The following is a 72,089-nucleotide window of genomic DNA, read 5'->3' as shown; positions in this document are numbered from 1 at the left end:
CGTAACGAAAATAAAAGAAAACCTGCTACACGACAAAACAAGTGCAACAACACCAATACAGGGGCGAGAAAAAATATTCCTGCTACACATCAAGGCAGCATAAACTCTTGCTGCGGAGATGCCATGCAACTACGCCTTCCAGTATGCAATCCATGTGAAAGTGACTGCGTTGCGCCGAGCAAACCCCAAACACGGAAGCAGACGCAGACGCAGACGCTGACACTGGGCACTTGGGCGTTGAAAATTGAAAGCGGCAAATTAAGCTGAATGGAAATATGTTGCGCACATACACATGAAGAGTACCCTCACATTTGTTACTAACACAGCCGCACTTGCACACACATACACTCATTTGCATTAGTCGCGCTGACCGTCTGCTAAATAGTGTGGGCGGAAAGCGTGAAAAAGCGTATCAAAAGTACATAGCATAGCGGGAAAAAAGGTCACCAGCCACATTTGCACTTAAATTGGCAACAATGATGAAAACATGCTGCGGCAGACGGTGCGACGGTCGTAAGCTGTGCGACTACAGCTTTGAGTAACAACAAATTTACAGCTGCACGTTGGCGTCTAGCTTTTTCGCATTCATTTCCATAGAGTCTATTATTATTATTTTTATTTTTTAGTTGTGGCCAGCGATTTGGCGCGCTCGTGAATTAAAGCGTGCATTTTTCATGCTTTGATGGCCATGTGTTGCACAAATTTATTAACGCTTTTTATTGCTGCCACCACATACAAGCTTTGCTTATAAAAAGCTAGTTATAAAATTTATTGCCCTTTTATTATCATACAACAACTGCTGGGAGATATTAATGCTTTTGACTTCAAAAACTATTCATGCACAAATACTTTTATGACTATCGGGAGATATTTATAGGAAAGACATAATATTGGTAAAAAATTTAATTCGCAATTAATGGTATGAGTATATATATATATAATCGGTGACCCAAGCAGAGGTACAATTACGCGAGCGTCATAATCGGCCTACTGAGCATTCATTAATGGATAATATTCGGCCGAATAGACCACGTCCAGCACACAGTGAAGAAAATACAGTAGTCATAGAGTGTACACGAAGACCGTGGAGAGTCGATTTGGGGCCATTCGCAGTAACTCGGACTGACGTATGAAACGACATGGCGCTTTTTAAGTCGATATCTTAAATTTAAAGTGTAGAAAATACAACTTGTGCAAGAACTGAAGCAACTCAACTTTCCGAAGTGACATCGCTGCGCTCTGTAGGCTCTTGAAAAGTTCCAAGAAGATCCAACGTTTTCGAGCCTATTTTTGTTCAGCAATGAGGCAAATTTCTGACTCCGTCAATGGCGACCATTATAGCGTCATGAGAGCCGACTGATCTCAGAGTCATTTGGTTTCAACATTACTTTTAGTGAGAGAACACTTTGGTAAGCAGATAATTTTACATTTTGAGCCGGTTGATTGGCCACCATGATAGTATGTTATGATACAGTTTGACGTTTTTCTATGGGAATATGTAAAGTCTGAAGACTATGCGGTCATTTCCGTTTCGATTCAGGCTTTGAAAAGAAACATTTAAAAAAGAAAAGGGTGTCATTCGCCAGTTACCAGACGAATTGCTCGAACGAATCATCGAAAATTGGACTTAACGGATGGACCATCTGAGACGCAGCCGTGGACAAAATTTGAAACAGATATTCATGAAAAAATAACTGCCAAAGAATCTTCTTTCGAATGATAATAAACATTCTCCAATAATTTTGAAGTTTTTGTGTTTTTTCTTTAAAAAAGTAAATAACCACTAAATGGGTTACCCTTTCTATATATTTTATTTATTTACTGATGATTGGAACCTAGTTTTCAGATAAAAGAGGTCAACAAGACTAGTAAATTTAACTCAGGGATATCTTCTATATTGATAATTGTGGTGAATTACTGACTTTACTTGTCAGATCTGGTTCTAAGCTACAGAATACCTTGGTTCAACTTTACTCAAGTTCTATATTACTTCATAATGAAATTTTATCAATGAAAGCTTCGATTTCAAAACTAAAATTAAATTAAACTTTAAATATTTCACAAAATTCATTTTCTGCTGAGTATCGTATGTGCCAAAACATCGCATTATACCGTGGCCTCATTAATTTTGCAAACTAAAAAATTAATTAGCATAATTTTAGGCGTACAAGCGATGTGCACTTCAACGCAAGGCCAACATATAAATTGATAATGCAAATTAAAAGCATACACGCCACGACAAAAAAGAAACAACAACCCAAAAGGGAGTAACATGTCAACGAAGCCTGCGCAGGGTTGATGAGGCAGAGCGATAAAGTGTTGAATCTGCAGCAAATTTTTGACACCTAGGAAAGCGGGCAGCATATAAGGTGTTTGGCTATGTATATTGTGAATATGTGTGTGTATGTAACGACAGTAAGAGCGCACGCCATTGGCATAACTAATTATTTTGACGAGCCACCCCGCTGAGGCCGCCTCAGAGTGTCTGCCATGGAGCAGCATGAAGTTTACACAGCTTTAATAGTTGTCACATAATGTATTGTATGTATTTGTTTTTATTGTTGTTTTGAAAAATTCCACCTTGGCATCTTATGCTTAATTTATAAACATTAGCAGCTTTTGAAAAATTTGCGTGGCAAGGTGTGTGGCCTGTACACACTTTGTGTGGCGTCTGCTCCCTTAATCCTTCGTTATTTTGATGGCAACAAACGCAATATTTGAGTTTAAAGTTTTTGATGTGGCAAGCGTTTTCGCCTGCGTATTCTGAGCGTATGCAGGGGTGTCGGTTGTGTGCCCAAACAATTTGTCTGTTTTAAACCGGAGCTTATATGCTGTTCACAACTCATTTTAAATGTGAAACAACAGCGCGCAAGTGGGGCATACAGTGTGCCACAAGCGCTTGTTTGTTGAAGAAACTCATCCGCAGTCCGCTGGGTGTTAAAATCATGGGCGCATCACATTACCACACTCGCAGTGTGACAACTAGAAGGGGTCTATTTTGCATCGCTTTCATCTGTAGGCGAGCAGCTGCCAGAGATCAGCCTCACACATCCGGTTTGGCATGCTGCTTGTTGGCTGATTTCACATCTCAGCTCACAGCCAACCTATTACATCCGTTTCTTTTGCGAAAAAACACCACGCTCCAACACCTCTTCATACGTGTTCATTAATTTTCAAGGCAGCCACCCAGCCGAGCTTGCCATCATGTAAATGGAATCACGTACACTAATTATAACGCCACTGCAATTGGATATCCAAATTTATTATCTAAATTTTTTGCTTCAACTAGCTTATGCTGTGGCCTGAATGCGCTAACAAAACCTTCAGAGTTATATGTGCATTTGTGTGTGCAAACTTTTTGTAGTGCAAATTGAAGTTGGCGCTGTGTTTAATATCTATATTGAATTTTTGGAAAAATTTCCTTCAAACTTTTTGACACTCCCTCGACACAGTCTATTCATTTACGACATAAAATTTTAATGAGGTTCAAAGGTAAGCTTAGTGACTATGAAATTATTTGAAGTTATGCGTAGGAAGCGTGTCCAATTACGTTGTTTTCTGCGTACGCGAAGAAAGAGGGAACAAGTGAGAAGATAGTCGGAAAAGAAAGGAAGTGGAAGTTTGAGTACAGAGCGTTTGTTGCTGGAAACGCGGTACGCAAGAGAACCCAACCTTTAATCTGCTTGCAACATAAAGAATTGTACGGAAGGGTTAAAATATATAAGTATTATGTGAAGCTTTGCAGCGTTTCCGGTTGCTTTATTACTTATTACATTCGATTAAAGTGGTTAGAACAGCCGATGCGAAACTCATAAGTTCAAATTCTGATCGAGACAAAACTTTGTAGCAGAAAAGTTTCTGAGCATGCGAGTACTGCTTATGACGCCACTAAATATTATCAAGTGAATAAAAGGTCGCTAGTGAGAAAATTAAAAAAAAATCGAATCTTTTGTTATTTATACCTTTAAAAATAACATCCTAAAATTTCCAATCGCTTTCTCAAATAGTTTTTGAATTAATGTAATTTAAAGGGTTACATGGGTTTCCTCGGGTAAAAAACAGCCTTTTTTCAAAAAAGTTTTCCTCATATAAAAAATTTTATGTTTTATTCGCATTTTTTACTGTTACAAAATGAAATTTTTGGACCGAAGCTAATATACCCTTCACAGGTGCATTTCTTTTAGTAACTACATATGTGTTTAGTTTGGATGGAAGCTATACGCTATAGTAATCCGATCTGAACAATTTTTTCGTAGATAACATTATTACCTTAAGCAGTAATCCATGTCAAATTTCGTGAAGATACTACGTCAAATAAGGAAGTTTTCCCATTTGACTCCGATCATTCAGTTTGTATGGCAGCTATATGCAATAGTTAACCGATCTGAACAATTTCTTCGGAGATTACATAGTTGCCTAAGAAAATAATCTAAACTAAATTTCATGAATATATCTTGTCAAATGTGAAAGTTTTCCATAAAAGAACTTGATTCCGATCGTGCAGTTTATATGACAGCTATATATTATTATATATAGTGGTCCGATATCTGCAGTACCGACAAATGAGCGGCTTCTTGAAGAGAAAATGACGTTTGCAAAATTTCAAAACGATATCTTAAGAACTGAGGGACTAGTTCGTATGTATACAGACGGACAGACAGACAGACGGACATGGCTTAATCGACTCAGTTCAACATAATGATCATTTATATATATACTTTATAGGGTCTCCGACGCTTCCTTCTGGGTGTAACAAACTTTGTGACAAACTTAACCCTGTTTAGGGCATAAAAATTGAGAATTGGATTTCTAACAGACATTTTTCCAAAAAATAAAATAAAATTTCAGTGAAAATTTCGCGACATTTTTTTCCAAATAGTTGAAATCGAAAAAAAATCTTCGTCCTAGTCCTTAAATATTGAAGCTGAAAGACCTGTGTAAAATTTCATGAAGATCGGTCAAGTAGCTCTCGAGAAATCTTGCCAACCAACTAAAAAAAAAAACAGTTTCGTGAAAAATGCGAAATTTGACAGGCCAAAAACAATCGAAATTTTATTTTTTAAAACACCGCCATTCTGTAAATTTTTGATGTTTTTTATTGTAGGATATAGTTCAGAAAATATCGTTCCGAAGTAAACAGGAATCTTTTTGAATCTAGCGCCCCTAGTGGCGCCATCTGTATGTCGATTGATGCGTTAGAGTCTGCTATCTTTATTGATTGTCCAGTGAGAATTGCATGACATTTCATTGATTAGAAGTGAAGTTATTGCGTATAGTGTCAGTGTGTTTGTGTTATCGGTGCGAAAATGAGCTTCGAACAAAGAGCCAACATTAAATCTTGTTTTAAAATTGGTAAAACTTTGCCCGAAATGTTTCAATTGATGAAACAAGTTTATGGCGAAGATAGCCTATCCCGTAGCAGAGTGCACGAGTGGTTTCAACGTTTTTAAAGTGGTCTTGAGGACATAAATAGCAATCATCATGTGAGCCAATCAAAATCCGTGATCACCGGAAATTACATTGAAACTGTGCGTGAAAGTGAAAGTGAGTGAAAATCAGCCGAAATTATCATTGAAATTCTCCGAAATGGAATTGAACATCTCCAAAACATCGCTTTATCGCATTTTGATCAAACATTTGGGCTTACGAAAGGTGTTTGCACGGTTAGTTCCGCACAAATTGACTGACGACCAAAAATTGCTCAGAACCCAACATTCGAAGGACATCATTGTGGCCGATTATTTGACCAAAAATCACATTTTAACCATTAACCACTCCCCGTATTCACCTGATATGGCACCGTGCGACTTCTTCTTTTCGAAAAATGCGTTCGACATGCTTTTGCAATGTGCAAAAAGCTGTATTGAAGCAAAAGGTGGCTATTTTGAATAAAATAAATTGATTTTGCCGCAAAAACCAACCTCAAGAACACCCACGTCTACTAAAACATTGGCATTTAAGAATCTGGACTGTTGTGTGCTTTTGATTATGATAAAACCCCAAATTAGTTACACATTATATAACATAAAAATGTACGAATTGTTGCCTACATTTTGGCGCATAATGTAATTTTAGTGTAAGAAAAGATTATTGCTAATAATGAATACTTATTCCACACTATTCATAATTTTCGACGAATATGGATGGTGAGACTATTGCCACATAATTGCATTTCATAGAGCAAAGCACTCGATTTCTAAGTAACTGTGTTAGTATAGTATGTATGTGCTGAGTTATATTTGAGTGGAATTCGTAAAAATAAAATTACAAATTTTATTTACAAAACACTTTACTCTTAATAGGCACACGTAGCCGACGTAAATAGGAATAAACTCGCACGTACTGTGCGTATATTACGCAGGCATAAAACGGCTTTCGAGACCACAAACTGCCAAGAAACAGTCAATGCAAACCTAAGCGGAGCATTAGTTGAAAGCCGGCGGTGCGGCAAATCCAAGTATTTATGCGAGTTTATTTAAATAAGCCAAAGTGGCGCTGATTGCATGCGGTAAGCGCAATAATGTAAGCGACGAACAACAAAAAAACGCGACTAAGGCGCATAAAAATAATTTTATTAATTTAAATTTAGTAAAGTAATAAACATAAAAGGCAGGGACACGTAAATATATAACTACATATATATAAAGCGGTAGATAGCGGCACGTGAAATGCAGCAGCACCTAGAAGGAGGTTCATTATCAGACGGAAACGGAAATGGCAACAAACAGTCAGCGGAGCGCGGCGACCGCAAATGGAAAACGGCGCCTAAAGCGGTCGCGTTGACGGTAAAATGGCACTCTGCGGTCGCCACTTACGCCAAGTGCCAACGTGCGTGCCACCTAACGGTAAAGTAGCGCGACAGAGCGCAAATAAAAAGCAAGAAAGTAAATTAAAAAAAGCATAAGCGCGATAAACTAAGTGAAAACCCGAGTACTAGCTAAATTTGATAGCGAAGTAAAGTGTATTAGAGTCGGTGGAGTGTTAGCAATTGCTAGTCGTTAGCGATTGCTAGTCGACTGCTCAGGTTGTTGCTGGCGACCGCAAGCAGGCGAGCGCGAACCGCAGGCGTCATAAAGCTTATCTGCACATTAGCACTTGCGCTTCATTTCACTCGACAGCGCAGCTCAACCCATCACCCATCACAACACGTCACTTCACATCAAATCTGCGCGCACACGCACACCCAAACACCTACACAATTGTGCGCCTTGGCGTATGCCTCATTTTAGGCCATTTCGCTGCTGTGGCTGAAAGATGAAACCTGCGTTTACACAGAATATGCGCCACTCAGCTTGATTTTATATTTAGAAGCGACGTGTTCTTCAACTGCTAAACCGCAAATATATGCATACTCATGCTTATGTGTGTGCGAGGTTTGTGTTTCTTTTTTTATTTTCGGTTGCCTGATTGTGACCACATTCGTTTACTTGCCGAACATTGTTTTACCTGTGTGCTTGCTGTGCTCGAAAGCATGTATGATTGTAGTACGGTTAAGCATAGCTGCTCATTTAATAATAAATGGACGTGCTCAGCGCTTATCAGCACCTTTTTCAGGCGTCATAAAATGTTTAAGCTTTCCAGCTGACTATTTCGGTTAACTCTGCTTACGCCTTGCGTAATTTGGCGCTCAGAAAGGCTGTGGGCTAATTGGCTTTTTTAATTACAATTTTTAAGTGAGTCTTCGCAGCCACTACAATAAAGGGGAAGAGGGTGTTATAAATTAGTGATATAATATACTTTTGGGTTGATATTCTTTTCTAGAAAGAGACCTCTGTGCGTGCTGAATGCTTCGTGCTTTCAAGTGTATAGAAAGGGAGTCTTTGGAATATATAGTCTATTTGGATAGTGACTAATGGTTTTATTTAAGGCCACATTTGATTTTTTTGGCGTCGATGTAGGTTATATTCTGCTTGGAAATCATTTAAAAAGAATAGTAGTGATTTTTCAATATGGATGCTACAAAAGTACACCGATAGGGACAGCAAATGATGTCATACTTCTTCCCGCTCTTTTGACATTTCTCTGCAGTAAGGTTTGCCATTTCATCAGGGAAAGATTTACAATCCTACAAGGAGTCGAAATTATTGAAACTTATCGAAATTCGGAGTTAGTGGCCTCAACTTTAAGAGCTCTACGTCCAATTTAAGGTCGTCATAATTGTTCTGTCAGATCAACAATTGAGCATCTAGTGAAAAAATTTGAATCCACAGCCACAGTACAAAATGTTCTCGTGCTAGACAGATAAAGAAGTGCCCGTAGTGTCGAGAGTATTGTTGCCGCTAGCGCATCATTTGAGGAAGACCCAAATCTGGCTCTCACATGTCGTTCTCAAGTGATGGGCATCTCTGTGACGTCGTTGTGACGAATTTTGCGAACAAATCTTGACCCACATCCTTACAAGATCAAACTGACATATGAACTGAAGGCACTTGACGCCCAGAATCTTCGTATGTTCGTGAATCGGGCTGAGGAATAACTTGAAAATGATTCGGATTTTCATCGAAAAATCATCTTTAGCTTTCAAAGCTCATTTCTGGCTGAATGGTTTCACCGATAAGCAAAATATACGTTATTGTTCAGACAGCAATCCACACTTACTCCATGAGTCACCATTGCATACATTACTGTTTGGTGCGGTTTAAGGACCGCCGTCGTTATTAAGCCGTACTTCTTCCGTGATGATCATGACCGGCACGTTACTGTGATTGGAAATCGCTACCGCTCTATTATAACCGAATATTTTTGGCCCGAATTGGATGATATGGACTCGTACAATATGTTGTTCTAACAGAACGGCACCACCAAGCCGCACGGCGGGTCTCACAATTAATTTATTAAAACCCAAGTTTGGGGTTGTGTTTTCTTGCGAAATGGCCCAGTCAATTGGCCGCATCGGTCGTGAGATTTGACGTCGTTAGAACATTTCCTGTGGGGCTACGTCAAATCTGTGGTCTATGCCAACAAGCCAGCGACGATTAATGAACTTTGTACGAATATCGCAAGTGGAATTGCAACAGGAACGGCCGAATTATGTTTGAAACCCGTAGAAATGGCCCGTGGTAGCCATGCAAACTAAGTCCATACATAATGGCATCGAATGAACTTTCACAGGAATAAATAATTTCATTAAAAACACCCGTTATATGAACGATCATAAAGGTATCAAGACAAGGTCCTACAAATTACTATTATTTCTATCAAAAAAATATCGATACAGCTTCCTATCGTTAGCTACTCTATCTAAGTAGTAAACTTTTCTCATGAAAGAAATTCATTTATTCCCCCAATAACCACATCTTCAACAACTTCCACCGACAACCGAATAAAAGAAATATGCACTTCTCCGCTTTCAAACAAAATTGAGACACACCAAGCAATTTAAGTGAAAAGTTTGCGCCATTAAAATTGAAGTTTAAGTTGACAGCACTTCTGGTGGTGTACAAAATGGCTGCATGCCTGAAAGTATACCTCATTTGTTACTTAACAAATATTTCTTATTCAGCAATGCTTGTATTACACGCTTGTTTACCAAAACAGGAAGCGCGTTGGCATATTAGTCATTTGTGCCTTTTTGTGTGTGCATGTATGTATGTGTGTCGGCAAAATTTTAGTGGGCGAAAAATGTCCGTTTTTCAGCATTGCTGAGCGTCGCACAAAGGTCGCCGATAGGTACTAAGTGGGTAGGCATGTAAAATGTGCGCTATAAATAACTTGAGCGCTCGGCTTTGTAATGTGGCGCGTTGATTTTTGGGGGATGTGAAATCAAATGGCAGAAATTGCATTACAAAGAACTACAAATGTTAAACTTTTAAAGGGGAGTTATTGTAGCGCCACCATAGCAGCGTTTGCGCTGCCTCTTGATGCCGCTTTTTGTGCTTTGCTTGTATGTGTGTTCTTAAGAGTATTTGAGCCTTTTTTGTGCAACTTTTTATGGACAAGCATTCTCCCGTCTGACTGCCTTGACATATTCCGTTAATTTTTGTGGCGCATTTAATGAGTATTTAGTACCTCATAAATTTCTATTTACTTAAGAGAAATATGACTTATTAGCAACTGCCACTCAAGGTAAGTGACAGCAGTTTTTTTAGTTGTTTGTAGGTTTTTTGTTGAGAAATATATAAACTGTTAGGAATATGAAAGAAAGTAAAGAAGTTTTAAACTTTTTTTAACTTTATTTTCAGTTAAAAATATTGTTCGATGGGGTCGGACCATAGGGAGAGGGGTGTCACATGTGTAAGGTTAGTGGGGCATGCAAAGAGATGGTTACTGTCATGCGGGGGCTCGCATCGTGCTGGACATACATTTGATATGTCAGAGTCGATTCTGAATGAGTCGGAGTTTAACATGCTACAGTATCCAGAACGAAGCTGTGCAAGGGTCACTCGAGTTTCTCGCGCCAACTCGAGCTCGATGTCTGCAATGGGTGCTGGTTTGACTCCAAGTACGCCATTTCACTGAGAGAGAGTCGTTGAAGATGTTAATAGTTTCACTGTGAAAAGAGGTCAGTGAATGTCTAAAGTTTTTTACGTCCTTAATTTGGTCGGCGTATTCTCTTTTGTCGTCGATTTAGTTAAGGAAGGATCTCTTGACGCTGCTAGGAGGCGATTCCGCTACAAGCATGCGACTGCAGGGATGATTTTTACGAAAGCACACCAGCAGAAACCGCCTGGAGAGCAGTTCATTATGTTCCTTAACTGGGAGTATGCGGACCTCACTGTGCAGATGTTCGATGGCAGACTTTAAGTAGCGTCCCGTTGTAGTTCGGAGTGCAGTGTTCTGACATGTCTTTAGCTTCCTCCTCTGCGTTTCACTGCATCCAGGCGACCATATTGGTGTGCTCCGTACCGGCCGGCCGTTTGCCTTGTATGTTGCCAACAACATTTCTTCGTCTTTTCTTCATTTTCTGCCGGCTAGCGACTTTCGGATTTTGTTGCGGCCCTGTAGTATGGTAAGAATCGCGGTTGTGTGAGGAGTGAAAGAGGACGGGCTGTCGAATGTCACAACTAAAATCATAGAGTTATTGACAGTCGGAATTTCAACGCCATCGGCTGAAATATTAAGATGAAGTCTGTGGTCCTTCTTCCATTTATTGATTATGGTAGCTGGAGATTTAGTGAAGAAGATTGTTAGGTTCCATACAGCGAGAAAGCGTGAAATTTAAAGGTAGGAGAGATACTCCGTTACTTTTGAGTACATGCCATAGATTCCATTGCCCGACGTCATTATCGTGCAACCATCAGCGTACGAGGAAAGAAAGTAGAAGTTAAGAAACAACGGGGAGAGGACATCACCCTGCAGAGCTCACTGTTTTATCTTAATCTTCTTAATTTACAACTTTTACCTCGAAACAGTGTGGATTGTCGACCACTTAGGTAGTTTCACTGTAACCCCACCCAACGCGATCCAATAAATCTACGAAAGTGAGAACGAAATTTTTTTTGTAAATCCCGACTCAATCAAAACGTAGCATGCAGCACGACACCATAAGTGACTCCATCAATGAGTGGCCACACATGCCTCTACCTCTTCCCAGTAAATCAAATCATATATACATATGTGATTATGATAGTGTGCGTGTGGTTTATGAAAGACGAGCTAGCGCTGCGCCTTTGCGTGAAAGACGAAACATTTTGGCTGCCTATCGAGTGTCACACACAAAAATATATCTATATACCTATACCTTTATCTATATCGAAGTATATGGCACATGATGAAAGCGTGTTTACCCTGCGAGCATAATTTTGCAGGAATATTGCATATCATGTTTGGCTTGGCAGCACGAATATTAGCACGAAACAACTTAATCCGTCTGACACGTGCTTCAATCAGCAGCCACAGTGACGGCGACTGTGTCGAAAGTCAATGCATATATGGAGTACACTTTTCGCCTATATATGCGCATCTTTCACGTGACAACTGGCGTACACGCTGCGGCAACATGCCCCAAAATAAATCGAATATGCCAACCTCTGTTTTATGTGACTCCCACCAGCAGTCGACGACTCCTACCTCCAACAGCACACGTATGTAAATATTTGTGAGAAGAAATCGGCGCACTGCACTCTACCCCTCTTCTCCATTGTCATGTTTATTTACAGTTGATTTTCCAATTATAGCTGCAGCTTTTCCAGCTTTTCAGCCATCCATCCACCGCCGCGTGTCATGGCGAGCAGCTTTACTGTTTTTTGCTGCTTTCGTGCTGCATTATCCTACCAGCGACTAGCTTTTGCATTTACACCGCACACACACAACTTTTGTATATATTGTCGTGTGAGTGTATATATGCTTGGCTCGCATGTCAATCCACTGCTTGTCCTCGGTATTTCGTTTTGATGCGTTGCTTTGGTTGCAGTCCATTGCCCGTTCGTGTCGCTTGTTCTTCGCTATAAGTCCTTGACGACGTGACAATTGCGCTTGCCGAGTTCTTGTATTTGGAGTGAATGGTTGAAAAGCGCAATAACACTAAAAAAACATTGATGTATGGTTTTTGGCGACTATTCGAGGCTTTCGGTTTAAGATTTTAAAATTGTATTAGATGCCCACGTTGTGCTTTGCGCTGGCTGAGAAAAGTTCCATATCTATTATGCACGAATCTCTTTTTAGTTTTATAGATAGTCGATATGTTTGCAAACATACTTATTTCATCGTGAAACGAAGGTAACCAAATAGATATTCTAGTTAATTCATAAGCGGCTAGTTAGATTAGATTAGATAAATAAGTGAGAATTGCACCGCGACCAAAGGCCTATTATGCTCTCTCGTAAGTCACAGCGATTCACCCAGCCCCAGAAAATTGATAAGTTCCAAAATGCTCTTAGGTGCTATTGAGACGATGTGATCTCTATTAGGAAAGAAGGATTCAAAGGCTTTTATCCTGCGCCTTCAGATTGCTATGCAGTCAATTAGCGGGTGTTCTGGAGTTCCAGACTTTAAGTCGCAGAACCGGCAATTGGCAAAAAAGCTAGGCCCATGTTATGCAAGTGATTCTTGAGCTCTCTCAGTTTTTGTCGAGTCATCAAAGATGTGTGTGGTCTAGCATTGTCCTGATGGAAGACAAAGTCATTTCTGTTGAACAGTTCTGGTTGTTTTTTTCGACTGCTTGCTTCAGTCTAATCAGTTGTTGATAGTAAAATGTAGAATGAATCGTTCGACCAGGCTGGAGCAGCCCATAGTAAAGGATTCCTCTCCAATTCCACCAAACACTCGGGATAACCTTTCGCGTCAATCCTGGCTTTGCGATCATTTGTTGAGCTTCACCACGTTTGTACCATGATTTTTTCGTACTTTATTGTCGTATTTGATCCACTTTTCGTCTCCTGTTACCATTCGTTTCAGAAATGGTTCGATTTCATTTTGTTTTCAGCAAAGAATCGCAGATGTTAATTTGGAACATTAAATTTTTCACAGACAATTCATGTGGTAGCCAAAATCGAGCTTCTTTTTGTAGCCATACTTTTTTAAATGGTTCAAAACGGGATTCGATGATGAATATTAAGTTCCTTAGCGATGTCATGGCTGGTTATCTGACGGTCCTGGTCAATCTTTTCCATAATTTCATCGACTTCTCCAACGAAAGGTCGACCAAAGCGAGAAGCATATTTCCAATGCCTCTCCTTACCGTTTGCTTCATCCTTGCGGAGCGGATCCTTTATGTTATGGGGACCAACCCCAATGAAAGGTTTCGATCCATATTTAAAGGTACTAAATGAATGTCTTAATGATTTTTAAACTGCCTTTTAGGATGAATTCGATTAGTAGGGATTTGGAAAATCCGAAGGGGTCCTATTCTAAGGTACGTAGGTAGGAGTACCGCCACTATGGGCTCAATTAGCCCAGCCTATTCTCGGGTTTTGCTTAGAAATTGCTAGTAAACAGCTCTTGCCTACAAATGGCTTCAATTTGGTTTGTCTAAAAGGACAACTAAAAGTGGTAGACTTCCTAAAACGTAAGGAAATTGAGTTAGCCTCAGAAGACTAGTAAATTTTTTCGTTCAAAACCCCAAAGTTTCTTAGGATACCATCATAAGCATATTTACAAAATCTTGACTGAGTCTAAAAATGCTGTAATTTTTTACTTACAAAAGCTATTGCATAACTCAGGTATATCATGCATACCCTCATTATCAAAGTTCACCGGTTAAGTCATAAATAACAAAGTTCTCGAAACAAAATACCTTGCAATAGAAACATAACGATAATATTGTTAAGAATATACGATATTACAGAAGTAGCGAAAGTGTAGGCTCATAAATATTAGCACACCATTAAAGGACCAACAGGTAAATGGCTCTAAATGCCCCAAATAAAACTTAACAACCGTTAATTTTATTACATTAATAAAGCAATTGTGTAATGGAACACTTTGTGGCAAATAAAATTACTAACGAAGATAGAAATGTTGTAGCATATAAGTATGTATGTATAAAGGAAAGAGTAAGTGTGTGTGTAAAATGTGAAGGTAGCAGTAGGAAAAGAGTAAATGTTGAACTTACTGTTGGACAGCGAGAATATTGAAATTATGAGCTGATTATATTTTCAAAAAAAAAAAAATTAATTGAAAATTATTTAGATATGCATAACATAAATTTGAATATTATAGCTTGAATTATGGAAATTATTAAAATATAATATTTATTATTCATTATAATTTTATTTTAATTAAATTAAATAAATAACAGAACTTCTCTCCAAGTATTTATAAATCAGCAAATCCATTATTTCCCCACACTAACATACAAAACTTGTTATTATTGCATTCTTGTAATGGATTTCCCCCTTTCCGCACACATTTCTACCACAATTACGCCACCTGCATTCTACCCCCATACGGATTTGAAACCAATAAAGATGTAATGGCGTGCTGTCGGCCTGTCCTATCAATGTAATAATTTTTATAGGTTTCCACCTCTGCCTCACTCCTTCCAGCCTGCCTTAATGAAGACTTATGTGTGTGTACGTGGTGCAAGACTCTACGTAACGAAAAATAAATAAACTTTATTTTATAGACTTATCAAGTTGATTTATGTTTATGGACCAAATGGAATGCCGACGAATGAAATGTAGAAAATATGCCAGCAAAATCGTTTATTGATTTGTGGCATGTAAGCCGCGCTTCTGTGTGTGCAGGCTGTAAACAGAGAGAGAGCTAGACAACTGCTAAATTTGATAAAAATGGTTGTAATTAATGTGCTTTTGTAAAGCGAGTAATAACAAATGATAATTTATATGCAATGGCTGTTGGTGAGGCGTAAAAATAACAGATTTTTGTGGAATTGTAAGATTGTTCTTAATGTTGTAATAATTTCTATGGTTATTTAGTCGGAAAAAGTGTGAAAAACTTTGTTATTGGTTATCCTACATATGTTACGTATACGTCATGGTGAGCATGTAAACTTTCTCTAGGCACAAGATAATAGCAAATGAGGTTAAAAATGAAAAAGAGATGCGAAATTGAAGGAATACGAGTATACACATGAATATGGGTATTAATGTGTAAACGAGTATGAATGTGAATATTAATAAGAATGAGTATGAATATGAGTATGAGTATTATGATTATGACTATCAGTATGAGTATGAATATATATATAGATAGATAATTAAATGAGGATTGCACTGCGACTATTGTATCCTCTCCTAACCCACAACGTCTCAACTAGCCCCAGAAAATTGTAAGTGACTATGAATATGAGTAAAAAAATGAATACGAATATGAGTATGAATATGAATATGAGTAAGAGTGTGAGTATAAATATGTGAGTGACTAAGTTTACAAAAAAAATTTAGCAGACCAAATCAACAATCTTCTGCTCCTCCAAATTTCATTTATTTAAACCAAACTGAGTATACTCATAAGACACTGACACTACAAAGGCAATGCAAAATCAATTTCAAGCAATTGGTGGCCACTTTTAGCTCAAACATGCACACATATGCAAAAGTATACGCACATATGCACAAACGACCATCAGCCATAATTGCATTCCATCGAAAGGAAGTGCAACACAATGGAGTCCATTGCGCGGCGCTTACCTTCTTGCGCTTGCTGATCGCACTCTGGCGCTAAATTGAAGGCGCGAAACGCTGCAACGTAGCAATAAAACCGAAAAATGAAACAAAAAAGAAATTGCTCTTAGCCTGTCAACGCGTCAGTACGTCAAATGCACTGTGAGTGTTGCCATCATTTCAATTTGCCAGCGGCATATTGCCACTTTCCGTTGGCGCTACCGCCGCCGTCGCTGCTGTTGCTGCTGCTGCCATTGCCATACAGCTGCTTGTGCTTGCGCTACTGTTGTCGGAGCGGAACTCTCATTTCCCGTTATGGCAAGGAAGCACCGTAAGCGCTCATCGTCATAACCGCATACTCTTACTCTTGCCTAGTTATTGTTCTTTAGCGGCTCGGTTGCCGTTAGCTTGATTGACGCCATTGCTGATATGCGACGACAGTGAGTTGAGCACTAGCGGACGCTTAGAAGGCTCTTCCGTTCGGCGCATTTTTCATGGCTGCGATTTTTTCCCCTTTCACGTTTTACTTAATTGGTATAAAGTGTGAAATCGTGTGGTGGGCTTAAGGTTATTACGTAAGGGAAAGCGCTTTAAGCGGCATGCGATTGAGTTATGCGGAGGGCTATACTAAAATAAGTGCAGGGTTAGTGAGATTTTTAAGTAAATATTTTAAGAATATTGTCTGATTGTCTCAGTAAATCTTAATGAAAATTGATAAAAGGAAGAATATTTTGTTTCTGATCAATCTCGACTCTCAGATTCTAATCTAACTATTTAACTTAAATTTACTCCTTTTATAACTAGTTATCGAGCTTTATTCTCCAAGATGTGATCCAGGACGTAAAAACTTTCAAAACAGTGATATTTTTTCTTCCGGAAACTTACGCTATTTTTGAAAGAAGGCTTTGCGTCTCTGGGGTCCCACAGTCCTAAGGAGCTGCTCCACACGGAGGAAAGAGTGTAGAGAGAACAGCACTGGCAACAGGCAACAGGAATGCGCCATGCCAAGCCGCTTGAAGGAGGGTACAACCTGTCAAGGTTTAAGGAAATAATCAACTGCCCTCGTGACAAATTCCACTTCCTTGTCGTGCTTTATACAAAGCACTGCAGGCTCAGGAAGCACTTGTCCATCATGGGCATAGTCTCTTGCGCAAACTGCCGGTTCTGAGACATGGAACAGGAATCTTTAGTACACCTGATTCTGGATTGTCCACGAAATTTGCAGAAGCAGGCTTAAGGCCCTAGGTTCCATCTACGTGGACAGGCTCCTGGAAATGTTTAAAACGCTGGACCTCTGTGACCATATGTGATATAGGGGAGGGCACAATATACCCCAGGTCGCAGTGCAATACCTCATTATTAACTGTTTATCTATCTATTAGGGTCCGGCACTCGAAGTGTAACAAAAAGCCATAAATTCGGCTTGGGAAATTATTTTTATTTATTTTAAAGTACAAAATGTGTGAAAATAATCATAAATTCAGGACCAATTCACTTTTGCTCGGTATGATCACCTTTTGCTTTAACTATGGCCTTGAGACGGTCAAAAAACGAATGGTAAGCTACCCGAATGTGAGTTGCCGGTATTTTGGCCCACTCACAGACAATGGCTTTCTTCAGCATCTCGAGACGGATGTATTTTTTACTTCGGACCTTGCTATCCAAGAAAGCTCAGAGAGAATAATCCATTGGATTCGCATCTGGTAAATTCGAGAGACATTGTGTGGTCGTAATGAAGGTCGAAACGTTGTTTTTCAGCCATTCTTTGTTCACCCGCGCTTTGTGAGACGGTGCTGAGTCTTATTGAAACGTCCATGGCTTGCGATCGAAATGTTTGTTTGCCCACGTCTTCAAAGCAACCTCCAGAACATTTTCTCGATAATATGTCGCATTTACTTTGACGCAGGGCTCGATGAAAACAATTGGAGAGCGCCCATCTGCGGTGACAGGGGCCCAAACCATTATTTGTGGCGGCTGCTGCCTCCTGGTGGCCAATCGATGATTTAGATTCTCGTATGAACGGTCGGTCTAGTAAACCCTATTGTTTTGAGAGTTTACGAATTGCTCAATTGGAAAAATTGTTTCGTCAGAAAACACAATGTTCAAATTTTACCGCTTTCGGCCAAGCGAAGCAATTGCTCGCTCTCTCAAGTCTTAGTTGTTGCTGCTTCGGTTTGAGATCATGGGCCTTTTGGAACTTGTAAGGCTTGACCTTGAGCTCATTTTTCAATATGCGTCGGATACTGCGGAGAGATATTTTCAATTCTTTAGCCATTCGATTGGCACTTCCTCGTGGATTTCGCTCAAGTCGCTTCTTCACTTTCCGAACCATATCACGTGACGTTGCAGTTTTTTGATGACCACCTCCATGGCGTTATGCGATGCTACCAGTATCATTGTAACGATTGATGGTGCGATAAACAAAAACTTTAATCACATTGAGGTGTTTGAGCTCACGAACAATTGCTGGCTGTGATTTTCCAGTTAAATATAAAGCAATTACACTATTACATTTGAATTCCATCGCTGATCACTTTTTTTGCGTTCACTTTTGGCAAAACGCTTTTGTACACTTGTGAATAATACTCCGAACTCTCATTCAGCAAATTTATAAACAGCTGAATCCAGTGCGACAACTGCGCGAACGGTCTGAAGTTGATTACACTTCGATTACTATATTAGTCAAAGGACCCTACGGGGTCCTAAGGGGAGAAGTGAGCTTTAATGGCTGTTAATGTAAAGTTCTCACAAAAGAATCGTCTAGTCTCTAATAGAACAAAAATTTTCTAAGAAAAAAAATATGATGAAAGCGTTTAAGGAAGTAAATTATCATGATGATAAGGTCAAATATGTAGTATAAACTTTAATTATTATAAAGCAGCTTAACTATATGAGTACAGCTCTACAATGAGATTGACCAAACACATAACTTAAAGTAAATTCTAATCATAAATGTACGCAGATATTTATAAGCCACTATACGCCTCATCCTATTCTGCTTTGCAAAAAAGAGCTCTCGTTTATGCGATTATGCTGAAATTTATGACAAATATTTGTAATAATAGCTTTGATAATATGTGATAACAATCAAAATGAACGGAAAGAAAATAAAATAAAAGCACAACTAAATTGACTGACAGACATACGCACGTACACACAAAACACGCACACATGTGCGTGGAAGGATATGCCCAAACATGCGAGTATATTGTATACCCTCACATTCGGCGACAGAAGATTTGGCTCAACACTAATCCATAAAAATAACTTCGTTCCCTTATTAGAAGCAATCTTTGCAGCTTTTGCCAAAAACATAATTTGCATTTTTATGATACAATTTCTTTAGATTCTCCTCCACGGTGTTTACACTTCGCCACGCGTTGACCGGAATGCGCAAACACACACAGAATATGTTGAGTATGCAGAGGATGAGTGTCGGGATTTGGCTCCTATTTAAATAAGTTTATTCACATATTCTCATATGCATAGAAAATCATATAGAAATAATAGCTTTTTAGCGGTATTTGAGTGTTTGAGCAGCTGCCAGCATTAGGGTGTGGTGTCATAATAATTTTAGGCGTATTTGAAATGCCATAATGTGGCGTTTTTTTGCCTCTTTTGCTGCGGTGACAAAATGTAATTGGTTATGGTGGCTTGGCAATAGGGACAGTTGGTATTTTTTTTGAGTTGCCACAATGTTCCGTGCGTTTATTAGGGTAGCAGCGTAAGTGCTGCGGAGTGCCTTCACCAAATTTACATATAATTTATCTGTTTGTTGTTGTAGTTTTTTTGGTCATAATATATTATTATGTTAAATGGATACTTGCGAAAAAATCTGTGCAGAAAATTGGCTTTGCGTGGCAGTTTGGAATGTTAGGCGCAGGCTGGTAATAAATTCAAGCACCTTTTTGCACAGACCGCTTTTATTAAAATTTGCAATTTATAAGCCATATGTTTGGGCATTTTATGACTAAATTATAATTTTTTAGGTGCATTAATGACAGCGTACGGAATTTAGATAGAAAAATTATTGAAAAATATAAATAGTTGCATATTAATATTTGATATACAAAGTTTAGTTTTAAGAAAAGAAAATCATATTTAATATGTACTTAAAACGCAAATATTGGATAGTCGAAAAACTCTTTTCGTATTTCTAATCAAATTCCAACTTATTTTTTTGATATATACAAGTATAATGAACTTTAATGAACCAAATATGTACAATTTTGGTTGAACATTTTTCGCCAATTTTTTACCAGAGACCATATTCCATCAGTGTAAAATTTTTCTGTTTTCCTCGGCGAAAAATTGCGACAAGTAATTTTTACAGGTTTTTCTTGAAGCCTACTTTACTCCATTAAGGGAGTTCTGCATTGACCGAAACAAATGGTAGTCCGATTATGCAAGGTTAGAGCTATATGGTAGATGCACCAAAACTTCCCGGCCAAGCGCTCCCAGTTTTTGCCGAGTCATCAAAGATCTGTGTGGTCTAGCGTTGCTCTGACGGAAGATGAAACATTTGCTGTTGATCAGTTCTGGCCGTTTTTTTCGATTGATTGCTTCAATCTCATCAGTTGTTGAGAGTAAAATGTAGAATAATCGTTCGATCAGGCTGGAGCAGCTCAAAGTGGATGATTCCTTTCCAATCCATGATCTTTTTGCATATTATTGCCTTTTTCAATCCACTTTTCGTCCCCTGTTACCATTCGCTTCAGAAACGGTTCGATTTCATTTCGTTTCAGCAAAGAATCGCAGATGTTTATGCGGTCCATTGAATTTTTCACAGACTATTCATGTGGTATCCAAACATCGAGTTTCTTTTTGTTGCCAGCCTTTTTTAAATGGTTCAAAACCGTTTGATGGTGAATGTGACGGTCGTTAGTGAAATTATGGTAGCTTTTGTGACGGTCCTTGCCAACTTTTTTCTATTATTTCATCGACTTTGTCAACGATAGGTCGACCAGAGCGAGGTGCACCTTTCATATTACACACTTCCCCGAATTTTCTTTTTTTTTGATGAAATGAAGCTTAAATCTCACCTTTCCTACACTGTATGATATGATACAATGTGCAAAGTACGAAAAAACTTTTTCGACTACCCAATATGACCATAAGTGTAGTGGATATTATTTTAAATTTTAGAAAAAGCGAACAAACAAGCTCGGTTCCTTCAATGCTGCAAATATTTGTCCGTAATATGTTGTATACATTTGAAAAAAGCACACACATACATTTTAATTACGCAAAAATCTCTTCTTAAAACATAAAATATGCAAAACAGGGTTGCATGTGAGCGTCTCGCTAATTTTCGGAGTATCGGTAACTCATACGCATTTCCTAATTAACGCAGATATGCGTATATTTTGAAAATGTCAAGCATACTCCTTAGAAAATGCATAGAATACAACATATTTGATTGGCAGCAGCATTTCAAGTGGCACTGCCAACACCCTCAGCCTATCCTATATGAGGACACGCATGCTAAAAGATTTCATTGCATACCCACAGGCGGCAACACATGTGTACACTTGCGCGCATAGCACTGACAGGGGAACACATACATACATGTATGTTGCACTTCAGATATACCTGGGTCTTCTTAAAAAATTGTAACCCTTTTATTTCAGCTCAGTTTGGGGTGCAAATGTCACAGCGCTGCATTTGGCTGGCATTCAAAACAAAAAAAATAAAAGAAATTGTATATAAAAATATATATTTTTTTTCATTCAACGCTGTATGCAGTTGCACTGCTTTATAATAATTTAAATGTATATACTCTTGTCAGTAAGTCCATACATATATTTCCTCCAGTGTTTGCAGACTCCTCATGAAAAGTAAACCGTCCGCAGCATCACATGTGGCATGTATATGCACTTCAGCTCACCATTCATTGTTGTGCAAGCATTTGCTGTAAAAAGTGCGTAGCATTGTGTTAGTATAGAAAATAAAAACAAAAACAACTACCGATGTGTTGACAAGTGCAAAGACTGCAGCAGCGACGACACAGTAGCCCAATTCATTTGGGGGAGCAATGCAGCAGAATAATAGCAGTCTCTAAAGCACAAACATATACATTTATAAAAGTATATGAAAGTAGTAAAAAGTATATGCATTTGTATTTGTACCGTAATATTGATAAGCAGATTTTTTTACTGTTCCTTGCATCCACATCGAGTTCGCGCATAATTTAAAAATCAAAATTCCTTATATCGGGTATAGAAGATATATCATAATCGATATTAGCATTGAAAATCGCACCCGGCATCTTTTATAATTAACCTCTTCTTCTTCTTCGCAAAACAAATTCAATGAGAAAAGCTCAAACCGAAAACTCATTCCTTTTGGAAGTAGATAAGGGTTCGCCACCCACCCTTTCTCGAGTTTCGTAAAACCTGGTTTAGAGATTTAAAGCTTTCCCAAAATCTTTTATGAGTAGTTAGGTAAAGCTTCTAAGGAGGTTTCCTTCGATGAAAGGGACACAGCTCTCACTCAAGGACCCCACCAAATACTTTGGGGTAGTTGTGGACAGCAAACAGCTATGAATGCACAATGTGGAAGAAAAAGTGAGGAAAGCCAGAAAAACTTTACATGGTATGCTCGGCACAATCTGTGGGCTCTCTCCCACTCTCATGGACTGGTGCTACACCGCTATTGTTAGCGTATGTTGTATGTAGGACAGGCTTACGGAAATCCACCTACCGGAAGTTAATGGAAAGGGTTCAGATGCTCGCTGTGCTGTGTATAATGGAAGCTTTAACAACAACACCAACGGCGGCTCTTGACTGGTACTAAACACAAACCTGATCCCCACTTTTTAACTGGGAAAGAAGGTTCAAAGTAAACATAGCAAAATATGGCTGCCGTAAAGGTATTATACCTACGCGCAACACTCTATAAATCTTACGGATGGCTCGAAAAAGGACGATGGTGTACACAAAATTCGTATTGGCACTTGATAACTAATTGGTCACTGTCTGGTGGCGGTCCACGCCCGCAAAATGGGGCTGACAGATCGAGAAGACTGCAGGAAATGTTTAGAGCAGGGCACCAGGGAAACAATGGAGCATCTCATGTGCACTTTTCCCGCATTAGCAAGGCTAAGCTGTAAGGATCTGGGGCCGCATGATATGATACTACATTGGAAGAGGTATCGATAGTGAGGCCGGAGAGTCTGTTAAATTTCGCGTCAAGCGCAGGTATCCTTAAGGAGGACTACTTCTCTTGGGCATCGGAACAAACTCCATCTAGTTTAGCCTAACCTAACCTATATAAATCTTTTGTCCCTAGTTATGAGCTCCAAACAAATTTTTGGATAATCTCCATATTATTTAGAGTAAACAGAATAAATACAATTCTGAGGCTGTTGAAGCCTCTGACTAATGGTCTATTGATTAAAAACGGGATATCTTGTCAAGTTGTTGCTGAAATACTAACATGGAAAAGTGTGAAACTGGGAGTCAGAACTTTAGACAAAAGAAATTGAGCAGTGAATATTTATACATAAAAAAGGTATGGTCTCGACTTGCATTCGGCTAAAAAAGAATTTTATTATTATTTTCTTGCAATCTTGAGAAAAAAATTAATTGTATTCAAACCACCATATCAAAAATGGTATGTGGGTCCTATGTCTTTTTTAGAGGGTTAGGGTATTCACAGCCCAAGTTATCATTTGATTGTAGTCGTTTGTAGTTGTTGGTAAAATTAATCCACAAATAACATAATTTCTCTAATTTTGAATTAAGAAATGGCGAAATTTCAGTTAAAATTTAAATATTTAAAGCATAGAACGAGTTACTGGCTAAAAATGTTCCATTATATAAACTTAAAGGAAACATTTTACTTGAAGCCTAGCTTAAACATTATACTTTTTTCCTTACTATCCCCATGCACGCTACTGAAATCTTCTTCACTTCTACAGTGCAGATATTTGCTCAAATACATAACTTGAGGCACAAAATATACATCTTTTTCTTTGTTTTACTAAAAGTTTGCATTAATAGAATCACCGTCCATCAAATAAATGTTCAACTATACCGAATAATGCACATTAGTTACTTTGCCAAGGCAAAACTTTGCGCGCTTTAAAACTGACATAGTGACTTCAATTTCGCTATATAGCAGTAGTGCTGCCACCCTCAACACATTTCGAATTTTATCTAAAGTAATTGTGGTCATAAAAACTTGTGAAAAGTGCACTAAAACCATTTGCCATTTCACTTAAATGCTTTTTTGTTCCGAGGCATCATAAAAACTTAGAAAAATTCACTAATACCGAGGAAGAAACGGGCACGAAAATCAATTTTCATTTCATTTCCCACTTTGTCGCCACAACGCCAAGCCAAGCAGCACACACACATACATGAAAACATATTGGCATAAAAAATGCATGTGCGAATGTATGAGTGCGTGCGTTAGCGCTTGTTGTTGGCGTCGCAAAATTATTATCACCTTAGTTGGTCGGACTATTCATTGCATGATTCCATGCATACTCGTCTACTATATTAAAATGATTGGACATTAGGACAAGTGGATTTTCATGTTTTTCCACTGCCACAACTATGCACATACACACACGCACTCGAGTATAAGAACACGTAACTTGACCAGGGCAGTCGACGGGCCAACCGCTCATTCGCACGACCATATTTCATTAGTTTTTATGAGTTTTTCGTACGATGGCGAACGCTTGGAAATTGCTTCATTCACGAAAGTGTAAAATATAACTTTTAGATTTGCTCCACTTGCGCAAAATTTCGGTGCATGTGTGTTAGTGTCACAGGTGCGACAGTTAGCGCCATTGGCCTATCTAAATTTCTAGGCCACCGACAAGCAAGACGACAATTGCGTTAGGCGTGCAGGTCACCGCTTGGCTGGGTGGCTGGTTTGCGGTAAAGTCCCTAAGTAGAGGCGAAAGCACGTAGCAAAGTTCTTTAATTTTATGTCGCCAAAGAAGTTGTGTGGGGCACTTTAACCGGGTACTATGGCTAAACATTTAAAGAGACTTATTACCTTCGAAGATATGTATATCTAAAATAACTTTAAAAATACCGATTTTAGTTAAAGGTCTCAAGGCTGAAGATAGAAGAAGAAGTTGGAATGTCAGAATAATAAACGTAGAAAAGCATGAATAATGGTAGATAATATCGAACCGGAAATGTAAACCTCGTAGTCAGAAGGAAGAGTCAACAAAGCGCAGGAAAACGCTCTTGTTTATCAGATTTTCAGTGCACCAAACTTCGAACTCCTCATTAGTTGACGATTTGACTATTTGATCCATGCTAAAAAATTTTAGAAATTTTAAGTTAAATTTATCGATAAATATGGAATTTTGTTAAGAAAATTTTCGATAAAACTGAAGTAAAAAATATGTATTATACATTTGCAGAGATTGGACTTTAAATATAATTAGAAATTCGATAACTATCACTAGTTATAGTTGGAGGTATTTTGTACTCATTAATAACTAGACAAAAAATTCAAGAAATCGAATAAAAAATTTTCGATTAATATCGTTTTGAAAAATTATCGATAAATATCGAAATTGAATTTTTTTATATTAAATTGAAATAAAAATATGCATTATATGTATTTATCGATTAATATCGTTTTAAAAAAATTATCGATAAATATCGAAATTAAAAAAAATTATTAAACTGAAGGCAAAATATACTATACATATATTATATGTATAGAAAAATTTCTAAAACTTTTAGTTAATTAGTAGAGGGATTCCATTCGATTTCACTTGAACTATCAATCGACTTAAGTTATTATGGTTTTATGTTTTGAATAGCGTATATTAAGTCTGTCACGAAGTTTTTAAGACCCAAAGGGAAACATGGAGATCCCATAAAATATAAATAAGAGTAAATAAATGATCAGCGCGACGAGCAGAGTTGATTTAGCCATGTCCATGCCATGTCAATCTGTCTGTATGAGAATTGTTTCCCTGTTTTGAGATATCGATTCCCTGCGAGACTTCGCATAGATTATTCTCCATGGCAGCAATATAATATCCGAACAAATTTTTCAGATCGGACTACTATTGCATAAAGTTGACTTTCAACTGATCAAACAAAATCATGACTAAACTTTTTTATATATGGTGAAGGGAAATATAGCATCGGTGTAGCCAAACTTAACGCTATTTCTTCTTAAAAAAAACTGATTCCTCCAGATGGTATTTTCTGATTTAGGGATTAGTTTGCTACTCAAAATTTTAATACATATATAACTACTATTCAAAATATTATCGAAATGTTTATTTCATATTAATTCCTTACAACCTGTTAAGAATTTTAGTAGGTCATATCAGTTGAAAGAAATAAAGATAATTACATATGTCGCTTCTTTAAAGAAATGTCGATAATATACTGCCAACAATCACTTAAGTGTACTAACCTCTGAAAACTAAGATTACCATGACTTCCAGGTATCTACAAGCTGACGTAGACCCTACATCGCTAATATACAAATAGTGTATTGATATTTCGAAGTGCGTACATAGAATTTCCGTTTTAATAGTTTTGTGCTAGTTCGTAAAGATTAAAGCAATTTCGCACTTTAGTCGACGATTATTACACATTTCCACAGTAAGATTATTCACAGAACAAATGGTAAACCACTGTTGTCTACCGATAACAGTTATTGGATTGTTCATACTTTTTTGTGTGTCAGACAAAGTCAATTATGTAAATAACCTTTCAAAAGCGAACTAAAGAAGTTGTATTCCACCCATACTAAAACACGTTACTCACTTTTACTAGATTAGATAATGTTGATGAAACTAAATAAACAATAAATTATTGATAATAAACAACAACAGAATCAACGCAAAATGTGCGAAAATGTATTAAAGCCCTCATAAACATAACATTGATAACATTTGTTTGAAAGTGGCTCTTATAAGCAGTAAAAGTTGTCGGGAGAGCGATATTACGTATTAGTTCAATAGCTGACGTGAAGAACTAAGCATCTGTTTCTAGTTCAAACGACTGCGTAAGGCTTTATTTTTTTAATTTTAATTTTTTATAAAAATGCCACCACACGATCATCATGGACCACCACATCACGGCGGACCACCTCACCACCATGGACCGCCACATCACGGTGGACCACCTCACCACCATGGACCGCCGCATCACGGTGGACCACCACCGCCACCTTGCTGCTGCCCCCGAGTCGTTTGCTGTAATATACTGTAGTTGACATCGGATGGAAACATAATTTAATTAGTTAAACTACATAAAAAGTACTTTTTATAATGTGAAATACAAGAAGCATGAATAAAATATTTTTTACTATTACTAAAATGCGCAGAGGTGTATAAAGCTATATGAATTTAGGCGAAATAGATTTCGTTTCGAAAGGAAAAACAGTTTTTTCAATATTTTGTACCAGTTTTCAAGCAAAACTGCAGTTTTTTAAACAAAATAATAAAATTTGCTATCTGACAATTATTAGTTTATGGAAAATAAAATTACAAAATAAAAAAAAATTGTGTTTTGATAATTCTTAAAAGTATACTACAAAAAAAAATCCAGAATGTTTTTACGGATATAAAGAAATTGTTCTAGTTTAAGTATTTCATATTTTTGAATTAAACATTTTCGGAAAATACGAATTGGAGAAGAAAAGCATACATTTGGCGCAATGCATTTCAAAGAAGCTTTCAATTAAATTATTATATATTTCTTATGTTTTAATTTTTTTATAAATTTTTTTTTTATTAAAATTCGATATTTGCCTTTAATATTAATCGATATTTCATCATACAAATCAAAATATATCAAAAACAATTATCGACAATTTAACATATGTACAAATCGATATTTATCGACAATTTTTATCAATTTTTTTTATTAAAATTCGATATTTAACATACAAATCGATATTTATCGACAATAAATCGATTTACTGATTTATTTTTCTACTTATGAAAGAGCAGAGAATTATTGCAACTATAATTACTAATAGTTATCGATATTTGATATATTATCGAATATATTATTACATTTCAAGACCAATTCTTACGAAAAGTAAGCATTTTGAAATATGTAACAGATATTCCATACTTCAGTTTTTTCGAAAATGCGTTTGACAAAATTTTATTATTATCTATAACTTTTATGAATCTACAATTTTTAATTAAGTTTCTTGAGTTATTGTGTTTGTTTATCAGTAAGTATTTTTTTTTAATTTCTGTTAAATTACTTTAATTTAAAATTCGATACATATCGATAAATTTAATTAACCGGAAATCTTAAATTCGATTGCCTGAATTATTTTGTCTACTAATGAGTGATTACAAAACTATTGCAACTGTCGATAGTTTTCGATATTTACAATAATATCGAATCTACTATTATATTTTAGGACCAAACTAGTATATAGAATATTCTTTAGCCTTATCGAAAATTCTTGTCATTAAATTTTATATTTATCGATAAATTTTATTAATGGAGAATTTTAATTAGATTTTCTGAACTTTTTTGTTTAGTTATTAATGAGTACAGAATAATGCAACTATAATTACAGATAGTTATCGAAAACTCGATATTTATCGATATACATATTTAATTAACGGATAATTTTCAATTCGATTGCCTACTTAATTAGTAATTGTCATAAAAACTTCTCTTAACGAAAATCGATATTTTATCGATAAGTTTTATAAATCGGCAAAATTAAATTCGAATTTCTGAATTATCTTTTCTATTTATGAATGAGTGCAATATATTTTCAACTACAATAATAGTTATCGATATTTTAAAAACTATTGATAGTTATCGATTTTTTTTAAATAAAATAGAGTATATAATTACATTTAATAATTATATTATTTTGTTTATACAATAAATGTAGCTACACTTACTGTTAGTTATCGATATTTATAATATTATCAATTTTTAAATTGCAATTCAATAATATCGTACAGTAAAATTTAAAAATTCAAATTCAGTTTTTCTTTTTTTCTTGTAGTTTTTAACTTTTATTTTTCTAAATTTCGTTCATGCCACAAATCACGTGGTATTTCTCCGAATAAACAGAGCACACCCATTGCAATGGCGCCCTGAAATATGTGACAGCACACGAACAGCGTGTTAAGTGTTGGCAGGTTGGCATTATTTCTTGCAACAATCGTAACAGCTTAATTGTGCCAACAAAAGCAACATACACCGTAAACTGAAATATATGCTTTTGTTTGTATGTAGTGCGCAGTAAAAAAGCAAACGCCAAACACTTGAGGCACTCTAGCAAATCACATGAAAATCACTTGACTATTAAATGCGGATAATCCAACAAAAGTAAAGTTCCACACGACAGTGAAAAATTCGCATAAATTTTGGGCGCAAAATTATATATGTAAGTATGAGCCGACATACGAATGTAAATAATGCAAGCACACCTCTAAAAAGTAGTCACGGCATCGCAGGTAAATGCTGAAAGCAAATAAATTCCATTATGTGCGCTTGTGTGTGTGTTGGTAGTGGATTGGTGGCTTGTACTCACTTTGGTTTGTTAATGTGTGAGTTTAAGTGAGGTTTTTTGGTCTTGGATTTCATTGTTTTGAGTGTTTGTTCTTTTTTCAAAATAAGTGTTTGTGTGTGTGCGTGTGCACATATATTACAGATATTTGACTTGGCACGCAAACATGTCAACTGGTCCTCGACGACTCAACGCGGCCATAAATCTAATAAATAATAATACAAGAATTATACTTGCTTTGGCAGCAAAGTGAAGGGAAATACTTTGTGACGACTCTCGCCTATTTTAGGAAAACAAATACATAATTTTATTTGCTGATAGTAAAAATTATAAAGAATTACTCAGATAATTCGCGGAATTGCAAGTTTTTCGGCCAAACAATTTCTTTCCAAGTTTGGGAATTTTGAATTGAATCATTTATTGTTTCCAAAAATAAATTGCTGATTCTATATGTCAAACAAGAGGTGCTTATCAGTGGCGAGGGCCACTCATAACTAAAAAAAAGCGACTTTTATTTTATTTATTTCCTTTCAAGATAAAGGTTGACTTTTATTATATTTACTTACTCGCTTTTAAGATAACGGTTTCAACTATTTGTCTACACATGTATAAGTGTATTAATCAGTTTATAACACATTATTATCTATCACTTCAAATATCGAAATGTCATCAAAAATTTCTGGAAAAACCGAACGCTAGAGCCATAAAAATATATGTATGTGTTGATAAGAAATTCATATAAGTCTTCGTATATGGAATTTTATACACAGTTTACTTGTGTCGCTTAGTGAAGACAATTGTTTCCGCAATAATCCATTCAATAATTCAAACGGTTGTGTAACGTTGCATAGATATCTTCAAAATGCCACCTCCACCACCACATCATCACCATGGCCCACCACACCACGGCCCACCACACCACGGACCACCACACCACGGTCCACCACATCATGGTCCGCCACACCATGGTCCACCACACTTCGGACCTCCACACCATGGTCCTCCACATCACGGACCCCCACATCATGGACCTCCACATCATGGACCACCACATCATGGGCCACCACATCACGGACGGCCGCATCACTATTAATGCGAAAAATATTTTTATAAAAATATGAAATTAATTTTTTTTATTTAAATTAAGTGGTGTAAATTGTGTAGAAAAACGAAAAAACCAAAAATTATATGTCAAACGAATTTTTTAGAAAATTAAAAAAAATATTGAAAGTACTAAAAAAGTTTTATAATTATCAAAAACCTCAGATTTCAGTGGCGAACAATTTTTCAGGGCATTTTAGTTTGATATGTCTACCATTTTCCACATTACGAAAGGAATTTCGTTTACATGAAAGAGCGATCAAATCAACGCAAAGAAATGGCGAAAATAACATCTGACATACTATACATCTGAATTCAAAAAAAAAAAAAAAATTTAACATATGATATATATACATACATTGAATGAAGTGTTGAACCCAAATTTAAAGCAGAATTTGAGAGTGAAGTGAAAATGTTTTCAAAATATTTCATAAATTGGAAACAAATGAAGAAAAGTGTATAGTGCAAGAACTGATGTGATTATAAATTCAGTGAAACTTTTTTTTACAAAAATCACTCTTGAAACTAATAATATATGTATTTATCTTAAAGAAGTGTGAAAAAAATATAAATATCTTTCTTATAGAAAAAATAACATTTTTTCAAGCTTAGCCGTATTATTTTATGACACTAAGCACAGTTTTTTCAGAAATCTGTATTTATTTTCACTCCAAAAAATATTCGAATTTATTATAATTAAACAGTTTTCTTTATAATCACTCTTAAATTCAAGCTTAAATAGTAAAATTTAAATATGCAATTAAATATCAATTATCAGCAATCATTTATAGCCATCGCCAACATCACTTTAATCGAATTAAAATGCCAAATGATATTGTCAACAAAAATATTTACTAGTGTAGAGTATTTTCCACCAATACCACAAACATGCATATATCCGCCGCATTTTGAGTGAAACCAAACTCTACAAACAGCTGAGCGTAAGTAAACCGTTAACTGAGCAGCAAACGGTGTACAGCAGCGCCATTTCTGACACAAGCGGCAAAAGTTTGCAACTAGCAATATTATGATTGCGTAGGAGAGCGCACAGTATGCTCATTTACTGTTTTGGAGAGCGAGTAAAAGAGAGTGTACTTACAAACAATTTACTATTCGCTCAAAGAGTCTACACAATTTTGAGTGTTAGTTTTGAAGATACTTTCATTTAGACTAATCAAAGCAGATGTTAGCGCAAGCATTTTTTTTAAATTTTGGTTGACTTTCAGTAATAGTAACAGAAATAGAAGACATGCAATGTGGGAAAATGATACATTTCATACCCGAAGTATAGAAATTTAGGTACTTATTGTTTGTACGTGTGTGTGAAAGTTCATGTAAGGTGTTTAATAGAAATTAAACATGGTTAATTTGGTTTAATTTTTAGTAATGATTAATAATTACGAGTTTAACTATTATAACGTATTTAGTAAAAGCAGCTAAGAAATTATATACAATGGCCCATAAGAGTACTCGATGAAAAGGGAGGTCACATTATCGTCAACAAATCAGAACAATCAAGAATAACATGAACTCTATTTCGAAAAAAAATTTCAAGATTTTTAATTATATTTAAATTGAAGTTGTATGGCAAGGTAATACTTTATTAACAAAACCGAAGTTTAAAATAACAATAAATATGACAACCAACTGACACTGTATTATACTATACATGCATATATTTTTAGATCTTATTAATATATTGTATAGCCTCAACTTCAGCAAATATTCCTTTAGGAGTTACGCAGATTGTGACTGCCGAAAAAATGCCTACTTTCACAATTTTAATACCCTGAATAGGGTATATTAAGTTTGTCACGAAGTTTGTAACACCCAGAAAGAAGGATCGGAGACCCTATGAAGTATATATATATAAATAATCAGTATGTCGAGCCGAGTCCGTCTGTCAGTCTGTATATATACGAACTAGTCCTTCAGTTTTTATACTCTCGCAACAATGTTGCTAAGGAGAGTATTATAGTTTTGTTCACATAACGGTTGTTTGTAAGTCCTAAAACTAAAAGAGTCAGATATAGGGTTATATATACCAAAGTGATCAGGGTGACGAGTAGAGTTGAAATCCGGATGTCTGTCTGTCCGTCCGTCCGTCTGTCCGTCCGAGCAAGCTGTAACTTGAATAAAAATTGAGATATCATGATGAAACTTGGTACACGTATTCCTTGGCTCCATAAGAAGGTTAAGTTCGAAGATGAGCAAAATCGGCCCACTGCCACGCCCACAAAATGGCGGAAACCGAAAACCTATAAAGTGTCTTAACTAAGCCATAAATAAAGATAATAAAGTGAAATTTGGCAAAAGAGATCGCATTAGGGAGGGGCATATTTGCACGCAATTTTTTTGGAAAAGTGGGTGTGGCCCCGCCCCCTACTAAGTTTTTTGTACGTATCTCGGAAACTACTATAGCTATGTCAACCAAACTCTATAGAGTCGTTTTCTTCAGGCATTTCCATATACAGTTCAAAAATGGAAGAAATCGAAAGGTTATGTTGAAAATCACTAAAAGTGCGTTAACGGGCTAACAAAAAACGTCAGAAACACTAAATTTTTCGGAAGAAATTGCAGAAGGAAGCTGCACCCAGGCTTTTTTCAAAAATTGAAAATGGGCGTGGCCTCGCCCACTTATGGACTAAAAACCATATCTCAGGAACTACTCGACCGATTTCAATGAAATTCGGTATATAATATTTTCTTAACACCCTGATGACATGTACGAAATATGGGTGAAATCTTGTGCACGCCTTCTTCCAATATAACGCTATTTTGAATTCCATCTGATGCCTTTTCTGTATAATACGAGTATATACATTAGGAACCAATGATGATAGCGGAAGAAAACTTTACAAAAAATACCTTATTTGAAAAATATGTAAATGACGTATAACGAAATCTCGATTATCACTTTATAATGCGAGAGTATAAAATGTTCGGTGACACCCGAACTTAGCCCTTCCTTACTTGTCTATAATAAATTTAATCAGTATTTCCAATAGATATCTACTGCTTTCATAGAGGAATAATTGCAAAAAGCAGAAGAAATCATTGAGGTCGCCGACTTTAGGTTTATTGTGGCCTTTTGAGCGGCATATTTACCAAGAATCCTAAAGAGCAAAAGAAGCTACTAGAAAAATGCCTAAGAGAACGTATTGTTATTTTCAGGACAAAAATATTAACGGGGGATGTTTCAGTAGCATTTACTTAAGCCGATTTTTTCGAAAGTAGATTACTACGCAAAAGCTTGGAGCTTTCATTCTAGCTTTAAGTAAATATGTTCATTTATTTATAGAAATACAGTTACAATTTCCTCGTTTTAGTAATAATATCTTCAAATCCAGTAATGTAACTATAAGTGTAAAGATATTGGTGTATGGAGTTTGGCGCCAGAGAAATATATGATAATAAAATCTCAAAATGGATAGTTGCAAGTCCAAAAGGCGCTGAGCAAAGAGAATTACATACAGGTCGAAAAATTTTATATCACGGAGCATTTACATTTATGTATGTATGTACATATATTTTTTAGCGATATGAAGCGCTAAGCCTTACGTGTTGGAGCTTTTGGTTTTAGCTTGGCTCCGAATTTACATACTTTGGGATATGGATTTGGCGTTATAGTAAATTTGAAAATTCAATAAACATAAATTTATGTAAAGTAACGCAAATTTCATATGAAAGAAAAATATTGCTTTGGGTGTGAGTATATATATACATATATGGACCTTCTTAACCATCTATACTGCAAATGCACAGAGCTAGTTAAATATATATAAGTATATGTATATATTTATATATGCAAAATATTCATTCGAATGTGCGCATAAATATTTTGGCACACTGTGCGCAAAAGATAGTGTGTGTTCTATACCAAAACAAAAACAATGAGGAACGGAAGGATGCTGAGCGGCTGGGCAGTCTTGCGACTAGGCGGCGCTGCTTTCACGGCTATCCGCTATTTATCACAAATAAATGCAATTGAATTGATTTTTTATTATTTGCATTTTCTAGACAACCACCACACACACACACACTCAAACGCATGTGTTTGCGTGTGCATGCTTGGCTCCTTACAACGCTGAGATTCACTTTCCTGCCAAATATGAAAATAACAATCCTTTAATATCTTTTTTATTTATTCTTATTCCGCTTTTGTGTGTGTTTACTTCGCTTTCGGGAGATTTGCAGGTGCAAATCTGTTTGTACGCTAGAGGCGAAAACATAATTTAATAGCTGCTGCCCTAAAATGCAAAGCGGAAGCGTGTGAGTCGAATATGATGTTGTTGTTATTGTTGTACAATATTATAATATTTTTTCAAGCGAATATCGCTTTTTTCATTGCTTGCGGTGCGAGTCTGCCGATTTGCATATTTTATGGTGTTGGTTTATTTCTGAATTTAGAAATACCCAAAATAGCTTGGTTATGTATGTAAGTGAATAAGACAATAGGAAGACAGCTCAAAGCAAAGTGTCGGGATGAGGCTGGTTGTCAGAATGTAAATAGATATGTGTATATGAAAATACATATGAAATGTATATGAATATGAAATAGAAATATTAAAAACAAAAATGTTTACAAGTAAGAACGGATTTACTAGACTATTAAGTTAACGCAGCAGGATACGGAATTTGAAACAATAAAAAAAAATTGTTTAATTAATCATGGAACCATGTATTTTCATTAAACCGAAACTCTAAGGAAACAATTTTTACATGTTTCGAAATATCTTGAAGTTGTTGATATTTCCTTCAGTATAGTAAACTTGTTTTCTGTTAGATAAATAAAGCTGATTCTTTAAGAATTTAGTTTACATAGTTGTATTGATGTCAACAACCCAAAGCATATACGATGTTGCAAAGTGAGGGCTATATGGTGGATACATTAAAACTTCCCAGTCAAGCTCTCTCAGTTTTTTCCGAGTCATCAAAGATGTGTGTGGTCTAGCGTTGTTCTGATGGAAGACGAAGCCCTTCTGTTGATCAGTTCTGGCCGTTTTTTTCGATTGATTGCTTCTATCTCATCAGTTGTTGACAGTAAAATGTATAATCAATCATTCGACCAGGCTGGAGCAGCTCATAGTGTATGATTCTTTCCCAATCCCATCAAACACTCAGCATAACCTTTCGAGGCGTCAATCTTGGCTTTGCGACCATTTGTTGAGCCTCACCAAGCTTGGACAATGATCCTTTTCTCACATTACTGTCGTCTTCTGTTACCATTCGCTTCATAAATGATTCGATTTCATTTCGTTTCAGCAAAGATCGAAGATGTTAATTCGGTTCATTAAATTTTTCACAGACAATTCATGTGGAGCCCAAGCATCGAGTTTCTTTTTGTAGCCAGCCTTTTTTAAATGGTTCAAAACCATTTTTCAGTGGTACTAAATTGTCAGGGTTAAAAGTTCAAAAAATATACCAATGCTAATATATATACTAAAGAGTAAAAAAGCGTATATGGCCTACAATGTATGTAAGTTACTCATTCTAAAATATTAAGCTCACCATGAAACAATTTTGTGGCGCCGTAATCCTTAAAAGGTGTCAGCATTGGAAAGAAACAATTTCATTAGTGAAAGGAAAATTTGGCGCCTTTAAGACGACGCCTATAGATTTATTTGCAAATATATGTATATGGATTTTTATAGAAGAATGATAGGCTTCATGTGGAACTCCCTTACTAGATTTGTCACTGCATTTCGCGCTCTTGCAACTGCTTTGTACTCCAATTGTTGGCAAACACTAACCAAACAAATATAGTAAAATATACCACATATCTTTCCAAGGCGCATATGTCTTGCCACATGTTAGACCCAGCATCTAAGTGACATTTCTATATTTATATCTATGCATTTCAGTTTATAAAAATCCACCCCCAGCACCGCCTTTTTAAAAGACATTGTGGTCATGTGTCAATGGCGTCAATGCGACTGCCTGCCTTAGAGTCGGTGTGCTCTATGCTGACTCCTACATACCACACAATCGCCAACATTTCCGCTTGGCGTCAGTCGTAGTTTTCTTTATTCAATTGTGCACACCCTTCGTTGTCGGCTGATTAGAATTTCTGCAATTGAAAACTCGTTTGAATGCCTTCGAGAAAGTCTCTGCCTCGTCTTGCAGGAAGTTCGCTTTGTTCGTACCGCTAACTTGCCTGTATTTGTCATGCAGTTACTGCTTTCATACAAAGTTTTCTTAGAATATACGTAAGTCAGTAAGTTCCTTAAGGAGTTGAGCCCGCATGGTCGCCAACACCTTGACCACATGCATGCAGTCGCAGCGTGCAAGTGCGCAACGTGTGCCCGCAAGCTTTGCCAACAAAATTGAATTTAAAAGTTTTTGATTTAGGGGGTGGCTATGAAAACTACATAAGTTTATTTTGTTGGCTTTTTAGTTTTTTATTTCTCTCGTTCTTCATGCTCTTACTTTTGCTTGTCAACGCGTCAGACGAAAGTTTTGTTTGTTGTAAGAACTTTGGCGCAGTTGCTCATAGCTTTGAGCAGCTCAGGTAGAGCTGGATGTTCTAAAGTTCACTAATCAAAATTTTATGTTTTGTAGGGTTCTGTGATTACGTCTTGTCAGTAGTGTTCAAGCAGTCGCAGCCGTTATTATCTACAAATATAATATTATTTATCTAACTAATCAGGGACTTATTGAACTTTGGAACTATCAGCTACTACTCTTTATATAGACGATGACTGAGCTCAATATTAAGTGTTGAAATTCAAACTAACACCACACCCGAAAAATTTTGCCAGCTTCGAGAACTGATACGTGTTCCACCGGGTCTTATAATAACCGGGGATTCAAGTAGAGGTATATTTTTCAATAGCCTTCGCGCTTCGCTCAACTTAATCGGCCTACTGAGCGTACTACTCACAAAACACCATCACCAGCTTGAGACCCAACATTCATTATTAGACAATATTGGACCGAAAAGACCACGTGCAAGCAAAATTGCCGCATTTTGGACGAACGGCTACCCGAAGACATTCAAGAGCTGACATTTCATCCAGAAAAAACAACGGTTTGGTGTAGATAATTGCCCGGCGAAATCGTTAATCAATGAATTTATTGAGAGAACACTGCGGTGAGAAGATAATTTCACATTTTCGACCGGTCGGTTGGCCACCAAGATCATGCGATATCACATCATTACACTTTTTCCTATGGGAATATGTAAAGTCAGAAGTCTATGCGGACAATCCCGCTTCGATTCAGGTTACCAGTCGAAAATTGGACTCATTGGATGGACGGACCATCCGAGATGTAGCCTCGGCCTACGAAAGAGATATTCATGAAAAAATAAATGCCAAGGAATGTTCTTTCGAACGATAACAAACATTACCAATTAAATTTGAAGTTTATATATTTTTTGAAATAGGGAACCTCGAAATGGATTACTTTTTCTATACATAAATCTGATTTCCAAGCTATGTAAGCCCGCAAGATGTTGCTGAGATGGAATTTTAGAAACGCTTGAGTGTAACAATCGAATTGGCCGCGGAAATGATAACAATTATGATATTTACAATAAACAATATATATAAATGTAATTATTTTTACTTTTATTTGTTCTTTTGAAATATTCAATTACAACAATTGCAAACTATTACAATCAGTGTTAAAGTCCAATTGCGCACTCTCATGCATGAATTAACAATTAACTGAACTGGAAAACAAAAACGTAAACAAATTTTCTCATCTTTCTTTATTTAAAATGCTTAATGATGCCATAAAATCAAATTAATGCACAAATAGCAAGCCATTACTCAACAGACAATCAGCATTGCGAATTAGACAAAACGGTGGTTTTTCAATTGAATAAAAAAAAATAACAATAGAAATTTAAGTCTGTAATCATTTTTTTTAAAGCTTTTGAAATTTTATTGTACTTCAATTTATTTGAGTAAAACTGTTATATCACTTAATCCATACTCACCGTCAGAGTATTGACTGTAAGTTTGACTGTGTAATTTCATGCTCAATTTATATTTGGCATTTCTTTTATTGTAGCTAAGTATATACAATATATGTATGTATGTACTATATGTAGTTATATACAAACATACATCTATATCATATGTAAATCAGTGGCGAAAATTGTCAACATCATTAATCAACCAGAAAAATATGCACCGAAAAGGTGGCAATTCTAACAAAATGCCACATTTCAAGCGCAATTTATTTCCTTTAAGATGTTTAATGACATATTTTTCAAAATATGTGTTAGTTTGCTGAAATGAAGTTGAGAGAAATTGAATGGACTGGCAGACCTCCCGTGCTGTGGCCTTAAAATAATGTTCTTTAGCTTAAAAAGTGACAGATGTGCGGTAATGTGGGTATTAATACACTTACAAAGGAATGTCTTATACATAAAATTCATTGATTGGTAGGAAAATTTGGATATTTCTTTCAATGAAAATATATTTCAAGCAATTTGTATTTCGTAAATTTTCAAATAAACACAAAGATGAATTTTTATTTACTAATTTTATTGAAATGAATTTCATTAGTTTACTCAAAAAAATTATTTTGGAAAAAAGGTAGAATAAAAACTTTTTAAAATTTATGTAAGCTTTCAACTTTCAAAACAAAAAAATCCAGGGCTAAAAACATGTAAACAATGACTAAGATCGGGTGTAAACTAATATTTTATACTATTACAATTTGCCAAAATAAAAGACCATAAACTTGGCGGAAAAATTTTATATTAAAATATGCCTGGGTTTCACTAAGGTACCTTACATAGTACCACCAATTATATGGAGTAAACTCAAGCTTTCACCCGGATCTATTTGTGGAACAAAGATACGAGGTTTGACTATTAAGTAATGAGAATGATTTTCTTGCCGCGCTTATGGTAAACCTGTGGCCTTGAAATTTAATTTCTCTTTTTTCGGCATCCCTCCCCTCTCCATTGATATACGAGTATGTATGTACCATCGCCTTAGCTTGTTTAGTTCGCCTGCTGCGTCAAGTTGAGTAGACGTGTGTTTGTAGTGCTTGTCACGAAAATAGAAAAACGAAATCAAGAGCAACGCGTCGCGATGAAACTTTGCGCCAGATTAGGCGAAACACCTTCGGAAACGTAACATATTAAGAGTTTATGGTGATAGTGCTCTAAGTCGTGCCCAGGCTCACAATGGTTGTCTCCGCGCGCCCCCCGCCCGCATGAGCAAGTCGAAAGTGAAAACGATGATTATTGCCTTTTTGATAACCGTGGAATCGTCCACAAAGAATTCAAAACTGTTAATCAAGTCTACTATTGCCAAGTACTCGAAATATTGCGAAAACAAGACAACAGGGTGCGCCCAGGTATCTCTCGTAACTGGATCCTTCTTCACCACAACGCGCCGTGCCACACCGCCCTCAGCGTGTCCCAGCATTTGGCCTCTAAAGGGATCGCCGTGTTTCAACAGCCGCCTTATTCGTCCGACATGCCACCCTGTCTTTTGTTTCCTAAAACAAAATCGGTGGTCAAAGGAACCCATTTTTGATACTGAGGTCCACATATTCGGTACCTAGTGGCTTGAACTGTTGTGGTTGGATTTGAGCAATTTTTGGTCAGAAGGTGGCACGCACATCGTTCAATTTCGACACCGGCTCCTATAAACCCCTTTTATACCATCTCGCATGTAAAATTTAATGCTTCTGACATATTTAGTTACTGAATTATCACACTTTTAGTCCTTTTTAACAAACCCGTTATGTGGGAAGTGGGCAAGATTAACATCCGATTTCACCTATTTTCACACTATCGCAAGATGCGTTAAAAAAATTGTCTCTGTGCAAATTTCGGTGGTATAGTTTTATTAGTTCGGATATATATGTAGTATATATTATATATTAAACATATAAGGAGGAGGCTGAGAGTTTTAGATTTCTTAGCGATGAGATAGTGGATCTTCCATGCATTCACTGCGGCAGTGTTGAGGCAATTCGTAAACAGTGACCACGACAACCTTCTTACTCGTATGGCAATTTGGTAATTGGAAACAGCGTTTTCGTGTAAATCAACTGCTCCCATATGTTTTTTGTATTCGCATATCATTCGAAGTTGATGCATCTTGATTATTATTTTTTCATATCGCGAATATCTGGAATTTGTGAAATTCTGAAATTACTACAGCACTTGTCATGATCACGACCAATATTTCCTTTTAGACGGGTGACAGCTTCTTTGTAGGTCATCGGAAAAATTCAGTTTCTGCCGTTTACACGTGTCTTGCATTTTCCGCATGATCCGCACTCGTTGACGGATCAGAAAAGTCTTGTTCATTCTATGCATAATTACCTTAATCTCACCAGCAACTTCAAGAGTAGAATCGAACTAGTAACAATATTCTTATCATCAATTTGCTCTTCATCGCTCAAGTCAAGAGTTGAGAGAGGAATTTAAATAAATCTCATGTTTTCATTAAAAAGTATTCCTTCTTCTTAATTTTCACTTTTACTGCACTGATCTATGATAAGCATCGCATCTCTCTGACTACTGAAAAATACCATGAATTATAACATGTATAAACGAACATCACATTTGAAAAAATTTTAAACGATATCGAACACGATCTGCCCAAGTATTGCTCTACTTGTAGTGCAATACGAATAAAGGTAGCAAAAAAATAGAGAATTATCCAGAAAATAAAATGTAATCAATAAACACAGAACAAAAACAAATGATGTATAAAAATACACACAAAAACACAACGGAGTTTTAAGCCGATTCTTAAAAGGGCACACTAATAAACCTATTTTGATTTCGAAAACAAACTCAAATTTAATTTTTAAAACACATGAACAGTACGTGAACTTTATTTGCAACATAAAGAGGTGTCTGAAGAGTATTAATGTTTATATTTTCTTCGCATAACTACTCTTCTTGACCGTGTTTAAAAAACGAAGCTCTCGTGTCCAGCTGCATAACATTGGCGAATTTGGTAGGCGGTGTCACATTCGTCGGTACCCTTCAAACCATTGCACTTAGCTTGAGCAGCTTTAGCTTTCTCCTCGCCGATCAATTTGCCCAAAATGTTCTGTACCTTTTCCTCATTGACCTTACCATTCTCTACAAAGCCCAAATTACCTAGCATGCACTTGGCGAAGCATTTGACTTTGCCATCGACTTGACTGTCATCGCCTTTGAGGAGAGCACGAATCGCCTCTTCGGAAGCACCGGTTTCCTTCAAGCATTCAGCAGCTGCAGCGTGTACCTTTTGTTTCTGCTCCTCGGTCAACTTGCCGACGCCCTGAAGGAGTGGAGTATGTGTGATACGGCGTTAGAAAGGATGCTAAAAAATATTTATAAATTTAACAGTAATCGCTTACCTCTTGCGCAGCAGCGACGGCGACGAAGGCTAGCAAAACAGCAACTGCGAAGAATTTCATGTTTGTTGATTTTGTATTGTTTTAGGTAGTTGGTGTGAAAAACGGGTTCTAGTTCTCACTTTGAGCGTTGGCTGTGAACTGATTGCCGGTTGTTGGACGAACTGTCTTTTTATATGCGCTTCTAAGCCGGCAGCTCGCCAATATCGCCGGAGGATGACAGATTTTGTTTACTTTTTTTTTGTTGTTTTCTCGTTTTTTTATGAACACATTAAGAGAGCATTTAGCGGGGTTTTAATTGTAAGTATTTTTTGATTTTACTTTATTCACTTGGTTTTGATTTATCTGTTTTTGTTTGAAGCTTTTCGCAATTAAACAGCCGGCGACTGCAAAGCAAAACAAGAAAAAGCGTTAACTTCGGTTGCAACGAAGCTATAATACATGTAAAAAACTGTTTAAAAGAACTTGATTCCGAGCGTTTATTTTGTATATCCGCTAAATGCTTTAGTAATACGTTTTGAACAATTTCTTTGAAGATTACATAATAGCTTTAACAACAACTCTTTTCATGATCTCGTCAAATGAACATTTTTTCATACAAGCACTTGATTCCAAACGCTCAGTTTGTATCATCGCTATATGCTATGGTGGTCCGATATAGGCAGTTCTGACAAATGAGCAGCTCCTCTGGAAGAAAAGAACGTGTATAAAATTTCAGTTCGATATCTTCAACACAGAAGTAACAATTTATCTTTATATAGACTGGTAAACAGCCAAACAGAGCGACATGGCTAAATCGAATTAGCTCGGTAGGTTGGGTTGTCCATTGAGATATCTATTTTATAGGGTCTACGAAGATCCCTTCTGAGTGTTAAAAACTTCGTGGCTAAATTAATATAGTAACTTGTTTGGAGTATAAATATAAATATCTCAAACCATATGTGGTGTAGGGAATTAGATTTGTGTGATTTTAAAGTCATTTTAGTCTTATCTATAATCAAAAGCGAAGCTTTATTGCTCTAAGCTTTTTTAGACGACATTTGAAATTCGAGATAAGACATTTATATACGGCAAGTGTTGGTAAGATATCCCAAAGAAATTTAGTAGGTATATTTTCTTCATCCCAGCTACCTAATATGTATTGAGTAGTCGAGAAAGTCTTTTCGTACTTCTAATCAAACATCAACTTTTTTTTCATAGTTATAATGAATTTAATGAACCAAATATGTACCATTTTGGTCGACCACTTTTTTCCATTTTTCCACTAGAGACATTATTCCATTAGTGTAAAACTTTTCTGGTTTCTCGACGAAAAACTGCGACAAGTAATCTTCACAGGCTTTCTAATGAATGTTAAGTTACTTAGTGATCTCATAGTTGCTTATGTGACCTGTTCAATCTTTTCCATAGTTTCATCGACTTTTTAAACGATAGGTCGACCAGAGCGAGATGCATCTTTCACATCGAAATTTCCATAACGGAAGCGAGCGAACCATTGTTGTGCTACACCAACTGATACAGCATCGTCTCCGTAAACTTCAAAAATTTCTTTGGTGGCTTGCGTGGCATTTCTCCCTTTTTCATTTTTCACTTATTTTTGAACAGCTGCAACTTTTTCTCAACTTCCCCGAATTTTTTGGTTAAATGAAGCTTAAAGTCTCACGTTTCCAGCACAATATGGTATGATACAATGTGATTGGTAGCACTGGTGATATACGACTGCCACGACATCTATTGACAAAATATTTAGACCCCGGTACCTATATTCGACTTTTGTTCGAAAATGTCGAGCAATGCGTGATATACATATATAACTGAAATTAAGGTATAACCTTTCTCGCATAATGGTATGTCTGTATGTCAAAAATGGGTTGAATCGGACTAATACTTCTCTAGCCCCCATTTAATTAATATAAAAATTTTCGAGCTGTCGGGTGACATTGTACTGCATACTACATACGTATGTATCGGCCAATATGTGAGTTATTCCAAAGTGAATATGAGAGCGTGTTTTACTCATAGCAGTGTATCTTTGTGCCTAAATTAGATAAATTTTAGCGAAAACTTAACTCACCCCCATATAACTAATTTCAAGATTTTCGAACATCCGCTGGCTTCCCTTTATATGATTGCTTTTACACCTTAAAGTTTTTTCCCTGGTTTTGTTTCTTTCAAGTTGCAATAGTATGGAATGTTCGGTTGCACCCGAACTTAACCCTTTTTTACTTCTTAGTTTGTAATTTCGATATGTTTCGAATTCAAAGTATCAGGCTTTTTCCATTAAGAGTAATTTATAAAATCGTTTTATAGTTGGATAGATATGGATGATATTGGATATATTAGATGAGATATGAATATACCTTCCAAACAAAAAAAAAATTATTGTGTTACCTCACAAGTGAAGTGATTCGATTCTTTTTTTTATTCAAATTTTTGTGTTTTCCTTAGATGTTACATACAAATGATTTTACTGAAGAGATTTAAAGTTTTAAGGCGATTCATAAATCTCATTCTTAAAAGAGCACACCCATAAACCATATTTTGATTTTGCAAAAAAGCTCAAGTTTAACCTTTAAACGCCTGAAGGGTACGTGAATTTTATTTGCAAGTTATAAAAGTGTCTCATTAAAGTTAGTTTATTTTTTTTTTAAATAATAATAATCTATGCTATGTATTTAAAAAGCGAAGCCGTTGTAATCAGCTGAATAACATTGGCGAATTTGGTAGGCGGTGTCACATTCGTCGGTGCCCTTTAAACCATTGCACTTAGCTTGAGCAGCCTTAGCCTTCTCCTCGCCGATCAATTTGCCCAAAAAGTTCTGTAAGTTTTCCTCATTGACCTCACCATTCTCTACATAGCCAAATTTACCCAGCATGCACTTGATGAAGCATTTGACTTTGCCATCGACTTGGCTGTCATCGCCTTTGATGTGAGCACGAATCGCCTCTTCGGAAGCACCGGTTTCCTTCAAGCATTCAATGCCCAAAGCGTGAGCCTTTTGTTTCTGCTCCTCGGTCAACTTGCCGATGCCCTGAAGGGTTGGAGTATTTATGATACGGCTTCAGAACGGATACAAAACAATATAATCGCTTTCCTCTTGCGCAGCAGCGACGGCGACGAAGGCTAGTAAGACAGCAACAGCGAAGAATTTCATGTTTGTTGATTTTGTATTGTTTGTTTGGTAGTTGGTGTGAAAAATATCTTCTAGGTCTCACTTTGAGCGTTGGCTGTGAACAGATAGCCGGTTGCTGGGTGAATTGTCTTTTTATATGCGCTTCTCTGCCGGCAGCTCGCCAATATCGCCTGATTATGAGTGATATTGTTTACTATTTTCTAGATTTTTTATGTTCAAGTTTTTTTTTTGTTTTTACTTTATTCACTTGGTTTTGATTTATTTGTTTTTGTTTGAAGCTTTTCGCATTTAAACAGCCGTCGAATTCAAAACAAAACAAAAAAAACGTTAACTTTGATAGCACCGAAGCTATAATATATGTATATATAAAAAAGTGCTTACAAGAACTTGATATTCTGACTGGACATTGTCCAATAGGCATTCATACTGCAAATAAACTCCCCGACACAAATTAATGGAATTGTGTGAAAGAAGGTGCAGTGAATATATCAAGGTTTTCTCTTCTCCATTGCCCAACATTTTCAAGACTGAGATTGAAACATACTTTAGGCGATCTAGAATCGATTGCTGAATCTGACATTAGCCGCCTCAATAAATTTCTTTTAATGAGTAGACCAGAGTCTCATTTTACATCTAGGATGAAACAAAAATGGACAATGGACGTGGAACCGCCTACATTTCGGTGAAAAGCCATATCTCAGGACCTGCTCGACCGAAATCGACCAAATTTGGTATATAATATTATCCTAACATTCCTGCATATAACAATGCGTAAACAAACTAAATTGGACTCCAATCATGTTTACTTCAAATTGAAGCCAATTTTAAATTTCTTCTGATGCTTTCACTTTCTAGAATGCACAAATCAAGCACCAATGTACCATATGTGTCAATATTAAACTATGCCCGAATAGTGCGCTTAAAATAAGCCACTTTATTACCCAAATTTGTACAAATCAGACCGAAATTATGTCCCGAGATACGAATCAAATCCCGAATATGTGAATCAAATTTTCAGTTGCAAACTTTTCATCGAAATATCGGTCAATCTGTGAAATGTATTGTATAAATTCGTATTTCAGCCTTTTCTAATAATCAAATGGCTGTATGTCAAAAATATATTGAATTCTACCAATAATTTCTTCAGCCCTGTATACCTAATAGAAAGATTTTCGAACTTCCATTTGACTTTATTCCGCTTATAACGTCAAAAATCGGCTGAAAACTTTCCCTCGACCTCATATAACTTACAAATATTTGCACCTGCAAGCCACTGTCAAGTTGCAAGTGTATAAAATGTTCGGTTACACCTGAACTTACCGCTTCCTTACTTGTTATATTTCCTTATATGTGACCTGGTCTACGGAAAGGGGGCTTAGGTGTCAAAAAATCAATTTTCACTTTTTAGTTGATTCGAACGAGTTGTTTATTTTTAACAGCTGTTTCCCAGAAAACTAGTTTTCGCATGTTAGCTCTCTTTTCGTAGACCAGGTCACATATGTAGTTTTCATTTTCTAAATAATTCAAACTCAAAAGTATCAGGTTTTTTTCCACTAAGGAAAAGCGATCTATTAATCGGTTTGTAGTTGTTTGAGATATAGTGGAGTGAGAGCCTAAGGATATAACTTCCGAACACAAAAAAAAATGTATTGCGATACCTCACACACACTGTGCAAATTATTTTTTGAAGAGTAGTGTTGCGTATACGCAACAGAGGAAGCAAATGCGTTGAGGAATTTGCCGATTCTTTTTTCTTCAAATTTTACTGTTGAGCCGAAATCTTGAGTGCCTTTCTCGGATATCAGATATAAACGATTCTATTGAAGAGCTGTAAAGTTTTAACGCGATTCATAAAGAGCATACTCATCAACCATATTTTGATTTAAAAAAAAAGAACTCAAATTTAACTTTAAACAAACAAGAAAAGTGCGTAAATTTTATTTGCAACTTATAAAAGTGTCTTAAGAGAATTAATCTTAGTAAATTTTTTTATAAATAATAATAATCTATGCCATTTAAGAAATGAAGTGGTAGTCAGCTGCATAACATTGGCGAATTTGGTAGGCGGTGTCACATTCGTCGGTGCCCTTCAAGCCATTGCACTTAGCTTGAATAGCCTTAGCTTTATCCTCGCCGATCAATTTGCCCAAAAAGTTCTGTACGTTTTTCTCATTGACCTTACCATTCTCTACATAGCCCAATTTACCCAGCGTGCACTTGGCATAGCATTTGACTTTGCCATCGACTTGGCTGTCATCGCCTCTGATGAGGGCACGAATCGCCTCCTCGGCTGCACCGGTTTCCTTCAAGCACTCAGTGGTCAAAGTACGGGCCTTTTGTATCTGCTCCTCGGTCAACGTGCCGACGCTCTGAAGGATTGGAGTATGTGTGATTCGGTGGCAGAAAGGATGCAAAATATATTTAAAACTGTATCACTAATCATTTACCTCTTGCGCAGCAGCGACGGCGACCAAGGCTAGTAAAACAGCAACAGCGAAGAATTTCATATTTGTCGATTTTGTATTGTTTGTTTGGTAGTTGGTTTGAAAAAGGTGTTTAGTTCTCACCTAGAGCGTTGGCTGTGAACTGATTGCCGGTTACTGGGCCAATTGTCATTTTATATTTGCTTCCAAGCCGGGAGCTCACCAATATCGCCAGAGGATGTGTGTTTTTGTTTACTATTTTCTAAAATTTCATTTAGGTTTTGTTTGTTTGTTGTAAACACATTAAGCGAGTATTTAACGAGGTTTTAATTCTAAGTACTTTTTTTTAATTAATTATTTAATTATTTTTGTGTGCAATTGCAAGGTTTTTCTAATTAAGCAGCCGACAAATTCTAAATAAAAAAAAATAAAAAAATGTCTAACCTTATTTGTGTAGCGTAAATAGTGTAACAATATATATGCATGTGTGTGGTTTAAGATTGAACTAGTGTTTCATAGTAGACAAAACCGAAACTATATTCTTTAAACCTATAAAGACGATATGTGAAATTCGAGTTAAGTTATGTACGCCAAGTTTTGGTAAGATATCCCAATGAAAGCTGAGATTCTAACTGTCAAATAACCAATATCTATAACGAGTTTCATTATTAAAATCTATTGACGGGCACCCTTACGCCAATCAGACTATTGTATTTAAGTACAAGTTGGATTTTGGTTGCCATCATGCGTTTTAGCACTAGAGCTATGGATCTCGCGTGGGTGTGGTGATTGACGACCAGCTTATGTGCGACTGCAAGATTCTTCCGGCTTAGAGTAGAACGCAAGCGTGGTGCTGAACTATTTGCTCTTAGAATTTGTTGAGGTCATACTGGGCCATGACGCTGAAAAATATTGGGTAGTCGAAAAAGTATTTTCGTATTTTGTCAATAGATGTCGTTACAGTCGCATATCGCCAGTGCTACCAATCACATTGTATCATTCCATATAGTGTTAGAAAGGTGAGATTCTAGGCTTTATTTAACTAAAAAAAATTTAAATCGCGGAAATTGACAGCTGTTCAAAAATGAGTGAAAATAATGAAGAAATTCGCTAAATTTTGAAATTTTTGTATAAAAAATGGAAGAATACCACGCAAATCACCAATAAAATTCGTGAAGTTTACGGAGACGATGCTGTATCAGTACGGGTAGCACAACAATGTTTCGCTCGCCTCCGTTCTGGAAATTTCGAAAATTCGATTTACACTAATGAAAGTTTTACATTGAAGGAATAATGTCTCTAGCGGAAAAATGTTACAAGGAAATACATATTTGTTTATTTTTTTACTATTATAAATATAAAAAAATAAGTTGAAGTTTGATTAGAAATACGAAAAGACATTTTCGATTACCCAATCTTTATGAAAAAAAATGCTTTTTTTTAATTTTTATTTGCGCAGAACAGTTTCGAAAGAACTCAAAGATAAGATAAATTATTTCTTCTATAGGAAAGTAAAGAAACAGGACTTGTTTCACATCGTGGATATCCATAGTGATTTATTACAAAGAAATCTAATAGCTTTAGTAAAAAAATATATACAGCCTAAAGTGACCTTATTTAAAAATTGAATAAATATTTCTCGCAACTGAAAGATTCAACAAAAATAGTTCGAATAATATTTAATTTTTACCATTTTCAAAATTTTACCTACTTCGAATAAGCAATAGATCATAACAGTGACAATTTTGTTTTCATATTTCTTCTTAGTTGCAAAATCGATATATTTCAGAATCATAACTCTCAGTACTTTTCCATTAAGGTTAAGTGATCCATTAAATCGTTGTTTTCTTTTCATTTACATTCGTAATCTACATACATGCAGTTGAAGGCAGATAATTGTACAAGATAGTTCTTTATATTCATAAAACTTGAATTTGTACTTTATCTGTTTCACTCATTTCTAACACCATCTGGGCATTTCGCTAAACCGGCAAATAATATCCAAGAAAAAGTACCAAATCAGCGTTAGGCATCACTTTTGCATTTTTTGTATTAATTATTGTCTTTTATAATTTTTTGCAGCAGGCGTGAGCACAATTGAAATCAATCTTCTCGACTTCACTTAATTCAATTGTTTTATTTGTTGCCCTCCGCGCTTTTATCTAACAAGCTTTCGTAGCTATGTATGTGTGCTTGAGGTGGCGAAAAGAAAAAACATAACAGCTTATATGTAGAAGAACATGACAATCCCCCTTTTTTCTTTAAGCAAACTGGTATCTATAGCCATTGTTTACCCGTGTCTACCTGAGCCCGCTGCTCTCAAGCGGTCAACGTAATTGGCAATAAAAAGACTTCAGCCGTGTGCCATGCACTGAAGCCGAAACGCGCTAGAAAACAGAGGTGAGAAAAAGTTCAAAGTCTATTTGAAATAAAAAAACAAAAAATACGACTATTTAATTCGCTTTGCCTCAACGGTTTTTTGACGATTCCGCTGTGAAATTTGCATTATTAAATAAAAAGCAAGAAATTTATTCATTTTAAGAAGAATATTATGCATATACTAAGTAAAAAACCTTACACAAAGTTAATTGTCTGAATATGCATGCGAATATGAGTTTTTGCTGCAGCTCTATTTTTTATGATTTTGTATGCATTTTATGCGTTTTACTCTACTTAATTCCCTGCGATATCATTAAATAGTCGTTAAGTTTTGCATGAAATGTCAACAACGTCTCTGAGTCAGCTTGCGCTTTTGCTTGCAACGGAAATCGAAGGGTACACCATATAAGCGTTGTCATCACATACATACATATGTAACTGAGGATCGCTATAATATACGCTTATTCATATAAGTTTGTAGTTTAAGTAACTATACAAACTAATTTAAATTTATCTACAAAAAAGTAAAGATATTAGATTCTCTAGAGGCCCGGACCCGGGTATCAAATACCAGCTGTACTAGTTCATTCATAGAATCAATAAAACTAAGCAAGGCTCTCTACAACTAGAGATCATTCTAACCATTTCGAAATTTCCACTAAGTTTGAAGAAATATGGGATTTAGTGCAGCGGCTTCTTAAGTACAGAGAAATAGATTGAATATTTTGGTGTCTTCAGCTAATATAAAATGCTTTAGAGAAGCAATATCCTAAATCTTAAAGGGTGATGCACTGATTAGAGCGACCCTCCAACTTTTCGATACCATTTTTGTAGTACGATTTATCCTTTGCTTCAAAATAGATCTCAGTTTCATTTTTTTGAGATCTGCTAACAGAAAATAGTCGCTGATGGACAGATCTGGAGAATACGGTGGATGTGAAAGCATTTCGTGGATTTTTGTCAACGTTTTCACTGACTTCTGACCCAGTGCATTATTTTGGTGAAACAGCTCTTCCTTTTTCTTCAAATGCGACGGTTTTTCGGCTATTTTGGTAATGAAGCGGTATAATAACACTATGTAGTAGTCGCTAACCATTCTCAAGGTATTCCAAAAATTTTATTCCATGCTTATTTCAAAATACAGACACTAAAACCATGAAGCTGATTGTTGCGTTTTTCTCCGCTTTGGAGCGGGTTTCTCGTGTGCAGTTCACTTGGATGACCATCGATTAGATTTCAAACTGAAATGATGGAGTCATGTTTCTTCCATTGTCATATATCGACGTAAAAACGGAAGTTCATTCCGCTTAAGCACCTCCAAACACTGCTACAAATCATTAATTCGTCTTGGTTTTTGGTCAAAACTGAGGTCGCGCGATACAAACTTGGCACAGAGCTTTCTCATACCCAAATATTAGTCAATGCTATGATTTACACGTTCAGTTGATATCATTAGAGTTCCTGATATCTCGAACAATTTCTCCTTACGGTCATCCAAAATAATTTTGTGGACTTTTTTGATATTTTCGTCGGTAACAATCTGTTTTGGGCAGCTCCTACGATCGTCGTCTTTGATGCTCATTTCGCCTCGTTCAAACTGAACAAATCCCTTTTCGACGCTTGATTTCCCAGATAAAGAGTACAGATAATGTTGATTAATTTAAGTCTTGGCCTTAACAGTATTTTTCCCCCAAAAATCAATATTTTAACAACAAGCGAAGTAACTTTTTACACATATTTTTCATAAAAACAAAAGTTACTTCACTTAAAATGATTTAATTCACAAACTAATGATCCGAGAGCTATCAAGTTTATACACGCGCTTTTCGAAGGTTGGTTCAAACTAAAAATCATATGGATTTTATTGTAAGAACGACCTGTTGTATCATGGATTTTATATACTACAGAATCTTTTATCCGTTCTAGCAGTATGATCAAATAATTGTTGTAGACTGTTAAAATAAAAAGTATTTTTCTCTCTTTTTAGATACCTTTCTCCCAAGAAGATCGAAAATATGAGTGAAGGAACAAAAAAATTACTATGGAAGATACGTGGGTTCTAAGCCACAGCTGCCATCTGCATGTTAAAAACTAGTCTTAAGAGAGTTTTGACAAAGTTCTCATGAATAAAACAGACTTCTTCTAAAACAAAAAATCAATTAGTTGTTTACTGTTTGTCACTTTCAGAGCAGGGAAAATATTCCGAATGGAGCTTGGAAGTAATCATAAATTTAGGCTGTTGTTTGAATTGAAAAATCAACTAATATCGCTTCATAAGTAATAATTGAATTATAATTGCAATCTGATGAGACGTTAACAGCTTAAAGTACTAACATTTTTTTTTTGTAAGTTACCGAGACTAAATTTTGCATATCGTTGCTGGACATTAGTATAATACGAATGACGTAATAACGTAAATAATTAGTACAGTTATATTAATTACTTAATTAACCAATTAGTTGAGTCTAAAACAATACGGGATTCCCATATTTTTAGCAAAGCGCACTATTCAAGTTTTACAGAGACGTGACGTTTATAAGATTCTAAGTGCGGTTGGACCTCTGTAAATGCTCTGTTGTTGATTGCACAAGATCTGGTTATATTTTTATACTCTCGCAACAATGTTGCTAAGGAGAGTATTATAGTTTTGTTCACATAACGGTTGTTTGTAAGTCCTAAAACTAAAAGAGTCAGATATAGGGTTATATTTACCAAAGTGATCAGGGTGATGAGTAGAGTTGAAATACGGATGTCTGTCTGTCCGTCCGTCCGTCTGTGCAAGCTGTAACTTGAGTAAAAATTGAGATATCATGATGAAACTTGGTACACTATGGCTCCATAAGAAGGTTAAGTTCGAAGATGGGCAAAATCGGCCCACTGCCACGCCCACAAAATGGCGGAAACCGAAAACCTATAAAGTGTCATAACTAAGCCATAAATAAAGATATTAAAGTGAAATTTGGCACAAGGGATCGCATTAGGGAGGGGCATATTTGGACGTATTTTTTTTGGAAAAGTGGGCGTGGCCCCGCCCTCTACTAAGTTTTTTGTACATATCTTGGAAACTACTGTAGCTATGTCAACCAAACTCTACAGAGTCGTTTTCTTCAGGCATTTCCATATACAGTTCAAAAATGGAAGAAATCGGATAATAACCACGCCCACCTCCCATACAAAGGTTATGTTGAAAAGCACTAAAAGTGCGTTAACCGACTAGCAAAAAACGTCAGAAACACTACATTTTACGAAAGAAATGGCAGAAGGAAGCTGCAACAAGGCTTTTTTGCAAAACTGAAAATGGGCGTGGCCTCGCCCACTTATGGACCAAAACCATATCTCAGGAACTACTAGACCGATTTCAATGAAATTCGGTATATAATATTTTCTTAACACCCTGATGACATGTACAAAATATGGGTGAAATCGGTTCACAACCACGCCTTCTTCCAATATAACGCTGTTTTGAATTCCATCTGATGCCTTTTCTGTATAATACGAGTATATACATTAGGAACCAATGATGATAGCGGAATAAAACTTTACAAAAATACGGTATTTGAAAAATATGTAAATGACGTATAATGAAATCTCGATTATCACTTTATCATGCGAGAGTATAAAATGTTCGGTGACACCCGAACTTAGCCCTTCCTTACTTGTTATAAACTAGTTTTTCAATTGCCCAATATTCTATTCACTTAAGCAAGATATATGCCGTACTAATCTATTCTGCTTCCCTATATTGTACGCTATGACTAAGCAGTTTTATATATTGTCATTTACATATTGCTCATGCTTATCGCACATTAATCGCGCAATTAAATCATTATTAAACAACGACGAACGCAACAAAATTGAAAGCATCACAGCTACTTAGGGAAATGATCGTTAAAATAAATTCACTATCCCTTAACTCTACAGCTACATATGTGCTTATGTATGTAGGTTTATGCATGTGAAGTTGACAGCAGAAATAAATACCCATAAAAATCTATTTAATTTGCACATCGATTGCTAATTAAGTATGTAGATGAGTGGTGAATGAAAAGATACTAGGCGAAGCAAGATTGATTCGAAATTAAGTCAGCGTCTGTGCTAAACATTTGCATATAGCTGATGACGGGAATATACTCGTTCACCCAAATAAACCTAATTTGTGTTATTTTATTGAACTTTGTACCGCATTAAAAACAATAAGTTGCATAAATATTAGTACAATATATACACATGTACATATTGTACAAGTTCATATTTGTATTCATAAACAGTTGGTTTTATTGAGTAAGAATTCTAGTAAACTTGTTGAAAGATTCAATAGTTGACTAAGCGTTAAATGAGGATTTAGATTAAAACAGGTGCATTTCTTTTAGTAACTATATGTTCAGTTTGTATGAAAGCTATACGCTATAGTAATCCGATCTGACCAATTTTTTCGGATATTATATTATGATCTAAAGCCGTAATCCATGTCAAACTTCGTGTAGATACCACGTCAAATGCAAAAGTTTTCCAAACAAGAACTTGATTCCGATCGTTCGGTTTGTATGGTAGCTATATGCTATAGTAAGCCGATCTGAATAATTTCTTTGGAGATTACATTGTTGTCTTAGAAAATAATCTATACCAAGTTTCGTTAAGATACATTGTCAAATGTGAAAGTTTTCCATACAAGAACTTGATTCCGATCGTTCAGTTTATATGGCAGCTATATGTTATAGTAGTCCGATATAGGCAGTTCCGACAAATGAGTAGCTTCTTGGAGAGAAAATGACGTTTGCAAAATTTCAAAACGATATCTTAAAAACTGAGGGACTAGTTCGTACATATACAGACGGACAGACAGATAGACGGACATGGACAAATCGACTCAGCTCAACATACTGATCCTTTATACATATACTTCAGACCCTCCGACGCTTCCTTCTGGGTGTTACAAACTTCGTGACAAACTTAATATACCCTGTTCAGGGTATAATAACCCATGTGCCTTTACAAAAGATAGCTCAGCCATAAAGAAGTTGATGAAATAAAACTTAGTACCATAGCACTCCCGATGTATCTGAAGATGGGTCCGAAAGGCACGAAATTTGAAAATAAATGTTGTCACGGCGCAAATGTGATAGTGCTCCCCATGTAAATGAACTTTGGTTCCGATATGCACGAAGTTGATGTATAAATTTTTTCATATCCCCCCGTGAAGTATAGTTTATTTTTGTCAAATAATGTAATATAATATTTTTGTCATATAATACTGAACGTAAAATGGGTTTGTGTTTAATATGGATGATACAGCCAATTTTACGATTTTCGTGTTTGGAGATGATTTTAATCCATATGAGCATATTAAAAAAAAAATAATTAGGGAAGCATGGATAAGATCATCTCAGGTCATTAACTGGTCTTTACTTTCCCCAAAGCTCAGATTGTTAGCGGTTAACAAATTTCTGGTAATCGGGTTGACTTGACAGTAATATAATATTATCGAAGAGGTATGCATAAGATACAAGACGCATAATGTCTAATCTAGAACTAAAGAGATCACTACAAAGTTCTGGAATATTGTCTATAGTGCGCTGAATCTATAGTGCGATCTCCTCGAGCGTTGCGGGTTCGTTGGAGCAAGCCTTTGATTAATCATACTCCCATAAAAAAAATTATCTAGAAAAGCTAAATCACATGATGTTGGCGGTCTTTTGACAATTTCTTCTTCTTCGTCTTGTTGTAATTAGAGATCATCCGCGTACTTTTCATTAAATTCCGCGAAAAAAGTTGCTCAACGACGAGTACGTGAAGTTATATATTAATCTTGGACAAATTCCAAGTGTGATACCAAAGCTCAGCGTGAAATGATGAAATGTCAAACTTTACTGAACATAAAAAATATTTGACAAAAACTCGTAAACAATAATGAGCGTCACGTGCTGTAGTTAATTGAAGAATTTTATATTCTGTGGAATATTTTTAGCCATCGGTTGTGTGGTAATCGCTTTCAGTAACCTTACGGTAGTTTTTATTAAATGGTTTTTAGAGTGCAAATATTTTATTCCTAATTAGCATGATTCAGTCATTTTCGATTACTCTCAGACATACAGAACCTATATTTGAAAAAAAAAAACATATTCAAGTATTACCTGTACAGGTCAATTGAAAAGTGCCCGGCCTACCATAGTATAACACATTTTTGGAAAAATTCAATTTTTTATACAACATAATTCCCTTCCCTTCAAGGCTGATGCACCGATTATAGCGATTCTTCAACTTTTCGATACCATTTTTGTAGTATGATTTGTCTTTTACTTCAAAGTATATAGGTCTCAGTTTCTTCGATCACCGGCGATCGATGAAAATTTCTTCCCAGCGTTCGTTTTTTTGAGATCTGAGAACAGGGAATGGTCGCTGGGGACGAGATCTGGAGAATTCGGTAGAAGTGGAAGCAATTCGAAGTCCAATTGATGGATTTTTGCCCTCATTTTCACTGGCTTTTGACACGGCTTGATGAAACTGGACTTTCTTTTTCTTCTTTATCGGCGATTTCATCTTTTAAACGATTCAATAACGCTATGTAAGAGTCGCTGTCGATGGTCTTTCATTTTTCAAAGTAGTCAATAAAAATTATTTCATCCGCATTGCAAAATACAGACGCCTTTACTTAGCCTGTTGAGTTTATCCACGCTTTGAAGCTGGTTAATCGTGTGTAGTCCACTCGGCTGATAGTCGATTGGACTTCGGAGTGAAATTATGGAGATATTATTCATCCATTGCCACTTATAAACTCAAAAACTCGGTTTTATTACGCTTGAGCATTTCCAAACACTACTTACGGTTAACCAAAATGATTTGGCAGACGGTTTTGATGTTTTCGTCCTCAACAATCGCTTTTGGGTCTCAACTGCGTTTACCGTCTTCGGTGCTTTCTTCACGAAGTCTAAACTTAACACACCAATCATTTATGATTGATTTTCCTGGAGTAGTGTCTGGAAACTCGTCATCAAGCCAAGTTTTTATTTCAACCATATTTTTCCCTTTAAAAAACAATATATTATTAACAACCGAAGTTCTCTTTCATTCATTTTTTCATAATAACAAAAGCGGCTTTCGAAGTTTATTACTAACTAAAAATCGTACTAATTTAATTCTGATAGCGCCATCTACATATGTGTCAGGCCGAGGACTTTTCAATTGTTCTGTTTTTATAAAATAATGTATATATGAATGTATTTTTATCAATTTTTTTCAAATTTTGAAAGGGTTTTCAACTTTTAAGGTCATTTTAAGTCTCGACAGTATAATTAGTTAGTAAACAATGTGCTATTCACCCTTTTATAGCTACGAAAAATAATTATTTTGCTATCAGTAATCGTTTTTATATGTATGTGCTAACTTTAATCGAGGATTGAATTTAATGTGTTTTGAACAAAATAAAATAAAAATTAACTTTATCATCAAATCAGATTAATCAATTGTATTTGCAGTAGTCCACATGAGTAAAGTACTTGAATGCTAATTTGTATTTAACAATTATGTAGCTTAATTTAAGCGCACAAATGACACTAGCAAGCAATAAAAGTTAGACGAAAAATTTTTAAGAAAATACATTTTTTTCACATAAATTCTATACTTAATACCGGTGCACTATAGAAAATCAAAACATTTCAAAACTGTCTATATAAAGTGCAACAGTTGTAAGTTGCAAACTAGAGCAAACTCTCTTGACTGCTAGAAACCGTAAAATAATCACCATAGTCTCCAACAACTTCGAGGAAATGAAATCGTATATTTTGCTAGCCACTTTGATTTCACTCAGCGCTGTCGCGACTCATGAGGTAAGAGGAAGCACAGATATACACATCAACAGAACAAAATATTATTATATACACGAAATTCCTTTTATGCATTACTAATTTCGCAGTTGAAGTCTAATAAGTCAACTCAAGCCCATCAGTACTATGAGATTTGCCTGAAAGAATCTGGTGCAAGCGCAGCACAGTTGGACGCTCTGAAAAAGGGTGATTTCAACGCGATCGATGATAAAGCGAAATGTTTTCTAAAATGCGTCCAGAACAAAAAAGGAATTCTAGAAAACGGCATGCCAAATGAAGCAGCCATCCATAAGGTAATGGCGCCGGCGGTTGGTAATAGTGCGCCAAAAAATACGCTAGCCAAATGTAATGGTTTGAAGGGTGCCAACGAGTGTGATACCGCCTTTCAGATATATAAGTGCTATTTGCAAGAGCATGCTGTCTTGATTTGAATTTTTATTCTCAATACAATAGTGTAAGCAAAACTTATGAATATTCTAAATAAAATGCATTTAATTCAACAAAAAGCTCAAACTCTCAAATGTTGGTCATAATTCTAAGACTTGGTTCGCTACTGAAACTATTTTCACGAAATCATTTCGCTTCATAATAAATTTTTGAAAGAATGCTTCCAGCTATCAATAATAACTTTAAACACCCAATTTGGCCAAAGCGCACTTTTCAAATTGATATAGTCTATCACATCCGCTACTACCTTTGACCGACTCGCATGTACCCAGTGCAGCAGCTAACTTATTTGTATCCGAAATGCCGCTAACCTGCGACATGTACTCGAGTGTTTTAGCCGCATTCGTTTTGCCAGTAGAGTCGATGAGACCAAGTTGTTTGTAGTAGCAAAGCTGGAAACATTTCAGCGCCTCAGAATCGTTTTGAATGAGCTTACTAATGATAGCAGCGGCTCTAACCTGATTGGCATCGGTGGCTGTTAGCTTGGCCTCCGCGATGCATGCTTCACGAGCAGCTTTATCGTCGGCTGCGTGGAGCTATGATTTGAGAAGCAATATGAAATTTAAAATAATTTTAATTAAAAGTTTCCTGCAAATTTTTCAGACTTACCTGTGTTATAGCACTGCAAATGAATGCAGCAAAGAGCAGTTGGTATAAACCGTACGATTTCATTGTGATGCTTTCCAAATACAAGTGATAAATTTCGCGCTGAAATATGTGGTTTAAATAGTGGAAAATTTATTGCCTAAAAACTTCTCAACAATCATTTAACCTTCTTTCTTTTTTATAGCACAAAATTGTGATATTAATTTATTCAATTATTGTTATGGTAATTTAATTAAAACGCAGAAAAAAGTAATTGCCTCAAATTTCAATGTACATTTTTTATGTTAAACAGTTAACTGAATTTGATTGAGTAATTATGAGCTGTAGCATCCAAAAACTGTGTTGAGTTCAACCATGCAGCAATTTGTGACAGTGGTGCAAACATTTCGGGACTCAAAGCGGGCATAATCTACGACTGACTTTGGAAGTGTACTAAAATGCTAAAATTTGTCTGAAATATTAGAAAATTCAATTAACTAAAGTTCTACATGGATGTTTCAATCTGAAACTTACTATAGTATCGAGCTGTTCGTGTGCCTTGGATCGCACCTCAACAAATACTTTTTGCATCCGTCGCTCGTAATAATTCAGATTTTTAAATGAAAGCAAAAATCTGGTAAACTTTTCTATATAAAAAAATAAAAATCGCATCATTTCGCTTTTCTTTTTCTATAGATTTTGAAAATAACGATCAAGAAAAGTTGGAAAGCAACTTATTGTCTAGATGCCATTTTTAACGGGGTTTTCAATAAGAACACTACAAAAGTAGACCGATAGGGACAGCAAACGACACCACATTTTTCCCCTCTTTTTTGACTCTTCTCTTTAGTAAGGTTTACCATTTCATCATGGAAAAATAAACGATCCAACCACGAGTCGAAATTATTGAAACTTATTACGGAAATTCGGAGTTAGTGGCCTCAACTTTAAGAGCGCTACTTCCAATTTTTGGTTGTCATAATCGTCCTTTCTGATCAACAGTTGAGCCTCTAGTGGAAAAATTGGAATCCACAGGCACAGAAGACCCAAATCAGTCTCTTACACGTCGTTCTCAAGCGTTTCGCATCTCTGTGACGTCGTTGTGGCAAGTTTTGCGAAAAAATCTTGGCCTACATCTTTATAAGAATTAACTGACGCTAGAACTGAAGCCGTTTGACCAACAGAATTGTCGTATGTTCGTGAATTGGGCTGAGCAACAACTTGAAAATAATCCGGATTTTCATCGAAAAATCATCTTCAGCAAAATATGTGTTATTGGTCAGGCAGAAAACCACACGTACTCCATGAGTCACCGTTGCATTCCGAAAAAATTACGGCTTGGTGCGGTTTATGGGCCGGCGGCGTACTTCTTCCGTCATGATCAAGACCGGCACATTACTGTGAATGGCAATCGCTACCGGTCAATGATAACCGAATATTTTTAGGCCGAATTAAATGATGTGAACTTGGATAACATGTGCTTGTCACTATCGATTTGTTAAAAACCAAGTGTCGTGAACGTGTTATCTCATGAAATTTCCTAGACAATTGGCCGCCTCGGTCGTGCGATTTGACGCCGTTAGACTATTTTCTGTGGGGGTATGTCAAGTCTATGGTCTATGCCAACAAGCCGGCGACGATTGTTGAACTTCGTACGAATATCGAACTTAAAATTGCAGCAGTATCGGCAAGATCTGCAAGCATGCCCGTGGTGGTCATGAAAGAGAAATCGAGTTCTATACATTATGGCATCGATGGAATGAAATGGTATTTCATTGATATCGCAAATATTTTATTTAAGAAATTTTTTGTAGCGCTCTTATGAAAACCCCGTTGTACTATTATAGAAAAAGTTGTGGTTAGCGTATTAGGGAAACTTTCAAGTACTTGGTGTCAACCAGATACGAGTGTCTGTTTAAAAGCGATAGTGAAACTATAGGTTAAGTTGAATGAGAAAGTAACTACTTGAGTTTAAAAACCTGTTCTTCCATAAGCTTTTCTTTTAGGGAAAATTGTTTTCTTTTTTTCTGAAAGCGGATTGAATAAAACATGTCTGATTCTTCCAAAAAAAAACTAATAAAGACATAGTGGTGTTATAAAAAGGTTCAAATTATGCCACATTCTTAAATCAGCGAGGATATTACTTGAGATTGTTGCTTCTAAATTAGAAAAAGGTTTCAATTTTGAAAGAGTTCATATTTTGAAATCAACGACTTAGTAACTGAAAGGCTACAAGACTTCAAGCCACACCGAAATACGAAGAGAAAAACGAAAAAAAATGTGTTTCAGTGTCCGAACATTGAAAAAATCAGACAAGTAACTATGAAGCTTCTATTATAATACACAAAGCTGAACTTTATTTCCAATATGTATATATAACAGCCTTTTGCCTAATCATTTTGCTGCTTCTTACTACCGTATTACGGCTTCCAAGCTATGCTCAACTAAGCCTCATTCCAATTTTGTAACATTTCTCTGAGCTCCACATCTGCATCCATCAGCTTCAACTTCTTTTTCAGCTGTTTCATCAACTTTTTGACTCCAACATCTTCAGTTGTGGCATTCTCCGCATTAGCATATGTTGACAGCGTTGTTTCTGTTTCCTCCATGGCGTACGCTTCCTGCGTAGTTTCAGCTTCCGGTATTTCTTCCCCTCCCTCTTCATCTCTTTCACCAGGATATGCGCTCTCCAGCACTTTGCGTATACGATTCTCCTCTTCAAGTGTCTTCAAACGTATGTAGCATAAATGCATTTTGTATAAAGATTCACATTTATTATTTGTATTTAGATTCATGCACTCCTTCACCAAATGGCGTTCCCGCCCGACAATAGCATACAGCTTCGCGAAAAGCTCTTCATCCATATAAACACCTCTCGAGATTAAACCTAATTGTTCGTAGAGACAGTAGGCGAAACATTGCAAGGATTTGTCAGTTTTTCCATCACTTCTGATTGTCAACGGATATTCGTAATCCAACGCATTATTATTGGCCTCATTTATATCCGCTTGAGGTTCATAAATAATACCATCTAATTCGGTTTCTTCGGAGACTAAATCATCCTCCTCCATGTCATATAAATTTGGTAGCTCTGTACTCGTATCATCCGTGGTGTTTAGTTCGGAATCGCGAGTGAGCAAACTCAGTCGAAAACGATGCAATTCCGCCATGGAGAGTTCGGTCTCTTTCATACACGAGCGCAGTACAGCAGCGGTGAGTGCGGGTCGTGCTTGTTCTTGCTGCACTTGTTGTTGGTGTGTCTCCAAAAGCTCCTTACGACGTTCCACGTTCATTGTTAGGGACATGTTCATGGAGATCGTGATGGTGCGTGACTGTTGATGAACTCAATATTGTTACTCAGCACTGAAGGAAGTGTTAGTTATCTCACAATCCTTACCTTTGCATTTTGCACTGTGGCGCCGAGCAAGACAGCGAGTAGGCTTAGTGTATAATACATAGAAAATTCGGTGCTTTATTTCTTTCTGAGAGTTTCCCCAAATGCATTTATGCCTTTAGAAGATTTGATAAAAAATTTATATAAAAATGTACATCGTGGCGTGGTGCCGTTAGCTTTTATAGGCGCTGCAAATTGGCTATAAAAGGTAGCTATCAAAATTGTATTGATTTGCTTATAATTACCATAATTATAATTATAGCTAATTACTTTGGTTTACGTTTATGTATTGGATAATTTTATGCTTCAATGGAAAGGTTATTTTGTCATTATAGCTCGATTATTACCTTTAGTTTATGGTAGTATCACACTTCAACCCGGGTGTTGATTATGAGTTTTAGAATCAAACGAGTAGGTATTTGAAGTCCCCGCTCGTATTCACCGGACAAAATTTTGATACTAACTAAGTTTTTTTTAACAAAAGCTTATCTCCATTGAGCTTAATGAAAGTGGCAGGAAAATGGTCAACACTTCAAGTCAAATGTACAAATATGGTTTCCTCCGAATTAAGCACCCTATATATTTATAGAGAAAAACTTTTAAGGCTTTCATGTTTTATCTAAAATATGAATATTTTTGGTCACAGCACCAGATAGATCTTTTTTGTTAATAATTAAAAGAAATAAGCTTTCCCAAAATATGGGTTAGATTTTATGCAAAAGCTTTATAGGTATATAAGCTTTCATACAAAAGCCTAGTGAGTATATAAGCTTTCACAAAAAACTAGGTAAACTTTCATGTAAAAGCTTTACAGATATATAAGTTTTCACAAAAACTTTGTAAGCTTTCTGAATTCAGGACCCTAAATATTTTTAGAGAAAACTGTTTAAAGCTTTCATGTTTAACCTAAAATGTGAATATTTTTGTTCGCAGAAGTATTTAGATCTTTTATGTAAATAATTTAATAAATAAGCTTTCACAGAGCATAGCTAAGATTCATGCAAAAGCTTTACAGGTATATAAGATTTCACAAAAAAGAGGTAAGCTTTCATGTAACATCTATATAGGTATATAAGCTTTCACAAAAACTATGTAAGCTTTCATGTAAAAGCTTTATAGATATATAAGATTTCACAACAAAGAGGAGGGTTTTCATGCAAAAGCGTTATAGGTATATACTTAAGCTTTAACTTTTAAAGTTCGAAATGAATATCATAAAAGAAAGTGAGATATTCTTTAAACTCTTCGAAACCATTTCTTAGGAGATCCCCGATAAGCATATAAGAAATTGTGAAAGCTTCAGTCATACAATATTGAAATTCACGGCCCCACCAACGCACATTTTGTTTAGTTTTGATTTCATTTGTTTGTCAATACTTGTTTTCATTTTTACAGCCACTCTTGATTTGCTGTTGTTAGCTCTGACTTAAGCGGATTTGTTTACTTTTGCAGTTAAATTGCCAACAACAACAGCAACTGCAACACCACCTTCCAATACGCCAACGGTTAGCTCGATCGCTGTGCAAAGCTAATACTTTGGCTCTAGCCATGCACATACACTCTCATGCACCTTCATACATACACTTTCGCATATACGCACAGACACACCAACACTCATGCAAGCGCATAAAGCAAAGCCTTGTGCATTTTTAAGTGCGTTTTGATTGAGTTTTGTTGACATTTCGTTTCATTAATTGTTTGCTTTTCATTTTCGACGACATTACGTGGCATGCCATCAGCATACCGTCGCCACCACCACCACCTTCTCAATGGCAACGCGCATTCTGCTGCAATGCGACTCTGTGTGTATTTACCACTTTACAACAAACAAGTTTTTGCCATCGCTTTCACCGCCAATGGCTTTGCTTCTCTGCACGCTTTTTCAAAAGTAGAAGTTTACAATTTCTTTGTTTTCTTACCTCTCCTGCCGATACCTTTGCATTGACGTCGTGCAAGTGCTTACAAAAGCTTTGCGGGCGGTTTGCCATGTAACGCTTGTTGTTTGTTGGAGTTTATTTTAGAGTTTATTGAGTGGAAACAAGCGATTAATCGAATTTTTAATGAGCATGCAAAAGTTTATGAAAAATTTATGTCAATTTAAGCACCACCTTCCCATTGCTTGATGACCATCATATGCTCCCTCGTTTTCGTGTCGAACTTCTTTGTTAGCTTTTTTATTGTATTGAAGAACAAACTCGAGTTCCCAAGCGATTTGTTTCTGTTGCGTAGTTTGTACTTCAAAGTATCTGAGAGATTAATGTATTGGAAGACTTAGGGGAAGCTTTTAAGGGCATTATCTGATATAAGTTTTAACTTTTGAGGATATTTGTTGTAATCTAATAATATGCCCAAAAATATTTGTTTTAACCAAGAAGCAAATATTTTATTTTCTAATTATTTTGTTATCAAAGTTTGAAGCTTTCAAACGCAATATCCAGACTTTTGAGTATCCATCTTCCATAAAAACTCCACTCTTAATGAATCTTACGATTACAATTCTTTCTGTTTCCCGTCAACGACGCGTTTTATTTGTTTTTAATTTGTCAGTCTACATATTCATATTCGTATGTCTACCAACTTGAAGAACGTAGCCGGTAAAAACAAATTGGAAGGCAATGCGTGTGCTTGAAAAGAATAACGGTCGTGAAAACTTCTCCCAACAGACAGCCAATAAACAGGGTAACTTTAGCTAAAATACGCTGCAGTTATATTTACTAAACTGAATTTTTCGAAAAATTCGTTGCCTACATTTTGGCGCATTGTTAATTACATTTAACTGATTAAATTTTACTTTAAAAAAAGTCTTCGGACAACTCGCAAAAGTGGAAAAATCTCTATTTTTAGTATTCTTAAAAAATTCGAAATTGTCAGAAAAACGTAAATTTCAATATCTTTGTATTTTTAAAAAAATCGAAAAATCAAAAAACCTAAATTTTCAATATTTTTGTATTTTTAAACAATTCGAAAAAGTCCAAAAACTCAATTTTCAAGATTGTTGGTTATTAAAACAATTGGAAAAATTTAAAAAACTCTATTTTCAATATTTTTACATTTTTTAAAAATTCGAAAAATCAAAAAAAAACTAAATTTTCACTAATTTTGTATTTTTAAAAAATTCAAAACAGCCAATTAAAGAAGTAAAAATTGTAAAAAATGTTTTTTAAACCTTTCCGAAGGTAGGAGTATTGAAAACGTGGGTATCATCACGATCCTTTTTTTATTTTTAGATCTTTTTTGATTCAATGTCACTTCAATAAGTACCTGAAATTCATGTCTCTAAACTAAAACATCCCGCTAAGGGTTTCAGCAAGGTGTGTTCCAAAGTAAACAAGACTTAAAAACACAGAACAAATGGTTTTTTCGTGGATCGATGAGACGGCGCCTTATCGTGCAACAAACACCAACTTTCATGTTCGAAGCTCATTTTCGCACCGATAACACAGACATACTTCACTTCCAATCTATGAAATGTCATGAAATTCTCACTGGACAATCGATAAAGATAGCAGATTCTAACGCACTAGTCGACATATAGAAGGCGCCACTAGGGGGCGGTAGGTTCTAATAAAATTTTTGATATTTTTCTGCTTGGAACTAAAATTATATTTTCCCTACTCATGTTTCCACTCTTTGCGGAATGCCCCCAAAAACTGCAACTCTCTGCTACACATACCCGAAGTAGCCAGAAGACGTAGAAAGAGTTAATTGCGACAATGTTTATTTAGATGCGACGTGTTCATCCCGTCAAATCAGAGACAAGGGAACAACACACACGCACACTTAAGCGAGTTACACTCTTTAGTCTTATTAAAACGTCTACACATCGGAAAGGAGTCAGTTAGTTTTCTCTGGAAATCATTTCGCTTCACTTTCCGTGTGTTTGCCTTCACTTTTATAATTAAAATGTTTGTTTGATTGGTTTACGCGTTACTCTAAAATTCATGCTACAGATAACAGCTTGCAAATAAATATTTACGGAGCACATATACTCACACTTTCTGTCACAGCGTTATATTGGGGAATAAAAAGGGAATAGCTAAAAGAAATACCCTTTGAAGTGTGGCACGTTTGGTCAGCAAGCGAGCCGAGTTTTCAGCATTTTTCCGCTATTAATGAAATTGAACTTGGTTGTGGTTGAAAAATTGAAAAGATTTTAATCAAATATAATTAATTTAATTGATTTCAAACGGACACATTGGTTAACAACTCTACACCTTTTCAGTGATAAATGTGTACGAACCCGCAGTGATCATCAAAGCTGAAAGAGACACCGCAATTATGTGTGTGTATAAATGGTAAGTGGATCCATATGTGAAGGTAATTTATACAATAATTTGTCGTTTTCTTGGTCTGCTTCTCAGTTCTTACTAAAGGGTTGTTATGGTCCTCACCTGAGAGGAAATGATTCTATTGAAAATATGTGATTTTTTTTTTTTAAATATATGCATTCTGAAGAAGTGTTGCAAAAGTATCTCGCTTTCACTCAGATATAGAAAAAAACAAAGACCTTCCCACTGCTTGCATGTGTTCAAAGCAAAACTATTATTCCAGGGGGAACAAGAAAGAAAGAAGAATAAGTAAGAACAGCAATGGTTGATAAGCAGTATTTGATATTATAGCAGTCAGCTTTCGACCATTAGAAATCTATTTACTTCTGGGTCGCCGACTAAAAGGAGTCTTGATTTACTGGATCAAGGCTCACAGACAGTAGGCTAATAATTTGTTAAGCAGTGTTTGAAACATTATCATTAGCATCAAGTTAATTTGTTATCCGACTTGTTTAGTTGCCGGGTCATAACGGAATCGCCAGAAACTACAAAGCCGATGAGCCCACATTACTCCAATGTCATCAGATTGCTAACGAGTCCGTACTCCGCTGCCTTTTTGGATCTATGAATCCGCTATAGCTTTGCATCTATGGACCTCCCGCAAACTTAGCAAGCGCTTATCAACAACCAATACTTATGTGGCTAAGAGATTCAAAGCGGAACACAGGAGGTTCACAGAACTATTTGCTTTAAGCAAGGCTCATTTCGCCGCTATGATAGGCCTTCTTCTTGGTGTTGTTGCTGTTGTAATGGCAGAAAAAGTCTCTGAAGTAATTTTGAGGAATGCGGGTCCGTTCCGGTTACTTAAACCCGGCTATCATGGGAACGGATCATAGGCCCACGTGCTGTGAGGTTACACATTTGTCGGACGCACATTGTCAAAGTAGTAAGGAAAAAGACGAAAAAGAAACATCCACACACATTCATCTCAACTGTCCAACGCTTACAAGACTGAGGTTTAAACAGCTCGGTAGACACCTTTCGGCGAATTTGCCACCTTAGCAAGTTTTTGGTAAGCTCAAAGTGCTCATTGATCTATAAGTGCATTGTGAGCCATATCTAGGAGTTTTGGCAATCACACAGGAGCAGCGTTCAAAGCTATCAAAGTGGGTTGCTCACCATCTTCTTTAATTCGAAAAACAATCCTACGATCTAACATTGCATAATATCAGTCTAAATGCCACAATTAGTAACTAGTTTGAACCAACTTTCGAGAATTAGTTTACGTAGTCAAGGAAATGTTATACAAGACTCCCAGGAACTCTTTTGTTTCAAAAATATTTGTATAAAGAAAACTTATAATTATACTAAATTCCACTAAAAAAAATCTAAGCCCACTCCCTCAACCCATAAAAGACCCACCTATTGCATGGTAAACCACCGTGCATAGATAATACGTATTGTTTTATTGCTATTAAGACATCATATAAATATAAAATTAAAGGCAATAAATTCATAATGTCAACTGTCAACAGGAAACACCACACACACACACACATATACATGACAGTTTGTGCAAAATTTATGACTCAACAGTTAAACTACGGCGAAATCGCACAGGAGCCAGGCAAATGGAGTAATGCATGCGAACATAGTAAATAAATAGTAGCAACAATAATAATAACAACAAAAACACAAAGTGGCGCACTGAATAGGCACGACATTTACAAGGTTAATAAGCAGTAAAAACAACTAATAAAAGGCCAAGAAAGGGAGTATGAGCTTAAGGATAAATGGCATAAAAGTAGCTGAAAAGCAGAAAAACCAAATAAAAAAGTTGGAAATTAACTCAAGTTTCGATGAGTTTATTACAAGTCATAAAATTATTTCATTGTTTTTCATAATGTCACATGTTTTTGTAAGCGCTTGTATATACGTATGTACGTTTATCGAGCATACATGGATTGGAGTGTATATGTATATTTGCTAATGTGTATGGGTATGAGCCTGCACATATTTCACTCGTTTATTACTGTTGATTTCTGCGCTTTTTACGACTGTTTAATATCATTGCCAGCAGGGACTGCATGTGCGTATGTGTGAGTGTGGAGCGAAAGGGTCCTTTTGACATAAAAAAATAGCTAAATAGTTATATTTTTTGCAAAAATTATTTAATATTGGGCACTCGAAAAAGTATTTTCGTATTTTGTTAACAGATGAAATATCGATTTACACTGATGAAATAATGTCTTTAGCGGAAAAATGGCAAAAAGTGGTCGACGAAACCGGTACATATTTGTTTATTTATTTAATAACTATAAAAAAATAAGTTAAAATTTGATTAGAAATACGTAAAGATTTTTTCAACTACCCAATATTTTAGATTTTGCATCATTTCGCTAAGTTCCAGGCGTATGCAAGTTTGAAAAGGCGAGGTTCAGATTCCTTCATCAATATTTTTGGCAAAAAAAAAAAATATATTCGAGCACTAAGCACTCTCAAATAAAAACATGAAAAATCGCTCAATCTACCACATTTTCACCTTGCTTTAAACCAACTACAAAAGGACACAAGCAGCAATAATATTAATTTAGCAAGATACATAATAATATTGCTGCTTATCGAGTAATAAATAATACCTTTATGTCAGGCTTGAATATTTTTGTCGCTAGCCAAGTGTTGAAAGCTACTTAATGTCACAACACAGACAGCGCTGAGAAAGTGAAAGCATGGCACCAAGACTGAACTGCAGCCAGGACTTTATTCGTGCCGCCATCTACTCGCTTATATAACGGTATTTCGGTAAAACGTAATATGGAAATGCATATGATTATGTCACGCGAGAAAGTATTTTCGACGACAATTCGTTGACGTGTGATTACTCTAATCATAACACGATATCAACAAGAGAAAATGGAGTCTAAATATATTTCGTAACAAAAAAATAAATTATCAAATAATTCAGTAAAAAAAAATAAAAAAGTGTTGAAAGACAAAATTATGCACACGCGCAGGTGGAGGAAAAAATAACAAAGAGTAGAAATTATTGCAAACAAATAATAATAATAATGATGTCAGACATGTGAGCGCACGAAAATACTTTGGAAAAGTTATAGGAACAACAAAAGAATGTTAATAAACCAAGTGTACAACAAAAGCTAATAAAAAAACCAAAAGTCTATTTTAAATATAGATAATTTTGTAAGGATTTCCAAAGCAATTGTTCCAGATTCTTCTTCTTCTCTAACCTGAGGCTGTTGTTTACTTTTCATTAATGCGTTTTTTACGTGGCGGGTCCCAAACCCAACGCACAACTCTGGTTTGCTTTCTCACTTTAATTCGCCTTCAAAAGGATGGTCTTTGGCTGTCCAGAGGATACTTGGTCGACGACCGGAAACCGTGAGCTTCCTAACTCATTTGTAAAATAATCGTTTATGGACACTCTCAAGTGAATGATACTCAGTGAGTTTTCCTCACTTGTGTGAACTTCTACACCGGATCCATCCTCTCGTTCTAGATTACTTTCTATAAACTATCCTCCAGTTGTCTTAAGACCTTTCTGGTTTTCGACCCATAGTCTCTTGGTCAGTCTAGTCAAAATTGTTCAGAATAATACGTAGGATACTTCTCTAATCCCCAATTTTTTCGTTTTCTGGCTTTTTGTAATATCTCTAATATGCATTCATATATTTCAACTTCCTACCAAATCTATGAAACGAGAGATTAGTTGGAAGGATAAAAAAAATTTTCTGTCTGACAATTAGAAAAAAAATAGAAACTGTTAGACGGAGGACTCTCCCGTTACAATTAAAAGCTCATAATTGGACAGATTTTCGCAGAGATTTCTAAGAACCAATTTTTCAGGGTACAAAGTAAAAAAAAATGTGTTTTATCTACTTACATAGATGAATATATAAATATATTGTCTAAAATATTGGGTAGTCGAAAAAATCTTTTCGTATTTGTCAATAGACCTCTAAAATACATATTACCATACTTTTTTGGACATTTCATAATAGCCTCTGCCTCTTTAAAAACACAGAAAAACAAATTATTGTTTTTTGCCTCCACAATGGCATTTTCTCCGCTTTTTCTCAACTCAGTCCAGAGTAACAACTTCAGATTTGCTGACTCAGCAGTTTACATTTTATGCCATAAACACACTGTCTTCCACCCATACTACGCCTAAAATGCCTCCACTATCTTCGTTTTACTATCTTACGGACTTTGCTACTGGAGTTTTATTTCGCTTTTCGCATTGCCTATGTGATTTCTTTGCGTTTCGCGTGCAGAAAGTTTTATTTTATGTTATGATTATTATTATTTGTTATTTTATTGTTTCATATATTGTTTGGCAAGCATTTGTCTCATAAGCGATTGATTTTCACTGCACGCATTGCGCACGTATATGTATGTGTGCTTCTAGAATGTGTATGTTTAAGTGTGATAGCTGTAAAAAAAATAAAATAGTATATGCGCTACATTTTCAATAAACCTAATGCTGTGGAAAAATATATTTATGCGCTGAGTTATAATGCTATGCTGTGCTATATAATACAACAACCACACAAACATTTATATGCATGTGTTGAAATTTATGTAAAATGAGATTTTTGAGCACGATAATAGTATATTGGTCTAGACACATATCATTTATTGAAGTGCAGCACTTAACACGTGACCCCATTTGATTATCGAGGAAGGCGTTGTTGAACGTTTTCTGCACCTACAATGCTTCAATTGATTTCGTAACTAAAAATTTTAGTTTATATTTAATTTGAAGTATATTTATTGAGCGGTATTAAAGCAAACATCAGACTGTTTCCACCAATTATTGATATTAAGGGTTTTCACCACATCTGATATTGGCATAAAACTGTTAGATTTTTTCGATTTCTTTACTAAAAACTTAATGGAAATCAGGAAATCAATTCAATCAGCTATCTTTAGATAAGTAAATGAGGATTACACAGCGATCTAAGGTCTATCTTACACTATCTCAAACTTTGGAGCTTAATCACTATATACATATATGTATGTCCTTAGACTTCATATCACCTCAAAATTCTCCATCAAGCGAAGATCAACACCGAATTATAAATAGCCGAACTTGGCTAAGACGCAAACTACAACACATTTACTTTCTGCGATGTCATTAAGTTACCCTTACTAAGTAGTATTTATTAATAAAAATTGCCTTTATTGCTTCAACTTTGATGCAAAAAGTTGACGATTATCATTACTCTATTGAGAACAACAAAATTGATTGCAAAAGCAACATATTAATCCTCTCGATTATCTTGAAATAATCATGACAATTTAATGATTAATTAACACTCTATTTGTAGGCCGTACTTAATCACTTCTAATATCTACAACACCACCATTATAAAAAACATTAATATTCCGTAGTAAAGATGGGAGAAAATCAAGAAAAATTCATGAAAAGAAAAGTATTATTGGCAAATATCCTTTAGCAATTTCCGCCGCCGATAAGACCCTTTGTTCCAAAAAGTCATTTGAAATTCAATTGGGCTTATCCCTTGCAATACCTGCGAAATTAATTAGAATTTGCTCATAAAGAGAGTTGGACAGATGTGGGCGAGTAATGATCAAAAGCGGAAGCAAAAGAGTGAATGAAGAAAAAAAGGCTATGTAGACACTAAATGACTGCGGAAAGTATAATTATTAGCTATGAATACTGGTGTTAAAAAT

At 35.9% G+C, this 72,089-nt stretch overlaps 7 protein-coding genes across 7 annotated transcripts; 2 read left to right on the top strand and 5 right to left on the bottom strand.

Annotated features, from left to right (window-relative positions):
* Window positions 1-26,908: 26,908 nt before the first annotated feature.
* LOC120771527 (histidine-rich glycoprotein) lies at window positions 26,909-30,609 on the top strand. Its single transcript, XM_040099585.1, has 2 exons — window positions 26,909-27,146; window positions 30,365-30,609. Exons 1-2 carry the CDS (start codon window positions 27,044-27,046, stop codon window positions 30,586-30,588), a joined length of 327 nt encoding a protein of 108 aa, XP_039955519.1. The 5' UTR covers window positions 26,909-27,043; the 3' UTR covers window positions 30,589-30,609.
* A 10,769-nt stretch (window positions 30,610-41,378) lies between these two features.
* LOC120771524 (general odorant-binding protein 56d-like) lies at window positions 41,379-42,083 on the bottom strand. Its single transcript, XM_040099581.1, has 2 exons — window positions 41,928-42,083; window positions 41,379-41,848 (listed from the first exon to the last, which is right to left on the bottom strand). The coding sequence occupies exons 1-2, from the start codon at window positions 41,985-41,987 to the stop codon at window positions 41,492-41,494; spliced, it is 417 nt and encodes a 138-aa protein (XP_039955515.1). The 5' UTR covers window positions 41,988-42,083; the 3' UTR covers window positions 41,379-41,491.
* A 2,516-nt stretch (window positions 42,084-44,599) lies between these two features.
* LOC120771526 (general odorant-binding protein 56d-like) lies at window positions 44,600-45,079 on the bottom strand. The gene is made up of 2 exons (XM_040099583.1): window positions 45,005-45,079; window positions 44,600-44,956 (listed from the first exon to the last, which is right to left on the bottom strand). Exons 1-2 carry the CDS (start codon window positions 45,077-45,079, stop codon window positions 44,600-44,602), a joined length of 432 nt encoding a protein of 143 aa, XP_039955517.1.
* Window positions 45,080-46,960: 1,881 nt separating this feature from the next.
* LOC120771525 (general odorant-binding protein 56d-like) lies at window positions 46,961-47,672 on the bottom strand. The gene is made up of 2 exons (XM_040099582.1): window positions 47,506-47,672; window positions 46,961-47,427 (listed from the first exon to the last, which is right to left on the bottom strand). Exons 1-2 carry the CDS (start codon window positions 47,563-47,565, stop codon window positions 47,074-47,076), a joined length of 414 nt encoding a protein of 137 aa, XP_039955516.1. The 5' UTR covers window positions 47,566-47,672; the 3' UTR covers window positions 46,961-47,073.
* Window positions 47,673-57,607: 9,935 nt separating this feature from the next.
* LOC120771785 (general odorant-binding protein 56d-like) lies at window positions 57,608-58,111 on the top strand. The gene is made up of 2 exons (XM_040099979.1): window positions 57,608-57,683; window positions 57,770-58,111. Exons 1-2 carry the CDS (start codon window positions 57,624-57,626, stop codon window positions 58,109-58,111), a joined length of 402 nt encoding a protein of 133 aa, XP_039955913.1. The 5' UTR covers window positions 57,608-57,623.
* A 198-nt stretch (window positions 58,112-58,309) lies between these two features.
* On the bottom strand, window positions 58,310-58,799 carry LOC120772451. The gene is made up of 2 exons (XM_040101074.1): window positions 58,737-58,799; window positions 58,310-58,663 (listed from the first exon to the last, which is right to left on the bottom strand). The coding sequence occupies exons 1-2, from the start codon at window positions 58,797-58,799 to the stop codon at window positions 58,310-58,312; spliced, it is 417 nt and encodes a 138-aa protein (XP_039957008.1).
* A 2,357-nt stretch (window positions 58,800-61,156) lies between these two features.
* Window positions 61,157-62,169, bottom strand: LOC120772880. Its single transcript, XM_040101726.1, has 2 exons — window positions 62,110-62,169; window positions 61,157-62,044 (listed from the first exon to the last, which is right to left on the bottom strand). The coding sequence occupies exons 1-2, from the start codon at window positions 62,167-62,169 to the stop codon at window positions 61,157-61,159; spliced, it is 948 nt and encodes a 315-aa protein (XP_039957660.1).
* Between the last annotated feature and the right edge of the window lie 9,920 nt (window positions 62,170-72,089).

Source organism: Bactrocera tryoni, chromosome 3, assembly GCF_016617805.1.
Source record: "Bactrocera tryoni isolate S06 chromosome 3, CSIRO_BtryS06_freeze2, whole genome shotgun sequence".
Lineage (NCBI taxonomy): Eukaryota > Metazoa > Arthropoda > Insecta > Diptera > Tephritidae > Bactrocera > Bactrocera tryoni.
The sequence above is the reverse complement of the archived record's forward strand: the minus strand, read 5'-3'. Positions and strand labels throughout refer to the sequence as shown.

Bases quoted from the DNA above. Each gene is read 5' to 3' on its own strand.
- LOC120771785 (XM_040099979.1), top strand. From the start codon at position 57,624: ATGAAATCGTATATTTTGCTAGCCACTTTGATTTCACTCAGCGCTGTC. The intron at 57,684-57,769 runs GTAAGAGGAAGC...CTAATTTCGCAG, and splicing joins GCGCTGTCGCGACTCATGAG to TTGAAGTCTAATAAGTCAAC.
- LOC120771524 (XM_040099581.1), bottom strand. From the start codon at position 41,987: ATGAAATTCTTCGCAGTTGCTGTTTTGCTAGCCTTCGTCGCCGTCGCT. The intron at 41,849-41,927 runs GTAAGCGATTAC...CCACTCCTTCAG, and splicing joins CCGTCGCTGCTGCGCAAGAG to GGCGTCGGCAAGTTGACCGA.
- LOC120771527 (XM_040099585.1), top strand. From the start codon at position 27,044: ATGCCACCACACGATCATCATGGACCACCACATCACGGCGGACCACCT. The intron at 27,147-30,364 runs ATCACGGTGGAC...TCAAAATGCCAC, and splicing joins TCACCACCATGGACCGCCGC to CTCCACCACCACATCATCAC.
- LOC120771525 (XM_040099582.1), bottom strand. From the start codon at position 47,565: ATGAAATTCTTCGCTGTTGCTGTTTTACTAGCCTTGGTCGCCGTCGCT. The intron at 47,428-47,505 runs GTAAATGATTAG...CCAATCCTTCAG, and splicing joins CCGTCGCTGCTGCGCAAGAG to AGCGTCGGCACGTTGACCGA.
- LOC120771526 (XM_040099583.1), bottom strand. From the start codon at position 45,079: ATGAAATTCTTCGCTGTTGCTGTCTTACTAGCCTTCGTCGCCGTCGCT. The intron at 44,957-45,004 runs GTTTTGTATCCG...CCAACCCTTCAG, and splicing joins AAGAGGAAAGCGATTATATT to GGCATCGGCAAGTTGACCGA.
- LOC120772880 (XM_040101726.1), bottom strand. From the start codon at position 62,169: ATGTATTATACACTAAGCCTACTCGCTGTCTTGCTCGGCGCCACAGTG. The intron at 62,045-62,109 runs GTAAGGATTGTG...GTTCATCAACAG, and splicing joins CCACAGTGCAAAATGCAAAG to TCACGCACCATCACGATCTC.
- LOC120772451 (XM_040101074.1), bottom strand. From the start codon at position 58,799: ATGAAATCGTACGGTTTATACCAACTGCTCTTTGCTGCATTCATTTGC. The intron at 58,664-58,736 runs GTAAGTCTGAAA...CTCAAATCATAG, and splicing joins TTTGCAGTGCTATAACACAG to CTCCACGCAGCCGACGATAA.